Source organism: Felis catus, chromosome A1, assembly GCF_018350175.1.
Source record: "Felis catus isolate Fca126 chromosome A1, F.catus_Fca126_mat1.0, whole genome shotgun sequence".
Classification (NCBI taxonomy): Eukaryota; Metazoa; Chordata; class Mammalia; order Carnivora; family Felidae; genus Felis; species Felis catus.
In genome coordinates, this window is record NC_058368.1 from 177,682,565 (window position 1) to 177,754,653 (window position 72,089).

Consider the following 72,089-nt stretch of genomic DNA (forward strand, 5'->3'; position numbering starts at 1 on the left):
GAAAACTGGGTACTGGGTGATGGAAAAGGTCCCTGTGTGAAGCACTGGCCTCAATTTAGACATTCTCATTGCAAGGACTGATCTTGCTATATACTATTATTAGTTACTTTTAAATGGAATGCGTATATAACTATGTTCTACGTAAAATGCTTGCAACTTTTTCCAATGTTCAGATAAGTGTGTCTTTCAACTGCACAAATATCACCCAAGTTAAGGCTGACCCAAAAGGTCCAGTCAAGAGAACAGTCCTGAATAAGAGCATCAACTCAAAAGTCAGAAATCCTGGATTTGAATATTGCCTCCAACATTTACTTATAAATTCCAGCAAGTAACAGTCTGAGACTCTGCTTCATCTACAAACTATGGCTAAGAACAGTAACAACCCAAGAGTTGTTTCCAGTTACTGAATGAGGTCATTCAGAGTCTGGCACATAATGAAGGCTCCAAAGGTTTTAGCTGTTATTAGTAATTGTAATTATGATTCTCAGATTTTCACTTATGATTTCATGAAGTAGGTAGTATCATTCTCAACTTACAGTTGAAGAGGTGTCTAACCAGAAGGTCGTGACTCCAAATTTACACCTCAAATCTAGTTTTCATACTTTTCTTACTCCATACGTGAATCTTATATGAGGTTTTCCTAGCTCAATTTGACATGTTCATATAGCACTTAATATGTAATACTGATTTGGTAGTCACTTATCAATTCATTCAATCACCATTTATTGAGATCCTACTGTCAGGCCATGGGGGAAGAAAGACAAGTTCTTGTCCTGAAAAAGCCACTTCATTGGGGGCACCGGAGTGGCTCAGTCTGTTAAACATCTGACTCCTGATTTTTTGGTTCAGGTGATGCTCTCACAGTTGGTGGGATCAACGTCTGCATCAGGCTCTACACTGCCAGCACAGAGCCTGCCTGGGATTCTCTCTCCTTCTCTGCTCCCTTCCCCAAAATAAACTTAAAAGTAATAAAAAAATAATAAGCCACTTCACTTCTAGGGAAGATGGGCAATGAGCAAGTTAAGAGAGAAATTCTAGCTTGTTATCAGGGCTTTGAAGAAAACCAGTGGTATAGAAAACACTTCTAGGTAATACTTGGGCTAAGACACAAAGGTGGGGAGAACCAGCCATGCAAAGGAATATTCCAAGCAAAAGACGTCAAGTGCTGGAAGCAGAAAAAGGCTAGGTGACAGGAAGGACTAAGCCAGGGGTGAGTGGCAAAAGTTGAGGGTAAAAACAGGCAAATGCTCAATCATGACTTGTAGGCTCTCAGAGGCCAATATGTACCCAAAAGCCTTTTTTTTCTTAAAGCCACTATTTATGTACAATTCTTAAGTGCGTATGTTTTAAGTGTGAGTTTGGAAAATGTTTGTATGTATGTCAACACCTTTCTGGGGGTACCTGTGTGGCTGTCAGTTAAGCATCGGTCAAGCACCTCGATTTTACTTCAGGTCATGGTCTCAAGGTTCTTGAGTTCAAGCCCCGTCCCTGCATCCAGTTCTGTGCCGGACTGTGTGAAGCCTGCTGGGATTCCCCCTCCCTGTCCCTCCTCTCAAAATATAAACAAAACAAAAACCTGAGGCATAGGCTCCCCACACCCATCACTGGTCCCAATTTAACATTTGTTGGCACTAGATTCTAGTGTAACATAAACTGAACCATGTATTATGTGCGATTTTGTGTCTGGCCTCTTGCTCTCATGTTGAGATTCATCCTCCTCCATTGTTGATCAGTTGTTCATTCTTATTGCCAAGTAGTACTCACCAGTGTGGACATGCAATTAGTCTGTCAAAGGCTTTGAAACTAAGGGTCAAAATCCATTTTTTCAAAAGGTTACTGTAGGTAATAATGAGTTGGAATGTTCCAATTGTGGCAGTGAGGGAGGCCAATGCAGGCCACTACAGTTTGGGCTACATGGCTGTGTGCTAATTCAGTTCCCAGCTGTAATAAGCCAGTAATACCCCCTTGGTGTCTTCCGCAGAACTGAAAATTTAAAGGGAGTTGAGAATGTGTATTGACTGCTGGTACAACGGGATGTTAAGTCCAACAGGACAGTTAACTGTTTTGCTTACTTACTAATCCTAAACACTTAGAACTTTGGGACACAGTATACATTTAATTATTTTAGATTCCTCCCATCTCTTTTTCAAGAGTGAAAGTAAATTAACATCTGACATTTTTTTTCCCACTTCTCCCCAACATAAGACTGTAAAATAAAGTATTTTGGAGACAGATGGGAGAACCTCCAGCCTAAGAACCCAGGACAGAGCCTCAAGCCTTCAACAGCATCAAGTAGTTTGGTTAAGAGCAGACCCTTAACACAGATAAGCCTCAACAATTTTCTCAAAACCAGCACTTAGAACTTTCACAGCATTAAACAGGACCTCTAACTGCCAAATTCATGAGTCAGGGAGCAGCAACTGGCTCTTTGGCAAGAACTGACTGGAAGGTAGCCTTAGACTTTCTGAAAAAACATTAACCCTTTACTGTTAACTATACTGGAATTAAAAAACTCAACAAAATAAAAAATTTTAACCCCTTTATCTCCAGAGTCCAGACCACTACCTTTGATTCAGAGCATCAGTGCACGTGACCCTCAACTTTTCTTGGACAATTTCAAAAAGCCCCACACCCTAGACATTTTCTCTCCCCTCATTAAGCTAGTGGTTGTCAGCCAAAAAAGTTACAGTGAAATACCAATACAGGATTTCAGGATACTTAAAACTCAATACACTTCCAGAGGTTACCAGAACATCAACCCATCATTCTGAAAATTGGTAAGTGAAAAGAATAAAACATTAAAATATGTTTTTCAAAGTCAGGTACAAAGGGAAACAAAGTGGGGATTTTAAAAGAAATGTCTGCAGAACAGTGAATGGTACTGCTAAGAACTAAGCCATGAAACATTCATATTCAGCAGACTGGCTTAAGGAAGAGAAATAGAATTATTCCATCAAAAAGTACTAAATATAAAAAGTATTACTCCTGGCAAATCCATAAGTTCTCAAAATTAAGAACAAAGCAGCTTCTCTTACAGGTCCCTCTACTATGAATCAAAAAAGATTAGTATTAGGGACAAAGGAAAATAATTGTTTTTTTCCTATTTATCTTAGAAAACTAAAAATGTGGGGTGCCTGAGTTAAGCACCTCGTGATTTCATCTCAGGTCATGACTGAGCCCCATATGTTGGGCTGCATGCTGGACATGGAGTCTGCTTGAGATTCTCTCTCCCCCTGTCTCTCTGCCCGGCTGGTGCTCTAACATAAAACTCACTGTTTTTTAAAAGCTAAATATGCTTTAAAACTTTAGTTTTCCCAAAGTACCTCACTTGTTTTTAGCAATTAAACCAATATTGATCTAAGTACGGCCAATGTCACTTAATAATTTGCACTCCTTGAAAAGGAGGAATTTCTAGTCATAAGCCTTACCGTATTTAGTTGGCTGAGGTCTAGAACCAAGCACTATTAGTGACTTTTGAGGCACATGACATACCTGGAATCTTTACTGAAGATGGATCTGATTAGTTTTATCTTATGAGCAAGAACAGGGTACAGGGTCACCAGTAAGGCCAACCCTAAGAATGGGGAGTAGTGCTTTTGATTTTCCTGCTACATTCGTACCCATGAAATAATAAACCCAAGTGTTAACTTCTACACAAAGCTACTCAAATAAACAAATCAGACCAACATTTTTGGAGACATAATGCAAAAGTACACTTCTACTTTTGAACATTTTAAGTAACTAATTACCTAATATACTCCCATATCATCACATTCTGCAATGTAAATCACTACCTAGGAAAGAAACAACAACTCTAATGTATTTAACTCATGGTAGCACTATTTTACACCAATAAGTTTTAAAAAATCACGTGTAGCTTGTTTTGGAATTCTATCAACTTAATGATCTTTTAAACATTAATATAAACACCCTTTAAGCCAAAGGCACTGTTCAGTGAAATGAAGAACAATGAACATTCACCATTTTCATTGGAGTCTCCATTAACAATGGTATAAAATGAGAAACTACAAGGATAGACCTCCTGGAGCAAGGAAATGGAACACTCGATGAAGAAAAACAAAACCTGAAGTAAACGACTAGAAGAAGCACCTAACCCCTGGAAACTGGGATTAGAAAGACAGTACTGCACCAACCTTTTCCCCACCTCCCAAAATAAGGTTACTGTACCAAAAACAGTCAAGAAATTAAAAGGCTGGTGGTATCTGTTCATCCCATCAAAATATCTGCAACTGCAGCCTCATGAGCAAGAGCAATCCTCCTAATCAATTTAAGAAAGACTGAGAGGTGAAAAAAAATGAGTAAACAATGCATGGGGTGAAGAGTTTCTTCAGACTTCAGATACTATGTCCCCAAACACCAAGGAAGAGCATTTGGAAGTTAAAAAAATAAAACACAATTTTGATGACATAAAATAGTCTCTTCTCCTAAAGTTTAAACAGAAAGGAATGAGGAAAAACATCCAAGAGAACCAAACAGAAGGCCTAAGAACGGATAGAAGTTAAGCAAGAGACTGAAATCTCCCAAGAAAATGGCCCCAAACTGGAAAAGTCTCTGGAGGACAGACCCAGTTTACCCAGGGCCCAGAATAAGACATAAAACTTTAGAAAACCAACAATCTTAATGAATTCTCAGAAAAACTGGTCATATACAAAAGAACACATGAAAACATCAGGAGGAGGACAAAAACGGCACAATTAAAATTCTAAGATTTAGCGGCACTGAACTTTGTTAAAAAGTGACTTTTCAGATTACATGTACTCAGAAAATACCTCCTCCATAGATTAGCAAACTACTGGATACACCACAACAAAACAAAATAACAGTAATCTAACCATGACACCATCATGCAACTGGCACATGGTAAAACACAGATCCCAAGGATTAGCCTCTGAATGTCCTCATGTAACCACCATATGCAATAAATTAACTTTTCTCCCAAGGATCTAAAAATGTATAAATTATGTGCTATTTTGGGCAAACTGAGAAAAAGGTCAACCGAATTCATTTTCTGTTCTGGTTTAGATGAAGAACCCAAGTTAAGAAAGCCTGCTACAAGCTGTTTAACATGCCAGATTTTACCAGTGAAAAGGCTGGGTACGTGGATAGGTGGCCTGACTGAACATCTGGAAACACGCCTGCATGACCACAATTATCAACCATTATCAGGAGGTAGGAAAGTAGAAGCATTAAATGCTCACGATGAAAAATTAAGAAGCAGGAACAATTTAAAGGGTTTAGGGCAAGGACTGTTTCTCAGGGGATTTTTAGGTGTTATCTGATACTTTTAACTATGTACAGCTAGTTCTTTGACAAAGTTTAAGGGTAAATAATAGAAAGAGAAACAGTGCTACTTTATTAAAATACTGAGTTTATTTCACATGTATATTTTTGTCTCCCCACCATTTCCATTTGTCTGACCACCACTACTACTATGTCCTATCATAACATTCCATACATACTTAAAACCAAGCAAAGGGTGGAGCTCCATCTTTAAAAACTAAACAGGCATTTTGGACAACACATTCTTGGCAATGGAACCTGGACAACATTTATCAGACACGGTAGGGAAAGTTCTCACTCTGCATTATAAAAAGGACAGCCAGATATCAACTGTTACAGAAATGAAATAAGACGGAAAATTTTAACAAACTGTTTAAACTATTTTCTTAAAGAGACTTCCTCCACTGCCAGAGATCTTGAATAGCCTGGAAAACAAAAAAAGAAATGTGGTTAAAAGAACCACAACACTTCACAGACACCAATAAATTAAACCATGTTTCTTTGTACAGTTCAACATACCTATTATTTTTCATCCTACCACCAAAAAGGTTCAACTCTAGATAATTAAGAACTGATTGCAAGGGAATTTATACTCAGACATAATTTACTTTCAAATACTTCAAAAAAGACAAAGTCATATGAATCTTTGTAAACGAAGTCAATGGTACTAGTATGCATTTAACAGCTTACATAAATGAAATGAAAGAGCAGAGAGGCCAGTTTGGCCAATGCTGCCTATGTCCTCTGCTCAGGGCTGCCAGACTTAGCACATAAAAATACAGAAAATGCAGTTAAATAAGATTTCTGTTAACACAGTTACATATACTTAGTTCTAAGCCTGTAGAACACATACGAAAATATTATGTGTACTTGAAATACACTAGATTAACTACTCAGCCCTTGTTCTTATCTGATTTGTTAAAGCACTTAAAACACCCGTCTTCTATTCTAAGGCATCACCTGCTTTTCCATTACTTAAATGTAAGGATTTTAATGTTGTCTACTGACAAAAAAAAAAAAAAAAAAAGCATCCCTCCACTTCTACGCCTTACTTCAATACATGAAATCTATACTTGTTCTCATACTAGTATGAACATCCATGCGAAAGAATTATTCTTCAAATGAGTCATGATTAAGTATAGTTGTTATACACTTCAAGTTCGCATTTCATTTCCTATCCATAAATAATGTTCTTTTAAGTCCTGGGGTGCCTGGCTGGCTCAGTCAGTGTAGCATGTGACTTGATCTCAAGGTTGTGGGTTCAAACTCTACACTGGGTAGAGAGATTACTCCAAAATAAAACCTTTTAAAAAGTAAATAGATAAAAAATAGTCTTGATGTTTGTCAATTCTTTACAGGATTCAACAAATTCCTTTAAAACAATAAAATACAGGTCAGTGAGTTCTTTGAATATCTCTGAATTTACATAATCCTGCTAAACAGTCAAACTAAGAAAGTAACCTTTATTTGATGTACTATTTTAAAAATGTCACTAAGAACATTTACAGCCTCTTCTCCCAAAATATGATTTTAGTGCTTCAAATACATAGGATTGATTCTCTCAACTACTGTTTTTCAACAGCCACTGGGTTTCAAATGCAAGGGAAATGAATATCAAATGTTGAGAGTCTCATAAAATCTTCCTGGTCACTCAATTTTGTACAATCAGTTTTGAGTAAACAATACCTTTAAATAAACATTTACCAAACTTTGATCTGTGGTTTCTCCACAAAAAAACTCCAGTTGTTTTCATTAGCTCTTAATTCAAGAGCTTATACAAAGACTTACTAGTATTTCTCAAGTCCCATCTGGAAGGGATTTTACTAGCCAAATCCTCATAAGCAACTTTTTCGCAAGGAAAACTACACAAGCAATGGCAATATTTTATACATTGTGATTACTTATATATGTAGGCACGCCATAAAAACGTGAAGCATTTAAGCTTTGATAATCTCTACAACAATAAATGAAACTACTTTTTAATACTGTAGAAATTTCATCCTGGCACTTCAAAATATGCTTCCAGTTGTGTTTTTTATTTTAATTTTAGAAAGAGAAGAGAGCACATGTGTATGAGGGGAGAGGGGCAGAGAAAGAAAGAATGAATCCGGGGCAGGCTCCACACTCAGGTCCACATGGGGCTCTATCCAACAACCCTGGATCATGACCTGAGCCAAAAATCAAGAGTCCGATGCTCAAACAGAGGCTGAGCCACCCAGGCACCTGCCCAGTATGCTTCCAGTTTTAGAGTCAGAAAATACTTCTGGTAACAGTGAATTCAGGTACTTTAGCTCCAAGACTGATACTATACCATTTGTGGAAAGCCTTTACAACTTTGGTTATTATTTTATCTTCTTTGAATTTTAATCACACACTTTATTTCACCACTTTCTTTGGTACTAGCGGGAGAAATCACGTCTTAGGCTTCCTTGTTAGTGCATGCATCTTTCCACTATTTGCAATACTGGACAATTGTATACTGCAGTTTCACAGACTTTTAACAAATGTCCAGTATTCAGAAAACTCACAGAATTCACCTGCATTTTGGGGTTCAAGTATATATAAACAGAATAGCAACCAAAAGAGTAAAAACTTGAATTTCATCTCACAGCCTTATCAATCAAGGCTAACTTCCAAAGTAATAGTAAACAGTGTTGAAACATTGAAAGGGTTTCAAATTGGAGAAAAATAGTGCTGCCATGTAAATGATTTAAGTGCTACCTACTGCTGCAGAAAATTACCTCAAAAGGACAAATTTCATTTACTGAAAAAAGTTGGACACAGGAGGCTTAGGGATTGATTCCTGACAAAAACCATTTAACACAGCATATGTTCTGTATATACAAGATACCTAGCACCCTTACCTGTTTTTACATTTTCCTTACATTTGAGTCAGCAACCATAAGACAATAAAAATAAATGCATCAATTTCTACTAACAAAATAATATATAACACAAATTAACATCTGATTCAAGCTACTACATTGAGTATTAACTACAATTTGACTTCTTGCTTCCTGGTTTTACACATTAGGTCGATTTCAGCAAAATGTGTTTCCCAAGCACACAAAAAAGCAAAAGACCAGACTACCTCAAATAGTCAAATGGAGCAAGGAAACCACAGCACATTTCTTTAGCCAACAGAGTAAAACTGCGCTCAGTAACGAAGAGATAATTTACCAACTATATAAAAACTGAGAAAAATGTACTAAGAAGTTATCTTCTCAATCTCTGCCAACTAAATTCTTAAGAGTTTCCATGTACTTAATCTGAAGTGTAATAGTCTGTGGTTAGGAACCTTTTAAAAGAAGCCAACACTTAAAGAAAATAATCATAAATAAATCACAATAAAAAATTTGGATTTGGTCAGGTCTCCTGAAAATTCAGTTACCTCTTGGTCAGTCATCCGGAAGCAATTCTTCACATAATTGATGAACTTGGCTTCCACTTTGGGAAGAGAACCACCCTAGGAGACAAAAGCATTATTGCATTTAAGTATAGGAACACTGTTTTTGAGATATTATGAAATTCCTCACAGATATGCATACTCTTACATGGACCATTGGTTCCTTGCCCCTTCAACGCTTTCATTTTAATAACACTGAGTTTTTAGGCCCAGAAAGACCTATTAGGCAACAATATTTAGAACATGAGTCTTTCATAGTACTCCTATATTGATAGGTTTGTCAAAATTTCAAATTCTCTCCAACCACCCTAAAAATATAAAATATGAGCTACAACAGATTCTCAGGCACTCAAATATGTCAGCTTGACTGCCTACTCTATTATATACTACCCCAAACCAAACGTAAAGCAAATGTATACCCCTTGAGTACCGCAAAGAGATCAAAACTGAACATCACTTAATACATACTAAGAACCTAAGTCCAGCACAACGCTAACCTGGAAGTCAGTTCAAGAGGTATATGAAGTCCAAACGGGAGAAAAATTAGTCCTACATTTCACTGATCTCTAAAACTTGGCACCTCCTTCAGTTATAGACATAGGGGATGAATCACAACAGTACTAACACCAAGTTATTTTCAAAATATTTCATCAAATATTTTCAAAGACTGCAATTACTGCAAATATCTTGTGGTTTACAGTCATTTCTACTTTTGAATTATCTTATTTAACATACTAAGTATATCGTCTTTGTTCCTTATTTTGGTAACTAAATTTTACTTTTTCTTGTAACCTGAAACATCTATGCGTTTTAAAAAGACCAAGGTTTCAGAATGCCAAAGGAATCATAGCACAAAATAAGTGATCAGAAATATGGTATGGGATTCTTAAATTGCCTCTACAACCTAGAAAATAAACCTGTCATTTCCATTTTCAAATTATTTGCCACATACATTCTTATTTGATTCATTCAAATATTTATTGAGCAGCTAAGGAGATACAAAGGTGATTAAAACATGGTCAAAGAGGTGAGGCAAATGCACAAATCATAGAAGGTATAATGTTCACTGAATCACAGCAGCCAAAAGAAAGTGCTTTAGGAGACTAAGAATGAGATTGCTTCCAGCCTGGAAGGGGGCGTGGGTGGGTGGCAAATCAGGAAAGGAGATTTGAGATTAAAATAGAAGACTTCAGTCTGGATTGTTGATGACACTCAGTATGGACTACATTTCTCTCTCCTTTTCCTCTCTCCCCAGCTTGGGGCTTAATTTACCAGTAGTGCCCAGGACTGTTCAATTCGCCTGTAATTAAACCAAGGAGATAGGTCCATATTAAAATGGGGGGGGGAGGGTTATCTAAAAAGGTCATTTTAGCACTGTGTGAAAGGGATAAATATAAAGCAGTGACACCAGAAGACTAGAAAGGTTTACAGTATTACTAAAGCAAAAACAATACATAATACGTTCTGCTTCTAAATGTTATTTTTCCAACTGACTCTTCACTGCACAAGGAAATCTCCTGAAGCTAGGTAGAACCTAGAAAACACAGGAAAAACATGGGCAAAGGAGCAACTTTTCCTCACCATCCGCGTTTATTCTCAAAAACTGGGGTCTAATATTATATCTCTCAGAATTCTAGCTTTTCTCAAATGTTTGAATACATTTAAATTGATTATTCCATTCCATTTTCTACAAGTCCAAATTCACTAGTTTAAGAAGTTTAGTTCTCCGGTCAAGTAAGCATCAGGATGAGAGCAAATTTCTTGTTTCCACTATTTAAGACAAAAGGTAACTAAATGTAAGCGTATTGGTCAAAGATCCACATATATTGACTTGGTAATACCTTGGTGTAAAAGGCAAATAAAAGGACTCAAATTAGGAGGTTTTTTTTTTAACTATACCAAGCAACCAGCAGCTTGCAATTTTGTAAGACTCATACGCCCTCTGCTGGTTCTGTAGCATCTTACAAAAAGAAAGGAAAATGTTCTCATTGAATCTTTAACATCCGAAGTCAGAGACAAATAAATCTTAAAATCAACTGACTTGTATTTCTTTTATGAAAGAATATATATGTAACTTCAAATACGCAAAAAAAAAAAAAAAAAATCACTGAGACTAGAAATGAATGTAAATAACAAGTAATACACTTCTGAAAACCAAGAGCACATAAGGGACAGATACATCAAGGAAAAACAATAAGGAACAACCTTGTTCCAAGCCTTCACAATGGTGTTTAAGAGAGGGGGAAATATACCTTTATCAAGTTTCTTCAGGAAAGATCATTTTACTCACTTTTTCTATACTTGCTTGCATTTTTGCTTTAATGTCTTCTACAGAACTAGGTCCTTTCGGTGTTTTGGGAGTCTTTTCCTGTTTTTTGAAAGATTCTTGACCCTGAAAAACAAGTTGAATTTCGAAAGGTTGTAAGTGTATACACTTACGTATACTGTTAAAACCCATCCTACATACGTGGATGTTCAAGAAAAGCATTATTTACAATCCTTCCTTGTAAAATGTATACAACCAGAATTCAGGTATCATAAATTAATTCATGACTGAACAATTATATTCTTAAAATCATTCTTTAAAAAATAGAATAGTTTGAGTTTGTTTTTATATTTCACATCAGATTAATTCACACTTAAAAAGGATACCATCAAAATTGAAAGCATAAGGCTCCAAGAATTAAGCAAGTCAATGCAGCTAGATGCCTGATACCCATTCCCATAGCTTTTAAATAGTAACCTCCAAGACCAGGTATTGTGGTTCCTTTAAGCTGCTATTAGGTTCTAACATGCAGCCAGGGTTGAGAAACTCTGCTATGCCATAAATAATATCTTTCAACAAACAAGATTCCTTACAGGAGACAACTCTAACACAATAAAATCTTTGTGCTGGCTTTCTCTTCCACTAGAATGCCAGAAATGATACATATAGGATAACGATTACCAACAAGCATATTTTAGTGCTTTAAGACATCAATTACAAGTGTTCTCCAAGCACTATCAAATTTCAGACTACCTTCTTCCACAGAACTTTTAACTTTCCTAACTACTTCAACAAAGACTGTGTTTAGGTATATGATGCCACTCACTTTTGATCTTGGTGTTGATGGTTTTGAGTCTTTTCCATTCTGGTTAGATTTTTGTGCATTTTTGGCTGGAGTATCTCGTATAGACTGCAATTATAAATTAATCTTAATCAATGCCCTCCTACGTAACTGCCCCAAACCATATAAAAGTAGTAGTTTGCTAAAACAAAAAAAAAAAAAACAAAAAAAAACAAAAAAAAAAAATTCTGACCAAAGTTTTAAAGTGGAAGAAGGCCACATGGGTAAAAAAAGTAGATCACTGTCCACTACTAGGAAATCTTAAGACTACCCCAACTCAGGGCTAATTGTTAAATTTTTTTTTCAACGTTTATTTATTTTTGGGACAGAGAGAGACAGAGCATGAACGGGGGAGGGGCAGAGAGAGAGGGAGACACAGAATCAGAAACAGGCTCCAGGCTCTGAGCCATCAGCCCAGAGCCTGACGCGGGGCTCGAACTCACGGACCACGAGATCGTGACCTGGCTGAAGTCGGACGCTTAACCGACTGCGCCACCCAGGCGCCCCATGGGCTAATTTTTAAAGTATTAGATCATTAACTCCTCCCAAGCCAGCTTTCATTAACTACAAGTGAAGAGCACAAAAATTTATCTATCATCATTTGTTACTAGCAACTTCTGCCAACCCTGTACCATTGTATCCTACTTACTTTCTTTACTGGAGCCTTTTCTTCAGCTTCCTCATCATCAAAATCATCATCATCATCACTACAAATGAAATGAGTCATTATTACTGATTCAACGCACTCATAAACCAAGAAGCCTATGTAGAAACTGGCTATGAACCAATTTCATAAAAGAGCCGATGAATCAATAAGTTTAGACAATCAAATCAAGGTATTAAGAAATTTTGAACTTTCTGGAATTGACAAAAAGAACTGAAAGCAGGATCTTAAGAGATATTTGTCCATTCATCATCATTATAGCATTATTCACAATTTCCAAGAGGTAGAAGCAACTCACATGTCCATTAACAGTCAAACAGATTTTTAAAATGTTCTATATATTTAATGGAATATTTGAGGTTTTTTGACAGTTATCACAATTTACATTCTTGGAATATTCTGTTTTAATGAATTCCTGTCACGTGCTGAAGATGAATAAATCTTGAGGACATTAACTGAAATAAGACAGTCACAAAAAGAAACATACTGTACAATCCCACTTAATATAACACATCAAAAGTAATCTTTATACTCTTTATAGAACCAAAAGTAGAATGGTGGTTGCCAGGGGCTGAAGACAGAAATGAGTTGTTTTCATTTCATGAGATTTTCAGTATTACTACAAGAGTTTGAGACCTGTCAAACAATGTGAATATGGATAACATTCCCGAACTGTACACTTTAAAAAAAAAATGGTTAAAATGAGAATTATGTTTTTACAATTAAAAGGCATAAAAATTTTACAAAGTGGAGATTATAGTTTAAAGAAATTAAAATAAACATATCTAACGTTCACAGATCAGTAGAAATATTTTACTGAGGTGGCAACTCTATTAATCTACAGGTTCATCGAAATCCTTGAGTCCCTGCTGGCTTCTCTATAGAAATTGATCCTAAAATTTGCATCAAAATTCAAGGAACCGAGAGCAGCCAACAACAAACTTGAGAAAGAACAAAGTTAGAATTCAGTATTTTCAAAAGAAACCCACAAGAACTACAAACCAGGACAGTTGTTTTAGCAGAAGTATAGACCTATATCAATAAAATTCAAGAGTTGAAAGGCTAATAAATAGTGCTGGGAAAACTAGAAATCCACATGCAGAATTTAAGTTAGTCCTCTACCTCACACCATGTACAAAAACTGATTCAAAATGGACCAAGGGTCTAAATTTTTAGGTTTGACACCAAAAGCACAAGCTAACAAACTGGACTTCATAAAACCTTAAAAAAAAATGTAAGCTAATATAACACTGTGTTGTCAACTAAAAGAAAAAATTTTTGTGCAAAGGATACCACTGAAGAGTGGAAAGACAACCCAAAGAATGGAAGAAAATATTTATGAATTGTATGTATCTGATAAGGGACTTGTCCCAAAACATTAAAAGAAAACTAACACTGGGATACCTAAGTGGCTCAGTCAGTTCAGCTCAGATCATGATCCCACAGTTCTGAGTTTCAGCCCCACATGGGACTCTGTGCTGACAGCTGGGAACCTGCCTGAGATGTGTTCTCTCTCCCTCTCAGCCCCTCCCCTGCATGCCCACGCTCTCTCAGAAATAAAAAAAAAAAACCCTCTTTTAACTCAGTAATCTAGAAAAAAATCAAGACACAAACCTTGGATTGTGAGTAACTTGTTCTGTGAGCATTCCACAAGACGAGCAAACATGTCTACAATAAATTAACTTGATAAACCAGTGATGTCTGTAGTTAAGAATAGTACGTGACACCAAACATCATATCTCACAACTAAACCAATGGTTCGCTCTGTAGGATTGGGGGTGATTGTCTCCTATGCTCGGATGATTGGTCTCAGGCCGCAGTGTTTGGTAGAAATCAGTGATTTTTCAAAATGTTTGAAGGTGCCCACAACTGGCACTAGGGTATTTTTTGTCACTTCAAAGCGCCTATGGACAATCCTTTGCTCCTTTGCTTCATTCTAGGTCAGGCTGCCGGCAGATACAGACCCTTTCCTCTGCTGCTTTATTGCCAGTTAACTAAATACAATACATGACAAGTTTATTAATACTGTACTGTAAAAAAGATTCCACTGAGCCAATAGATAGCAGTGATGCCATTACTGGTAGTGAAAGTCATCCTACACAATAACCCTCCTCTCGTCTCCCTCACACCAGCTATGAAGGTTTTCCAAGTGCAGTTTAAATTCTCTTTATGTTTTGTATTCTTTATTATTTTGTATTCTATTCCAGTATTACAATCATTTTCATATGAATATTTTTGCATTGTGGGACGAATCATCTGAGTTTCCACTATTTCTTATGAGGAAATTCACTGATCTAGGAGTGCTTTGGGTTACAAACATGTTTCTGGAATAAATTATGCCTGCAAACCAAGGTTTTACTGTACTAGGAATGCTTCAACATAAATAATTTTTTTAAGTTGTGTATTTCTTTTTGAGAGACACCATGCACACGCAAGCAGGAGAGGGGCAGAGAGAAAGAATCCCAAGTAGGGCGTGATCACACAAACCATGAGACCATGAATGACCTGAGCCAAAATCAAGAGTTGGATACTTAACCAACTGAGCCACCGAGGTGCCCCAATGTAAATGGTTCTTTTAAAACCCAGTCATAAATCACGTATTGTATGATTCCATTTATATTAAATATGCAAAATAACCGATTTTATTAAAAATGAGAAACAGTGGTTGAGTAGAGCCAGGTGAAGTAAGTGATTATAGAATGATTTCGGACGACATAACAACATTATATACTAGTCAAAAAATTATTCTTCAAGGCGCCTGGGTGGCTCAGTCGGTTAAGCGTCTGACTTCGGCTCAGGTCATGATCTCACGGTTCGTGAGTTCGAGCCCCGTCAGGCTCTGTGCTGACAGCTCAGAGCCTGGAACCTGCTTTGGATCCTGTGTCTCCCTTTCTCTCTGCTCCTCCCCTGCTCACGCTGTCTCTCTTTCCTTCAAAAATAATAAACATTCAAAAAAAAATTTTTTTTAAGAGTCCTTTCCTTCTCTTCCTTACTACGTAATCTCTAAATTTAAAACAGGAGCAGCTTCATCTATGTGCAACCAAAGGAAACACCCATCTTTTCAGAATTAGGTTAAAATGGTCAAGTATCATGTAATACATACAAAGCCATAGATACAGTCCTTTAAACAGTGATTCTGTCAATTTTGGCTTTAGAACCCAATCCCTTTATGTGCCTCCCCACACTAGAAACAAGAATGACAATGATTTCTATAAAACCACTGTCATAAGCGGTTTTATTTAACCATCTCTACCCTATACATTCGTTATCTGACTACCCACCCCTTTACCCCTTCTTCCCTTCCATGAAAACTAACTTGGGCCTTAACAGATACACACACACTTCATTCTTCCCACACTACCAAACCTAAAGGCAACTTGGAACATGGAAGAACAGAGACTACTCTATGTTGTGGTTGTATCAGGAAAAATCCCCATTTTAAAGACAGGAAATCCTTCAAAACCCAAGCAGATTGAAGGTAACAATCAGGTCCCTACTCGAAAGCCTTTCTTCCTAGAAGAGATTTTCTCCTCAGTGAATATGCTACTGTGCATAGACAGTACACCTAGACAAAGGTAACCTGAAATCAAGGACTAAATAAACTCAAATATAACTAAGCACCATACACCATCCATATACACCATCCATATACACCATCCATATTTCTCATTTGTTTTAAGCCCATTTCCCCTATTTCTCTTGGAGTATATCACTTTAATTCTTACTGATAACTATACTCAAAAGCAGTTAACAATAAAGTACCAACTATATTGTTTTAAATTTGATATGCAAGTAATTTTGAATTTTGTTAAGCATTCAACTCAGCCTTTTCCTACTTTCTGCCTTCACTGTCCTGCCCAAAGGGCTTTTTAAAGAACTACCAGGTTGGCTACTTGAGGTTACTGAAAACCTAACTCCCAGATATGATCATTAACTAGTGTATGTTTGATCAGTCTTTCCTATATTCTATTCGAATTACGTTTTCAATAAATATATATGGACCAACCTGGGAACTCAGAAAACAAAGCTGTCAATTAAAAGTTCAACTTATTACAAATTACTGACATTACTGGAAATAGGAAAGACCAATTATAAATACCATTTTATTCTTTAGTGGGCATGTAACTGTTTACTTAGCCTAACCAAATTTAATAAACCTATCAAATCCTTTCCAAGAAAATCTTAATCTCTTTTAGAAAAATTTTATCAGTAACAATCAGAGAACCAAGGGCCAAAATCCTTGGGGGGGGGGGGGGGATTCGTTAAATAACAACCCACAAAACAAATGTTGCTGGAGCTATTCAAATTCTCTTTTCACCCATACCATTCATCATAAACTGTTCAGTGGAAGACATACCTAATCACATGTTCACTAAATCTTCGTCAGAAAAAAAAGTTATCTAGTCGGACACGTTTGGGAAATGCTGCATACTCTTGAAAATTTGCAACACACTGCAACTTTTCTTTTTTAACTTTTTGTTAATGTTTCTGAGAAAAAGAGCCAACAGCAGGGGAGGGGCAGAGAGGGGGAGACACAATCTGAAGCAGCCTCCAGGCTCTGAGCTGTCAGCACAGGGCCTGAGGCAGGGCTCGAACCAACCGTGAGATCAAGACCTGAGCTGGAAGTAGGACATTTAACTGACAGAAGCACTCCCACACTGCATTTTAAAGGTTCTTAATCCCAATAGTATCCTTCAACTCAGCTAACGTAATGCAGTGACAACCACTGATCATTTACCCTTTCTTTAATTAAACTCTTACTTAATTTCATGGAGGACTGTGGTAAATAACTTTCATAAACTACTCCCCATACAGCTACATCAAGTTTCTAGAACACACTTACTCTTCATCATCATCGTCATCATCGTCATCTTCATCATCATCTTCATCGGCAGCAAGTTTTACTTTTTTCTTAAAAAATAATACATATATATATGTAAATATATACACACATACTCATATACAAGTGCTGATCTTAATCACCAAACCAAAGACCAAAATAAGAGAGATCTTTACACCTATACCTGTGGAACCTTGCTACCACTTCCAGGGGCAGAACGCTTTCCAGATATACTAAGGAGTTTCACATCCTCTTCCTCTTCATCTTCTGACTCTGCGTCTTCCTCCACAGCTAAAATAAAAAATTATTTATTAGCTACGAATAAAACTCAACCAACAAGCAAGAACTCAGAAAGAAGAGCATAACATACAGTAAGGAGCATTTAAAAATTTTAAATGAACATTAAAAAAGAACTATGAAAACAGCAAATAGGGAACCGAAAATTTTTTTAAAAAGCAACTTTGAAGGCCAGCACTCTACTAGGCTTTAAATGAAAAACAAAAACAACAAAAAAAGAGGCTTTTCCAGTTTAAGTTACTCTATTTCCACTTCAACCTATTAATACAAAGTCCAAATTGGGAACAAAGTTAACTGCATTAAGAGAGAATAAACAGCACAATACATAACATACCTACTAAGTGCTGTCCACTAATATGCACAGGCCCTGAACCGCATTTCAACCGTAAGACCACAGGTGGTGTTATTTCAAAGCCCCCAAGGGAAACCTGAAAAGGAAAAACTTTTAAAAATCACTAAATATTGTGAAAACAAAAGTATTTGGTATAAATACCTGTTCATAACAGACTTACAAAAATGTAAATAGGGAAACTCATAAACCAAATGAACCAGTGAACCTGTTTCTCACCTCTAACAGGTAGCAAACCACTATGTTCAAGAGTTGACCATTCAACCCCACAGTGACATAAGACACAGCCAGTTACTAGAAATACCAAAGAAAATTCCTTCTCCAATGCCCTTGGTGTAGTAACCTAAAGGGCACCTACCGTTAACACAACAGAATTAGACCTTAACAAAAAATCCAGCAGTTAAGTGCCCTTACCGTTGGCTGTACAGACATTTTCAAAGTTGCCAGTGTGACTTTAATTGGACTGCCTTCATAATTCATTGCCTCTGCTTCAACAATGTGCAATTCATCCTTTGCACCAGCTCCTAAACTGACCTGTGAACAAAAAGTTACCTCAACTTTAGTTATTCTACTTTAAAATTCCCCCAAAATTTGTCTGCAAAAAAGAAAAACCAGAATTATAAACCCATTATCACCACTGATGGAAAACTAATTTGTGCACAACGTTGTCAGTCAAGTTTTATGTGGCCTTGCCAATCATTTCTCATACTCAAATTTGAAACGCTTAAAAATTTGATGGCACTGTTATAGGTTATCATCTACCCACAGTATGGATCACCTAACGTTTACTGACCACTGACTGCAAGCTAGGCAGAAAGGCTACAGGCTAGTCACTATAGAGGACAAAAACATTTATCACTGCCTTAAAGGGCTTTACAATGCAGCCAAAGAAGCAAAGTACATAAATATGGGCAGCTGAACAGTAGTGACAGAACTTTGCGTGATTACTAAATGAGAGGTAAAGAGGCCAAGTTTTACACCACAGGTACGTAAGCAAATACATACAATACTCAGTTATAAAAAATACTATTACAAAGTTATTAAGTCACACAAACAGGAATAGACTGAAATCAAGAAAGGTTAAATAGTTTATTTTGAAAAGTTTAACTTACCGTTCTTAAAGATAACTGGTGCTCGTTTTCATCATTATCCACTTTAAAGTGATAATCTTTGTCAGCCTTTAGTTCACAACCTGAAAAGGGGAAAACAGCAACAACAAAAAAGAATTAGCTCTGAAACTTAAGTGAGGGTAACCAAAAAAAAAACCAGTTAATTTGTGAACAGATTTTCCACTATTCTAGCTACCAGATGGCAAGGCAGAAGTATCTCTTCCTGGGTTTCTTAAACACAGTGTCTATAAATATCAAATAACATCCATACAGGGCTTTATAAATTCTACTTCCCCACTATACTATCTCATTTTCAGCTACACTATTACATTCTTAGGTAGAAACAGGCCCAAAAGTTTAGTAAAAACTGAAACCAGTATCTGAAACTAAGTCTAATATACAAGGTTGATAAAATCGCAGTTTAAAAAAAAATTACCTACCTAAGTATACAGGACAAGTGGCAAATTTAGAAATGAATGGTTACACAAACACCTACGTGAATTTGTATTTACAAGGGAAAAACTACAAACATGGATCAAAACTTGGCACAGGGATCAATATCCCTTCCTTGAAGTTAACAGAAATGATATGCATTAAATTATGCTCAAATTATGTTTAAGATTAGCTATATCATAAGGATATTTCCAATAGAAAGGGTTAATACCGTATACTGACCAGAAACCCCAGCTAGTCAAAAGAGCCTTACTTAATGTAGGAGTTATCTACTCCCATTCCATCAATAGGCAAGTTGTTTCAAGTACCGACAGAATAACATTTTAATTATAGGATTCCATTTAATTGTCATCTAACAGTTACGGGTACATAAATGCCTAAATGTTATCTCAATTAACACATCTCAGCATGGTATATTAAAAAAAAAATGTGTAACCAAATTTGCACTATTTCACAGCCTGACTGACAAAGATATGGCTACGACAATCAATTTCACTTAAGATTCAAAAACCAAAGCTGGTCACTTTCTACTATGGTACTGGAGTTCTGGAGGGAAGGGAGGTCAAGATTCCAAAATTGTATCAGATCTTATGGACTCAAACTGAAACCTACACACATCTCCTATCTTTTCAAAAAGGCTGAAACCTACACACATCTCCTATCTTCTCAAAAAGGCTGTTTGCTCAATGCCACACAGAAGGCTGTTTCCACCAGCTTCCCTCCAAAAAAAAGAATAAACATACATATACTTACAAATAACGCATAGAGACAAGGGTCTTGCTTTAGATCTATCTAGTCTCTAACTACAAGTACAACCTTCATTGAGTCACTTCAGTTCTGAGCACGAGCATCGTCACCTGCAAAGTGGGCTAATTTCCATTTACCAATATGAGATAGGAAAAGTACTCTGTAATTGAGATCTGCCATCGTAGATGTTAAGCACCGAACAAAGACTTCCAGAATCTTGGCTCTACTCGCCACTTCACCCAACATTTCCCGCCTAACAGTTTCAATTAAGCCCCAGGATCCCAGGCTCCGGAGTGACAAGACACCAGGGAGCCCCGGATGTAGTGCCCACACCCCCCTCCTTCCCCCAACCACGTGGCAACCACGTGCTCCCAGCGGTTGCGGCCTCCTCACGCCCGGCCGCGCCTCCCCTCCCCCCGTAAGCGGCCGAGGCACCGGGACTGAATTCTCCGCTGTAGGGCTCCAGACTCCTCAGGCCTGAGGCCAACGCCGGGCTCTAGGTATCCTTTCCCCCAGAAAAGCAGCCACTGCCGCACACCACGGACCCCCCACAACCTCCAGCCGGACGCCGGGACCCGGCATCAATGACCCCAGCCAAGAATCACAAGCCTACGAAACCACACACTCCAAGGGAAAATAATGCCCGTGGCCCTACCGTGTGCTCCAAGCAAAGCCAACCCCTCGGCAGGCCGGTTCTACGTTACCTCAGGCCCTGGGCCTCGGATCGCTCACGCCCCAGGCTTCAGGCCGCCCCTCCTTCCACCGCTTCATGCTTCAGTTCTCCCCTCCCGGCCTCCCATCCCTTAGGCTGCAAGGCCCCAGCGGCCCGCTTCCCTCCCTCTACCAGCCCAGGTTTCTCTACCAGCCCAGGCCTCAGTGGGTTTCCCGCCCCCCCACCTCAAAGCCACCAGGCCCCGCTCGGCCTCGCCCCAACCCCCCAGCACTTACCGAAAAGATAGTTCTGGGGCCTCAGGGGGCTCATGTCCATGTCCATCGAATCTTCCATGAGGTGGTGGCACGCACTTAGGTGGGAGAGAAGGCGGACGGAGAGAAACGACTACTGTTCCACAGAACAGCCGCGCAGGACGGAATCACACCAGGGAAAGGACGCGGGCTCCCTGCGCACATATATAGCACCGTGAAGATCTCGCGAGAGCTTCCCAAGTCCCGTCTCCGCGCGCGTGCTCGGGAGCCCCCCCCTCCCTGGACGGTCGCCCTCCCGCGCAAGCGCTCTTCAACCCCACTCCTTTCTACCTCGCCCCCCACCTCCTCCAGGTACTTCGCGGGCTCCCACTGAGCAGGCGCACTCGTACCCCGGCCCCACCCCTCCGCCGGCGCCGCCTGTGCGCACGCGTGCTTTCTCCTGGTAGCGCGCGCTACCCCCCTCCAACCCTTCCACGTCCTCCCCGGTTCTGGCGGGCCGGCCTAGCGCCAGAAGCCTGCGCTGCCCACCCTGCAAAATGGCGACGGCAGCCCTTGGCTGTACTAGGTATGGAGAGCGAGCCGGTTGCAAGTGACCCAGAGAGCAGCTGGGTTCACCTTTCTCCATCACTTCGTGCCTCGCAGACCTCCAGACAGGCATAACCACCTCGGGATTTTTACTTGCCTGAAGGCTTGGGCTCAGAGTTCATTGTTTCCCCAAAGTTTAAGCTTCAGGTGCCAGAAACTGTAGATTACTGATTTTTCTTTGTTGGGGAGAAAGGATGTAGTTGCTGTCCAGACTTACTCAACCGCTTTTATAGCTCTTTCCTTTCTGAGAAAACATCTCTGAAGTTGAAATCACTCTTTGTCATTTGGGGGCCATTTGGGGGCCATTTGGGGACTGAGTGAACCTCTTCCATACGAGCTGGGCAGGAACCGGGCCTGATTGCTCCAGATACACAAGATTTTATAAGGGCTTTATATCCACAGTGTGCCCCCACGTAAGATCCTGTGTGGCAGATGTGACTACCCCCACTCTGGAGACCAGACAACAGTCCAGAAGAGATGAAGCAAGGTGCCCAAATGGAAGAAGTGGTAAGGCAGGGTTCTCTAGCTCGAAGTCCAGTGTTAACAGCCCTCTAAACGAGTGTGGAGGGTTATGTGTGAGTCCAGTCTCTGAGGCAGTGCAGTTCCTAATCTTTAAGGTTGCTAAGAATGTTCTGACCTGTGAAGAAACCATATGACTTAAATACATAGATCTCAATTAAGATTCTTTGGGAGTGAGCCTGAAAATTAGCATTCTAAACAAGCTACACCTGGACAAACTGAGGATGCCCCCCCCCCCCCATCCCCTGGGCATTGGTGCATTTTTTTAAGGAATCCCCTAATTATCTTGTTCACATCAACAGGTTAAATTTAATACTGGAAGGAATAAAAATAGTGACAGCAGTGCCCCACCCCCTATTCTCCAAATACAATCTAGTTGGGATGATAAACTATAATACATGTGAATCAACTATTAATTAACAGTATCATAATTCTAAATTTGGAGAAATCAGTGTAACTGATATGTGAATGCCACCAAGCTGTTCCCCACCCTCAACTGAAGAAGAATCTTCACCAGTCTGGTTCTTGGATCTTTTGAGACACAGAGTATGACCAATTGCTAGAGGAAATCTTGACGCTTAGAAGGAAATATTTGTAAAGAACTGAGAAAAGGCAGGGAGGACTATGATAGGAAAAGATAGGATTCAGTAGGCCGAGAGGGAAAGATTGGGAACTGAGGTCCCTGAGTGGAGAAAAACACCTATTTTGGAACAATGCTGGGAGTGTCAGACCACAGCAAACCCCCTCAGGCATAAGGTCCCTCTTAAGAATTAATGGACACCAACTTCCCCTACTTCCCCTCAGGTTCCCTTCAGGAATTTGACTAAAGACCTGACTAAATATAAGTAGACCATAAAACAAATGACCCACATGGAACAGTATGGCCATAGACCACCTACAATGGAAACAAGCCAATCAGTAATGGGCAGCCCCGCACCTAGAGCTATCAAGCCAATAAGGGTAGGACGTGAGAAGAAACAAGGTGGAAGGGAAGGGGGGGGCAGCCAAAACCTTATAAAACAAAGACTCTTGTCTATTGTCACCGGCATTCACTTTAGAATGCCCCCACTTCCCCCTCTCTGTTAAAAGAGCTTTCATACTATTTTTCCTTTCTCATCTTACACTCTAATAAACTTTTGCCTGCTGCTCACTTTGTGTTCACCTCTTCATTGTTCAAAGCGGTAAGACAATGAATCCCAGGTATTGAGGTAAAAAAAAATCTGCAACCAGACTATAGCTAAGAATTTGAGATTACTTAAAAATAAAATCTTAAAAAAAAAAAAAGATTTAGGCATGAGAAAGAATGAGAAAGTCTCAAGAGGAACTATAGGAGAGTGGAGGATGAGAGGTTAGTTGTCTTTGAGCCCATGCCAGTATCAGTTGGGACTGCTTTGTAATTTCTTTCTGGATTCTGGACCATGATTATTCAAACACAGCTTTGCACAGAGCCTGAGCGATGTGGGCACTATATCTCGTGTTACATAAAGAAATACATTTGTTTTTTAAATATCTTCAGCACCTAGTCTAGGTATTATCTCATGGAATCAGGCAGTTAAAAAAAATACAGCATTTTTTTTCAGATTTACAAATGTAATGAATGCTCACTTTAAAAAAAATTTTTTTTAATGTTTATTTATTTTTGAGAGAGAGAGAGTGTGAGCAGGGGAGGAGCAGAGAGGGGAGACACAGAATCCAAAGCAGGCTCCAGGCTCTGAGCTGTCAGCACAGAGCCCAATGTGGGGCTCAAACCCATGAAACATGAGATCATGACCTGAGCCGAAGTCAGATGCTTAACTGACTGAGCCACCCAGGCACCCCAATGAATGCTCACTTTTTAAAATACAGTAAAATTATTTAGGCCTATTCAAATTGGGAAAGTAAAAGTGCCCTTCTTTCCATAGTCCCATTCCTATTCCCAGGGATTAAGTGAGGTCATAAAGATGAGCCCCAATTCAATAATGCTGGTACCCTCATAAGAAGAGGAACAGGGGCACCTGGGGGGCTCAGTCAGTTAAGCAGCGAACTCTTGATTTCTGCTCAGGTCATGATCTCAAGGTTTGTGGGTTTCAGCCCTGCACAGGGCTGTGTGATGACAACATGGAGCCTGCTTGGGATTCTCTCTCCCTCTCTCTCTGCCCCTCCCCCCTTCATGTTCTTTCTCTCTCTCTCAAGATAAATAAATACACATTTTAAAAAATGAAAATAAAAATAAACTTTAAAAATGAAGAGGAAAAGACAAAGGCAGCCATCTACAAAGCCAGAAGAGAGCCCTTTCCAGGAACTGAATCAATAGGCACCTTAACCCAGCCTCCAAAACTAAGAAATAAATTTATATTGTTTAAGCCACTAATCTATGGTATTTTGTTATGGCAGCCTGATCAGACTGATATGTTTGTACATGTATCCTTATGGATGTCTAAACGTAGTTTCGTAAATATATTCTAAGTAATGGACTTGTACAGTAAAAGGGCAGGTATGTGTTTACAAACATATACACACATAATGCATCTTTTTATTGTTTACATAGAGTCATACTTTATATATTGTCTTAGCCTGTTTGGGCTGTTGTAGAAAAATACAGTACATAATGTGTATCTTATAAACAACAGAAATTTCTTTCTCAACATTTCTGGAGGCTGGATGTTCAGGATCAGGGTGTCACTGTGGTCAGGTAAGGGTCCTCTCCAGATAACAGACTTCCTGTTCTGTCTTCACATGGTGGAAGGGGCAAGGGAGCTCTGTAGGATCCCTTTTATAAGCACACTAATCCCATTCATGAGGGCTCCATTTTCCTGACCTAATCACCTCCCAAAAGCCCTACCTATTAATATCGTCATCATTGGGGGTAGGATTTCAACATAGGAATTTTGTGGGGACAGAAGCATTCAGATCATAGCACTGTTCCTCAACTTCCCTTCTTGATTTTGTGTAATTTAGCTAGCCTTCCATGATATAATATGTAGAGGCCCACTGCTTCCTTTTTAGGAGTTGTCTAATGGTCCACAGGATACATATATGCTATTGTTTTAATTCCAGGTTTTTTTATTCTTTCATTTGTTAACACATTTTGTGATGGAAATTTTCAAACATCGCAAAAATAGAATACTGTAATCAAAACCTACGTACCCATCACTCAGTTTCAACAGTGATCAACATCTAACTAATCTCGTTTCATATACACCCTCCCACTATCCTTCTCCCTCACCCTCTGCTGGATTAAAGAAAATCCCAGACAGCATATTTTCATCTATAAATACTTCAGCATGTATTTTTAAGAGACAACAATTCCTTCAAACCTAAACATAATACCATTATGATACAAATCAAAATTTTAAATAATTACTAATATCATGAATTATCCAGTTAAGATTTCCCCAATTTCTCACAATTGGTTTGTTTGAATAAGGACGCAAACAAGGTCTACACATTACACAGTGAGACGTGTTGTCACTTAACATGTCCCTTTATCCTCTGTATTTCGTAAAAGTTAGCAGTTAGAGCTGCTGTGTCAAATGGTTAGTGGTTGCCACGAACTACATGTGGCTACTTAAATTAACTAAAATGTGAAAGTCAGTTCCTCAGTCTCACTAGCCAAGTGCTCAATAGCCATGTATTGGATAGCACACAAAACCATTTCCATCACTGGAGAAAATTCTGTTGGACAGCTCTGATGTAGCGGCTTCACCAGACTCATGTTCACTGTCTTGACAAGAACACTTCATAAGTGGCAAGAATACTTCCTGTTTTGACAAGAGACACACGATGCCTGGTTGTCTCTCTTTTTATGGTGTTATGTTCAGCTATTGTCAGCCTGATTCTTCCTTTATGAAGTTCTCCATTCACCTAAGTGTTGACTGATCACTGCCTCTTTTATTATTTCTAGTTTCACCACTCCCTCTGCATTTATTAACAAGAGAATTCTTCTATAAAGGAGAACTTTTCCTTATCAACTATTTGGTTACCCTGAAAAATAGTCCATAAGTGATTGTATCTTTCCCTTTATTTACTTGTTTTCAGAATAACAGGTAGAACCCTAGCTGTCTACAAAGATGACTACATTTTTTTATTACCTTCGTGTATACATGAATTTTGACATAGCTAGTATTCAAATGTATTTTAAGAAATGTTTTTTCTTGCTCACAACGACCCATTTGGGCAGTGAGATCCCTTTCAAGTTGGCTTTAATATCTTTGTGAACATTACTTTCTAGTATGATAGAACATCCCAGGCTCACTTTATACATTTCCTGCCCCTGAACTGGATTCGGCCATTTCTTTAAGGATCCTGATCCCTTTATTTTTTTATAAATGTTTATTTATTTATTTATTTAGAGAGAGAGAGAGAGAGAGAGAGAGAGCTTTTGCACTCCCATGAGCATGGGAGGGGCAGAGAGAGGGGGAGAGAGAGAATCCCAAGCTGGCTCTGTGCTGTCAGACCAGAGCCTGACTCAGGGCTCGATCTTACAAACCATGAGATCATGACCTAAGCCAGAATCTAGAGTCAGACATTTAACCAACTGAACCACCCAGGCACCCCTGGATCCTGATCCCTTTAATGGGAATGATATTAGAGATCACATTTTAGTTGTGAAAGGTGTTTTTTGCTATTGAGTTGGTTATTTTTCTAGGACTTTTCAATGGACAGTGCATACATAAAAGGCATTATACTATCCTCATTGTTTTGCATTTTCTTTTTTTTTTTTTTCCCTCACTTAGCATGGACATCACTCCATGGCACAGCATGTAAAGGTTTGTCGGTTGCTTTTTTTCACATCCCATTTTAGAGCTGCACAGTGTGGCTGTACTCCAGTTTACATATCCAGTTTCCTATCAATGGGCATTTGGGTTGTTTCCAGTTGTGTGCTATTGCAATCAGCACAGCAATGAATAGCCTTGAACATGCATCAGTTTGTGGTTGTACCAGGTTTTGGTGGCATTATGATGGGCCAACTTGGCTAGGGTGGTTTATAGTTAGGGTGGTTGACAATAATATTTTCACAAGAAATTTGGTGGGCAGAGGAGAAGCAGCAGCCATGCTGGGTTTCATGCACAGAAGGTTGGGGCAGGTACTTCTGCTGTGGCTAATGCACACGGTGGCTTATATACCACCTCACCGGTTTGGCATGGGGCAGAATGCGGGCCTACCCCTGCTCCACCTCCCCTTGCATCCTCATTCAGTTTCCTGACTCCTAGGTCTCATGGGTGCCTAGTTCAGGGACAAAGACACCACCTCCTGCGAGATACCCAGTCCCTCAAGATTGGGGGCAGTGAGAACTGGCATTGGTTGTGGTCTGTCCTCATGGGTTTCAGCTCACGTTCACCAATGGCTTGTCCTGTGCTCTCTCACTGTATATCCATCTGTGCCTCCTGACTGCCCTGCAGACTTCAAGCTGCAGATCAGACATGAGGATGGCAGCCTTGCAGCTCCCACACCGCAACTGACTTTGGCTAGATGTTGCCCATCCCCCTTTACATGAGATGTAAAATGTTGTACTCCCGCCAACCTGTGTCCTCACAGTATCATCTACAGAGTATGTTGTGAAACTTTTAGATTTTTGCCAATCGTATAGATAAGTAATATAATCTGTTGTGGATTTAACTTGCACTTGTCTCATACCCTATTTTATTTAACCTCTCTATTGTTAGACATCATACCCTATTTTATTTAACCTCTCTATTGTTAGACATCTGGGTTATTTTTGGTTTTTCAATGCTGTGGACTATAAAATGATGAACATCCTTAAACATACATGTATTCCTGAAAGTTAAGTCTTCAGGCAATGCCACAGCTTTGTTTTTGTTTGTTTAAGAGATACACAATACACAGTAAAATTCACCTTTTTAGGGTGAGGCTCTACAGGTTTTGACAAGTACATGGAGTTGTACAACTATTAGTCCAATCAATATAGAGAGCAGTTTCATCACCCCAAAATCCCCTGGTATTTTTGCAGTCAGCCTCTCCCCACCACCTCCAGCTTCTGACAATCACTAATCTGTTTTCTCTCCCTGTTTTTGCCTTTTCTAAATTGTCATATAAATGGAACCACACAGTACATCGGTTTTTGAGTCTGGCTTCTTTCACTTAGCATAATGAATTTGGGGTTCATCCATACATTCATTGTTTATTATTTTACTGCTAAGCAGCATTCTGTACTATATGTACGATAGTTCATCTACTTATCAATGAAGGATTTATAAGTGTTTTCCGGTTTTTAGCATTTACAAATAAAGCCACTATCCACATTCTTATACTGATATCTATGTCAATATACATGTTAGTTAAAAATTGGGTAACTGCTCGGGAATGGGATTGCTGGAGCATGTGGTAATAGCATGTTTAACTTTATAAGAAAAGGCCAAACTGCTTTTCTAAGTGGCTGTAGAAATTTACATTTCCACAATCAGTGTTTGAGAGTACGAGTTGGCTCCTCCTCCTTGCCAGCAGTTGCTACTGTCATTTCTTTTTTACTTATTGCTTTATTGAAGTGTACCTGATATCAGTAAACTTGCATGTTTCAAGAGCGTACAAACTAGATGGCACGCCTTGGGCTCAGAAACAGTTCATGTCTGGAGCGTCTGGGTGGCTCAGTTAAGTATCCGACTCTTGATTTTGGCTCAAGTCATGGTCTCATGGTTTGTGAGTTCAAGCCCACATTGGGCTTTGCAGTGACAGCACAGAGTCTGCTTGGGGTTCTCTCTCTCCCTCTCTCTGCCCCCTGCCTACTCACAATCTCTCCCCACCTTCTCTCTCTCTCAAAATAAATAAATAAACATTTTTTAAGGAATAAAACAGTTCACATCCAAATCAGGGGAATAAAGAATCCTTTCAAAAGAGGTGGCATTTGAACTGATTCCTAAAGCATCAATGAGGAGCACAGGGAGCCATGTTCTAGGCAAGGAAAAGAAAATGAGCAAATAAACGAAGGGAACATAGATAGGACTTGTAAGGGATCAGCCAAGTCATTCTTGTGCCTGAGGTTACAGTAAGCAAAATTATCCTATCACCGGATAATGGTATTTAGAAATTAACAGCTAGGTGCTAGATGTGCTTATTGGTAGTAGGATGTCATCTGTCTGTAAGTGTGCATATGTATGTGTGTGCATGTATTGTATGTACACACACACACACACACATGAGTTCATATCTCCAATTCCAAACCTACATCATAGCTTTCATTCAGTCTTTCCCTTTTTTTATTTTAATTGCTTTTTCTGACAGAAACTTGGCTCTCACTATCCATAATATATTTACTTATTGTCTTCAGTATACATAAAGTAGTTGCAGAGTGCTAATCCATATCTGTGACAAAAACAAACTGCTAAAAAAGTATTTGTGTTCAATTTTTTCTCTTTGATCTTAGAGGATATTAGTATGTATAGAGTCAAAATATTATTTTCCAAAGTTACTTAGGCTAGTTCTTTTCTGCTGCTACCCCAGTATGGTTATGTTGTTCAATACAGTTAGGTTTTCGTGTATATTCCATTTGGGGCTATAGCTCATCCTTGTTGATTATATTTTATTTATACTTTTAGCATGTGAAACAGTTGCATGGCTCTAAATGTGAGAAATATATGAAAAGGATTGCTCAGGGAGGAGTCCTTACCCTTTCTACCCTATTGCCATCCACTGCCTATGGATAACCAATCTCATTAGTTTTTGGTGATTCTTTCTGTGTTTCTTTTTGCCCAGTTGAGATGCAGAGACCATTAGGGTGAAGTATGTGAGGAACTCACTTTGGGCACAAAATTAAGGGGGGAGGAAACTGCAGTCAAAAAAGTAATATTTTAGTGCAGTATTTTTAAAATAAAAATTAAGGCAAAAAATCTGTGATGACAAAATATCAAATTTTTGAATAAATATGACCATAGAGCTGAGCCATATTGGAATCTGAGGCAAAAGGAAAAATGTGTGCCTTTATGTATACGTTTTTAAGAGGTTGCTAATGGCTAATTTTCCCTAAGAACATTAAGGCAGATGAAAAAATACTGAAAAATTTAAAAGTAGGTAGATTAATACAACATTATTTTATTTTATTTATTTTTATAGCACAACTTATATACTTCAAATGGATAAAAAGTTAGTATCTTTTACAGTATCTTAAGATAAATTGCCTTTGAATGGGAACCTCCTTTTCAGTACTTTGAGGTTTACAAGACAAATCTAGAAAATTTGCTACTGTGGAAAATGAAGACTGCTTAAATTGAATGGGCGGGTCAAGGCGGGATGGCCTGTGGTTTTTCTTTTTGATTAATTGCTATAACACTGTCCTTCAGGCAGCTGAGGGAATTTCATGGGTTTTTTTTTTAGACATCATGAGGCATCAAAGCTCTTGCAGGACAACTCTGATGCTATATGAATTCTGTCATTTTGCTAGCACTGGTAGGGCTCTTGGGTCCACCATTGCAGTAGAACTATTAACTCCATTCATATTAATTTCTGTTACAAATATTGTAAAGGGGGGTGCTTCTGGGTATTTAGGTCCCCATTTTAAGGCTGTAAATTCAGTTTTCATAAACTGTTCCAGTCCATGGTGGCTGCCATCTTGTGTCACTGACTCTCCTCACATTATTTTTAATTTAAATATTTTTTTATACCAAAACAGACCTTACTATAGTTTTACTTCAGCTTAAGTTAATTAAAAATTATTTAAGGTTGCCACTTGGTCAAAAGAAATGATCAAGGGACCTCTGGCTGGCCCAGTCCATAGAGTATATGATTCTTGATCTTGGAGTTGTGAGTTTAAGCTCTGTATGAAAATAATAATAAAATAAAATAAATGATCAAAATAAATAAAATAAAATAAATTCCCTCATGTGAAAACAATATAAGCAAAGAAGTGGATTTTGAAAATATTTATGAGTTTGCTTCCATTAGAGCGAATGGTGTATATTTTTCCTTTTGCTTAAGCTCCACTATGGCTCACAGGGCCTGGTTGAGCAGATAGATGCATAGTTTCTTATTTTCCCCTCTCCTCATTACACAAAAGGTAGCCTACTATGGGCACTCTTTACACATTGCTCTTTTTCATCCTAAGAGTTGCTCTGTGTCAGTTCATAGAGGATTCAGAGATTCTGGGGGGAGTGACCTATCAAAGGTCAACCAGAGGGTACAATGTTTAGCCCAGGAATTGGGCCACATCAGGGGCTGTTTGTGAAGAAGTCATGAAAGTATTCCACAAGCCCCAAGCCAGCATTTGCAGCACCTGCTGCAGGAGGACAGTGATGCCAGACTAAACCACCACCATCAAAGCAGACCTTGCTTTTTTCTCCCCGTCCCTCCTTTCCGTCCTGACTATGGGGCACCCAGAAACAGCAGGAAGCTTAGGAGTGACCATGGTCAAGAAATAGAAAAAAAAAAAGAAGACCACGTTTTTCCTTTACTCCTACAAGTTTCGAGCCTACATGGGTCTCAGAAAATTTCATCTGCACCAGGAATTGAAGCTCTGACTTAAATCCACTGGATTTTTGGCACCTGAAAATGAGACTATTCTAATACAGTAAAACCTTGGTTTGCAAGCATAATTCATTCCAGAAACATTCTTGGAATCCAAAGCACTTGTATATCAAAGCGAATTTCCCTGTAAGAAATAATGGAAACTCAGATTATTCATTCCACAACCCAAAAATATTCATATAAAAATGATTACAGTATTGTAACATAATACAAAATAATAAAGAAAATACAAAAGATAAAGAAAAATAAACAAGTTAACCTGCACTTACCTTTGAAAACCTTCGTGGCTGGTGTGAGAGGAGGGTTATTGTGTAGGATGACTTTCACTACCACTAACAGAATCACTGCTGTTTATTGGCTCAATGGAATCTTCTCCTGCATGGCGGCTATTGTATATAGGTAATAAGGATTAGGTCACTAAAGTTTAGGAGCCACAAGAATTCAATATGGATAATGAGGGTAGAAAACATTGCAGATCAGCTCTCACAGATGCTGACTACAGTACAGTATTAACAAATTCTTTGTCATCTACGTATTTAATGTAACTGGCAATAAGGCAGCAGAGGAAAGGGTCTATATCTGCAGGCAGCCTGACCTAGAATGGAGCAAAGCATTCCTAAGCTTACTCTTGTATGGAAAAGCAAAGGACTGTCCATGTGCTTTGAAGTGACAAAAAATACACTAAGTGCCAGTTGTGGGCACCTTCCAACGTTCTAAAAATTCACTGATTTCTGCCAAACACCACGGCCTGAGACTGAGCATCTGGGCATGGGAGACGATCATGCACAATCCCGCAGCGAGAGAGAGAGAGAGAGAGAGAGAGAGAGAGAGAACCACTGGCTCAGTTGTCATCATGTGATGTCTGGCATCACGTACTACTCATATTGCAAGACATCACTCATTTATCAAGTTAAAATTTATTAGAATGTTTGCTCATCTTGCACAACACTTGCAGAACAAGTTACTCACAATCCAGGTTTTACTGTACCCGATAGTGACAGAAAATCTAAGTGGTCTGCTCAGCACACTACACAGATGGAAAAGGGGAATTGACCAAGTAGGTTTAAAGAGTAGTGGTGAGAAAGAATAAAGCTGTTTCCTGCTTCTCTCCTACCAAGTCCTGCTGGCTAAATATGCAACATTCACAAAAGAAGCTAACTCAAGCCAGCCAGGGAAAAAAGAGATAAAGCAGCATTCAGGTGGGATTTGATATACAGTGGCATAAGGTGCCATCAAGGTCACTGTGACTTAAAGTTTCTCTGCTCCACCCTCGGCAGCTATGTACGTGATTTGAATTCCCTCGTAAGACCAACACGGACAAACTTTCTATTAATTCTGGGGCTGGGGGTTGAGAGAGTAGAGACATCCTTCTTTGAACTGTCAAGGAAAAGTCTAGGGATTCTCTCTGATTTAATTCTTAGGTCACACGTTCCCCCTTACCCCCATCTATGGCCTGAGAAATGCTATGCGATGATTGGCTCAGGCCCAGGCTCCCTGTTCATGTCATCCAGTCCCTGTGGGAGTGGAAGGAGGATTACAGCGAAAGGTTGAGGCCACCCAGAACACATCTAGGAATTGAGGAAAGGCTCAGTTCTATCCAAGGCCCATGGCTAGAAAATTCAGGATCCTCTAGGTCATCGAGTGGACATTGAAGAGGCAACTTCAGGATATGTTTTGTCTGTTGTTGGTTGAATCTATTAACCTACTATAAATGGTAATAATAACAATCAGTTTTTGAGTACTTTCTATGTGCCAATCGCTGTATTAAATACTTCCTGAACATCACCTCATTTAATCCTCATTACAACTCTGTGGGGCTGGAACTATTTTAATGTCTGTATTAGTTTGCAAAGGTTGCTATAAAGAAGTGTAATGAAGACTGGGTGGCTTCAAAGAAAGGAAAGTTACTGTCTCGTGGTTCTGGAGGCAGGAAGTCTGAGATTGACACCTTGGCAGGGATGGTACCTCAGCTTTTAGAAACATCATCTTGATCTCTGCCTTCATCTTCATGTGTCATCCTGTGTATGTGTGTGCATGTGTCCAAACATCCCTTTTTTTAAAGAGTTTATTTATTTTTGAGAGAGAGAGAGTGTGTGTGTGCTCAAGCAGGAAAGGGGCAGAGAGTGACAGGGAGACAGAGAATCCCAAGCAGATTCTGCCATCAGCACAGAGCCAGACACAGGGCTCCAATCCACGAACTGCGAGATCATGACCTGAGCCGAAATCAAGAGTCCAGTGCTCAACCAACTGAGCCACCCAGGCGCCCTCCAAATATCCCCTTTTAATAAGGACTTCCATTGTGTTGGATTAGGGATCCACCCTGCTCCAATATGACCTCATTTTAACTTAACTAATTATATCAGCAACAACCCTATTCCCAAATAAGGTCACATTCTGAAGAACTGGGGGCTAAGACTTCAACATATGAAGACACAATCCCACCCATTTTGCAGATGTGAAAATGGGATTAAACAGGTTAACTATCTTTCCCAAACCCATAGCCAATAAAAGAGAGAGACAGACCTCTGCTTGCCTCCTAAGGCTATTGGGCTGCAGATAATCATTACCCAATAGACTATGCTTTCTACAAAAGAAGCAAAACCATTTAACTCAGGACTTCTTTCTTATGTTAACCTATTAGAAATAAAAATAATTTTATATCAATGCATTTTGATATCTTCCCCATCATCCTCCTGTATTTTCAGCCTACCCACCCAAAGCAGATTTTGAAACACTTTTCTTTGAACTAAGAAATGTACTACCCACTATTTCACTATTAACTATTTCAGATATCGGCATTATTTGAAGAGATTTAATAAAGAGATTTTTTGGACTGTATTTAATTGAAAAAGACACCATGCCAAGACTATGCAATATAAAATTGGAGGCTAGATCAAGGGATGAGCCTGAACTTCCTTCTTCCTCTCTACTCTTCTATTATCACATATTTTAGATCTATTTTTTCATCATGTCCTTGCTTGAGACTTCCAGCTGTAGAGAGGGAAGGCAGAGTTCAATAAGAGAAGATGTAAGGACCACCATGGGTGAAGATGACAATCAAGTGGCCAAGATGTACTATGTGTGGATTTCAAGATTTCCCCAAACAGCCTCTTTCAAGATGGAGAAATTTTGCTGCAGTGAGGTTTAAGCTAGTTAGAAGAAGGAATGGGCATTCCTTCCATTGACTTCCAATAATAAACTTCAGCATGTTTTACTGTATCTACAGAACTATCTTTTCTCACAGTGAGTTTTTAAGGGTAAGGAACTAATGTCACTTTTGCATGCTCCCCTAATCCATAGACTGGAAGGAAGGGAGGAGGAGAGGGAGGAAAAGCCAGGAAAAATATTAATGCCTCTACATTAGGATTATACTAAGGCAGCTCATGCTATTTGAATTCTTCATCTGTTTTCTAGGGCTGATAATTTTTTCTTGTTTTTTTTTTTTTTTTTTTTTTTTTGCCTGCCATATGACAATAACTAGAAGGGTCAATGATACCATCCACAGACTAACCCCTCTTTAAGAATATTGCCTGTGGGTGTCTGGGTGGCTCAGTCAGTTAAGTGTCCGACTCTTGATTTTGGCTCGCGTCATGATCTCACCAACTGTGAGATCCTCATGTCAGGCTCCAGTCAACACAGAGCCTGCTTGGGATTCTCTCTCTTTCTCTCTCTCTGACTCTCCCCTGCTCTGTCTCTCAAAAAAAAAAAAAAAAGAATATTGCATCTTTAAAAATTACTATAAAAATTACTATAAAAATAGTAATAGTAATAGTAATTTTTAAAGAGGGTGGTGTAGGTAGAATTCATGAGCAGGAAGAATGATAGCATACTTAGAAATTTATCTTTACACTTTTTATTAGAAATTATTCAGTAGGTAATAAGGATTAGTCACTAAAGTTTAGGAACCACAAGCAATCAATACAGATAATGAGGGTAGAAAATATTGCAGATCAGCTTTTACATCCCTACTTCAACCTCCTAATAGTAGAGGATGATCTTGGGAGCAGACACTGAGACAAGGATTCATGTAAAGTGAATTAGGAAGTTCTCCCAGGATAAGCTGGCAGTGCTGTGGGGAAGTGGGTTGGGAAGGGAATGAAGCCACGCCAGGGTGTGATATCTAGTGAAGTGCCATGGTGGGTAACTTTGGTCAATTCCACAAGAGAGCTCTTGACAGTGTAGACAAGACTTACAATGTCCTGACAGGGAAAAAGGGAGCTAGAGTACTTATATCTCTGTGCCCTTCAGTGATGGGTTATGGGCTGGTGTATGTGCATTGGGGTTGGGGGAGAGGAGTGGGAATTGTAAATTCCCAAGCACTTTTGGCCCTCTGTGCCCAAGGCACAGTGGTACCAGTAGCTTGAGGGCACCCCTTGGACAAAAAGATTCAGGTGCTGCCTGTTGGAAAGGCATATGGGAGCTGGGGTGCTCCAAAATTATAAAGGAAACTGAGGATATGGGGAGAATATGAATAACTTGCACTATTCTTAATAGTGCAAATTTAAATTCTTAATTTAATGCTTCACATTAAATCTAAACCAGTGATTCTTCAGGAGAGTGGATCACTACATCTTCTAACCAAAGAGATGTATAAGAAGATAGTGGAACGAGTTTCAGCTCCTGCTTCTGTAGTTGGTCCTGAGGCTATAGTTGATAGTTATCATCTCCTTCTTGTGCTACCTACATGCTCTAAATTCCCCCTCACCTCAGCTAGCACTCCTGTTAATCAGAATTGCTTGTGAATTTTAGGATTGCTTGTTCTAGTTTTGAGAAGAATGCTGGTGCAATTTTGATTGGGATTGCATTGAATGTGTAGATAGCTTTGGGTAGTATTGACATTTTGACAATATTTATTCTTCCAATCCATGAGCAGGGAATGTCTTTCCATTTCTTTATATCTTCTTCAATTACTTTCATAAGCTTTCTATAGTTTTCAGCATACAGATCTTTTACATCTTTGGTTAGATTTATTCCTAGGTATTTTATGCTTCTTGGTGCAATTGTGAATGGGATCAGTTTCTTTATTTGTCACCACAAAAGGCCCCGAATAGCCAAAGTAATTCTGAAGAAGAAGACCAAAGCAGGAGGCATCACAATCCCAGACTTTAGCCTCTACTACAAAGCTGTAATCATCAAGACAGCATGGTATTGGCACAAAAACAGACACATAGACCAATGGAATAGAATAGAAACCCCAGAACTAGACTCACAAACGTATGGCCAACTCATCTTTGACAAAGCAGGAAAGAACATCCAATGGAAAAAAGACAGTCTCTTTAACAAATGGTGCTGGGAGAACTGCACAGCAACATGCAGAAGGTTTAAACTAGACCACTTTCTCACACCATTCACAAAAATAAACTCAAAATGGATAAAGGACCTGAATGTGAGACAGGAAACCATCAAAACCCTAGAGAAGAAAGCAGGAAAAGACCTCTCTGACCTCAGCCGTAGCAATCTCTTACTCAACACATCCCCAAAGGCAAGGGAAATAAAAGCAAAAATGAATTACTGGGACCTTATGAAGATAAAAAGCTTCTGCACAGCAAAGGAAACAACCAACAAAACTAAAAGGCAACCGACGGAATGGGAAAAGATATTTGCAAATGACATATTGGACAAAAGGCTAGTATCCAAAATCTATAAAGAGCTCACCAAACTCCACATCTGAAAAACAAATAATCCAGTGAAGAAATGGGCAGAAAACATGAATAGACACTTCTCTAAAGAAGACATCCGGATGGCCAACAGGCACATGAAAAGATGTTCAATGTCGCTCCTTATCAGGGAAATACAAATCAAAACCACACTCAGATATCACCTCACGCCAGTCAGAGTGGCCAAAATGAACAAATCAGGAGACTATAGATGCTGGAGAGGATGTGGAGAAACGGGAACCCTCTTGCACTGTTGGTGGGAATGCAAATTGGTGCAACCGCTCTGGAAAGCAGTGTGGAGGTTCCTCAGAAAATTAAAAATAGACCTACCCTATGACCCAGCAATAGCACTGCTAGGAATTTACCCAAGGGATACAGGAGTACTGATGCATAGGGGCACTTGTACCCCAATGTTTATAGCAGCACTCTCAACAATAGCCAAATGATGCAAAGAGCCTAAATGTCCATCAACTGATGAATGGATAAAGAAATTGTGGTTTATATACACAATGGAGTACTACATGGCAATGAGAAAGAATGAAATATGGCCTTTTGTAGCAGTGTGGATGGAACTGGAGAGTGTTATGCTAAGTGAAATAAGTCAGGCAGAGAAAGACAGATACCATATGTTTTCACTCATATGTGGATCCTGAGAAACTTAACAGAAACCCATGGAGGAGGGGAAGGAAAAGGAAAAAAAAAAAAAAAAGAGGTTAGAGTGGGAGAGAGCCAAAGCATAGGAGACTGTTAAAAACTGAGAACAAACTGAGGGTTGATGGGGGGTGGGAGGGAGGGGAGGGTGGGCGATGGGTTTGAGGAGGGCACCTTTTGGGATGAGCACTGGGTGTTGTATGGAAACCAATTTGACAATAAATTTCATATATTGAAAAAAAAAAAGAATATAACAATGTTCATTACCCAATAAAGTAAAATTCACAATGAAAAAAAAAAAAAAGAATGGCTTGCCTGTGGGGCGTTCTAGACCTTCATGCCAAGTGGCTTGAGCTTCTGTTTACTGTGAGCTTATCAGGCTCACGGTTCCTGAATTGTCCGTTCACAGTTAAAACCAGGCATGACAGCCTCAAGAGATGCCCAATGGATTCCTTGAGTTACAGACATGTTTCTCCCTTTCCCCGTTAGGTCAAAGTAACTCTACATCTCTGTAGAAGGAAAAAGGCCAATTACTCCCGACTATAATATAACTTTTTTCTTTGTCTGCTGATCTTCTGTCATGAGAAAGCCAAAGTGGCCAAGTAGTAGCCAGAGTTTTAAATTCAGTAGAACAGTTATTGTGCCCTGATGGATAATAAATAAAAGGTCTCTCCACATACCCTACCCTCTCATCACAGGCCACGACCTCTAGATGCACCTAACCTAAAGTTGCAGAGATGAGAAGTACAGAGTCCCTCAGAAGGTCACTGAAAATAATGGACAAAGGGCCACTCTTAACTACTTTTCCTTGGCTCATGGACCTATGTATTCTATCTAATGGGAAAACGACTCCATATAATGGCAATTTGTATATATCACATCTGAAGGTCAGTACCCCAGCCCTACAGAGCTATCTTCACACTTAGCTGCATCTTGTAAAGGCCATTCCAATGTTCTGTTAGTCTAGAACTTTGGGTGATGTGATATATTCTGATATATAGATCCTATAGTTACATATCTATCAATACTCCTCCAGTACCACAAAGAACACCTCTCGGTCCAAGCTGATATTGTATGGGATCTTGTGTCAGTAAGTCAAAGGCTTACTGATTTTGGCAGGATGAGTCAGTGTTCTTTCCAGAGTAGAAGGGGTCTAATATTACCAAATCACCACCAGGTAGCTGGTTGAATGGATCTTTGAGAATGAGAATAGGTTATCATTAGTATAATCAGGTAGTAACTTCTATTGCATTGCTGTTTCAGATACAATTTCATTTCTGGAGTGAATGAACACACCTCCAGGAACTTCTATTAAGCTATTGGCTTGGAGAATGCTCCCCCATCCCCCACTTATACCTGTTAATTAAGATCATCAGACATAGTCTCATAGTAGTAGTCTTCAACGACCTCTCCCAGGGCTATATCAACCCTCAGGCTTTCTGTCATGATCTAGTCTGGAAACACCCTGGTTGCCTTTCTGTAGGACATTAAGCTGATGCATACATTGATTATATCATGCTGCTTGGAGCTGGTGCACAGGAAGTAGCAACTACCCTAGTTATCTTGGTAAGACACTTGCATACTAGAGCATAGGAAACAAATTCCACAAAATTTCAGGGGTCTACCAACTGGGTGAGATTCGAGGAGTCCAGTGCTCTGGGACATCTCAAGGCATCCCTTCCAGCATGAAGGACAGATTTCTGTATCTGTCCCCTTTATCACCAAGAAAGAAGCACAATACTGAGTGAGCCTCTTTGGATTTGGCAGGCAGCATATATCTCATTTGGCCATGCTGTTCTACCATATTTACTGAGTGACTTGAAAGCTCCCAGGTTTCAGTAGGGCCCAGAACAAGTGAAAACTCTACAGGAAGTCCAGGCTGTGATGCTGCTCCACCGTTTGGGCAACATGACCCAGAAGATCCAATGGTGCTCAAAGTGTCTGCGGAACGTAGGGATGCTATGTGGAGACTTTGGCAAGCCCCCATAGATGACTCACCCTCAGATACTTGGGATTTATGGGCAAAGTTATGTCATCCTCTACAGATAACTATTCTTTTGAGAATGGCTTTCTCTGGGCACTAGTGTCAACCAAACATTTGACTATGGGTCACCAAGTTACCGTGTGACCCATCATAAGCCAAGTGTTGTCTCACTCATCCAATCATAAAGTTAGACATGCACAGCACACTTCATTTTCAGGTGGAAGTGGTATATATGAGATCAGGCCCAGATAAATCCAGAGGACCCATGTAAATGTCATGAGCAAGAGCCCCAGGTGCCTATGCTCACTCTGCTCACTCCATTGCTCCTTTTCTCAGTCTGCATTATGGCAGACAACATTTCCAAAGAAGGCCACAATAATATGTCTTGTTGCACATACTCTTCTAGAACCTTGACACCACTCCTTCACGAAGTGGAGTCTATGTACCCTCCCCTTGAACATATGCCTTAACCAATAGAATTAAGGCAGAAGTGATGTTATGTAACTCCCACCACTCTCGGGATACTCACTCTTGGAACCTAGCCACCATACTATGAGCAAGCCCAGGCAACCTGTGGAGGTGCCTACATGGAGAGGTACAGAGGCCTAGTCCACAGTCCTGACTACACCTTAGCCAACAACCAGCACCAACTGGCTAACTGTGTGAATGAACCAAATTGAAAGTCTATCCTGCAGACCCAGTTTTTTTTATATAAATATTTTTTGATGTTTACTTATTTCTGAGAGAGAGAGAGAGAGAGAGAGAGAGAGAGAGAGAGAGAGCAAGCAGGGGAGAGGGAGACACAGAATCTGAAGTAGGATCCAGGCCCTGAGCTGTCAGCACAGAGCCCGACACAGGGCTTGAATCTGCGAACCGTGAGATCATGACCAGAGCTGAAGTTGGAATTTAACCAACTGAACCACCCAGGCGCTCCCCAGTTAGGTTTGAAAAACTGACTATTCAGTTTTCAGAGATGAGCCAGCCATTCTGAAGGTTGGTTCATGAGCAAAATAAGTTATTGTTGTCATTTTAAGCCACAAAGTTTTGGAGTAGTTAACTACATCATGATAAATAACTGATACATACATAACACCCATGTATGGCCCTGAAGGATCATGAAGAAGAGACATCCTCTTATTAGGCAGAACTCTAAGCAGTGCACCTGATCATTCATCCTGCCTAGAAAAACAGATGGCCAGGGAGACAGATCTCCAATGATTCATGGGTAATTGTCTGACTAATTGTTTGGATGGTCAGAAACTGGAAAGGAGCATTAGAAAATCAGTGCCAAGGAGATTTGGGGAACAGGTATATGGACAGACCTTTCCAAATGAGCACAGGATATGAAGATATTTGTATTTTATGTGAATACTTACCAAAGAACAACCTCAGCAGAGAAGAATCTCAGTCATCATATGGGCAAGATGTCCTGTTCTAACATCAGTCAGCCTTCTTCTCCCATGACCTCGTCCCTGCTCAAAAAGCTTAAGGAAAAAAAAAAGAGGGGTGCTGGGTGGCTCATTCAGTTGAGTGTCCAACTCTTGATTTTGGCTCAAGTCATGATCTCATGGTTCGTGGCATCCAGTCCCACATCAGTGTGGAGCCTGCTTGGGATTCTCTCTCTCTCTCTCTCTCTCTCTCTCTCTCTCTCTCTCTCTCTCTTCCCCTCTCCCTGCAGCTTTCTCTCAAAATAAATAAATAAGCTTGGGTTTTTTTTTTTGAGTTTTTTTCTTTGTAATGTTTGTTTATTTTTGACAGAGAGAGAGAGAGAGAGAGAGAGAGAGACAGAGCATGAACAGGGGAGGGGTAGAGAGAGAGGGAGACACAGAATCTGAAGCAGACTCCAGGCTCTGAGCTGTCAGCACAGAGCCTGACATGGGGCTTGAAGCCACAGACTGTGAGATCATGACCTGAGCCAAAATCAGACGCTCAACTGATTGAGCCACCCAGGCTCCCCTAAATAAGCTTTAAAAAAAAAAAAGCCTGAAGTGGCAGAAATGGAGGTTATGCATGGTCATGGAAACATAGACTTTTACAGCCCTACCTGCTAATACAATAGCAAAGATCAACAATTCACAATTCCAGTGTGGCCCCATTCCCCAGAGGGATCAGCCAGTCATATGATGTTAGATTGTTTTCATTGAATCACTTCCATATTGGAAGGGATAGCACATTGTTTGCACTGGAATAGACACTTTACTTTGTATATAGACTTGTCTGTCCTGTCCACAATGCTGCCAAAACCAACATCCAAGGACTCAACAGACTTTTGCACTATCATGGTGTTCCATAAGGCATTCTTCTGACCAAAGAACTTCCTATCAAATGAAGCGAGGCAGTGGATCAGTGCTCATGGAACTCTCTGGTTCCATGTTTGTCATCATCTGGCCTCATTGAATGGTGGGATGGCCTTGTGAAGATTCAGTTTCATTCTCAGCTAAATGGTAACATCTTGTTGGGCTAGAATAATGCTCGGGAGTTTTTGTACTGACCAGGGTGAGTGATCTTGACCTATTAGAGGGAATTTGGATCACTAGTACACAATGTAAGTAAGGAGGACTATGTATGGAATACAGTCATTTCCTGGTGATGCATCTTAGTTCTGTGTCCTACTGATAAAACTAAATGAAAAATGACTACAACTCCATAACTCAGTATTTAAATCACAAGGTATTAAAGGTGGAGTATGACTCAGCTAGAAGAAGTAATCCTTTGTAAAAAAAAATTATATATATATAAATATAGATAGATGATAGATAGATAGGTAGATAGATAGATAGATAGATAGATAGATATGCCTTTATATCCTGTTTTTGAGAGAGGATTGGTGTGCTTTTTATTGTGGGAGGGACACTTTGCAACATGTTAGCCAGAAGCATGATTTTGCTGTTGTCTTTATTTGGAAGATAAATATGGTTACTAGAGATAGAAGAGTGTTGTAGGTGCCAACCTGGCTAAACTGGAACTATGTTACCTGTAATTCCCTTCCCTTAAGTCTTAGGTTAAGGTTGGCCACAAAAACAAAAACAAAAACAAAAACAAAAGTATGCATGAAATTTGGAAGATGAGAGTGAAATCGCAAGCATTAGGGCCTAAAGATAAATATAGCAGGGCTCCCGGTGCTGCTTCAATGCTCTTACCTTGTCCCCCATCTGCTGGTCCCCATCTGCTCTTACCTCGTCCTCCTCTGCATTTTCTCCTTCAGTTCCTCTGTGTCCTGGGCCAGGTACATGGCAAAGGGCACCAGCTTCTTCTGCAGATTATGTTTGGCATTAAGGTTGGAGGTTCTAAGAAACGGATGAGGGTTTCAATATGTCTTCCTGGGTTCCAGTGTATCCCCATTCTCTTCTGCTTCCCATTCGGTTTTTATTTCTCACTTCTATAGCCCTGTTGACCTGTGTGACACAAAGATTTCCATAGGCTTCTTCACTGGCTGTCCTTTGTGGTCCCTGGCTAATGACTCCTCTCTGTTCCTCTAACCATCCTGTTCCAGACTTCTACTGCTCCAACTAACCCTAAACTGACCCTGACACTGACCTTGAAAATTTCTGTTAAAAACAAGACAACGATACAAAACAGAGTGACTTATGCTAAGCCCACGTCTTCAAACTAAGATTTAACTTAATTATAGTTTCAGTTCTCCTAGAAACGGAATCTTTATAAACCAGCCAATCGGGAACTGCCTGATCGGCACTAGTTAGGTAATCTGCCTGATAGACCCTGCCATCCCCTAAAGGAAAGTAACCTTGTAATAGCCAACCCACTTTTTTGCCTAATATAACTTCCTTGTTCCTGCTGCCTTCTGCCTATAAAAGTCCTTCATTTTGTACAGCTCCTCAGAGCTCCCTTCTATCTGCTATATTGGATGCTGCCCAGCTTGAATAGATTTTTGCTCAAATAAACTCTTAAAAAATTTTAATACACTTCAATTTATTTTCAAATATTTTATTTTATTTTTTAAGTAACTATACGCCCAACATAGAGCTTGAACTATCAGCCCAAGACCAAGTGTTGCATGCTCCAGCAACTGAGCCAGACAAATACTCTTATTTTTTAATATTAAAAAAATTTTTTTTTAATGTTTATTTTATTTTTGAGAGAGAGAGAGACAGAGTGTGAGCAGGGGAGGGGCAGAGAGAGAGGGAGACACAGAATCCAAAGCAGGTTCCAGGCTCTGAGCTGTCAGCACAGAGTCCAACGCGGGGCTTGAACTGTGAGATCATGACCTGAGCCGAAGTCAGACTCCCAACCGACTGAGCCACCCATGCGCCCCATATTTTTTAATATTTTAAACACACTTACATTTAAAAACGTTTTGTGAAATTCAAATGTAACTGGATGTCCTATATTTTTATTTGCTAAATCTGGCAGTCTTAAATGAGGAATAACAGACAGTGATATCTGCTAGTATATATAGGATTTTATATATATATTTGGTCTTTCATTCTGCTTAAAAAAAGAAATGGCCAGGGGTACAGATCTGTAATGATTCATGGGCAGTAGCTAACTGGTAGAATTAGACAAATCATCAGTTTTGATCCTTAATGAAATAATAGATCCAGTTTATGATCCCAAGGAACATTCATATCATTAGGAGAAATGTTGATGAGAATCTTTATAGTGAACCCACTGAGCAATCTTAGATTCTCTGAAATAAGGGTAACAGACAATGTGATGCAATAGAAAGTACACAAGGGTGTTCATGAGCCCCCATGGTCAACAACAACAACAACAAAAAACAGTCTAAGCAGGTCTTTAGAATAGATACCAGTTTTCAGGAAATATAGGGAATAATAGAAGCACAAGTTAGATGATATCAAGAAAAAGCAATCAACCAGGGTGCCTGGGTGGCTCAGTCAGTTGAGCGTCAGACTTGGGTTCAGATCATGAGGTCGCAGTTCATGGGTTGGAGTCGTGCACTGGGCTCATTGCTGTCAGTGCAGAGCCCGCTTGGGATCCTCTGTACACAACCCCCACCCCCCACCGCCCCTCTGCCCTTCTCCTGCTCGTGCTCTCTCTTTCAAAAATAAATAAAACATTTAAAAAATAACAAAAGAGAAAAGAAAAACCAATCAATCAAACATGTAATGTAAAACGTTCCACCATTAGGGGTGCCAGGGCGGCTCAGTTGGTTAAGTGGCCAACTTAGGCTCAGGTCATGATCTCACTGTTTGTAAGTTCGAGTCCCACTACAGGCTCTGTGCTGACAACTCAGAGCCTGGAACCTGCTTCGGATTCTGTGTCTTCCTCTCTCTCTCTGCCCCTTCCTTTCTATCTTTCTCTCTCTCTCTCTCTCTCTCTCTCTCTCTCTCTCTCTCTCTCTCTCAAAAATAAACATTAAAAAAAAAAGTTCCATACTTAAAAAAAATAATAACCTAGTTTCTTCAACAAATCAAAGCACAAAGAAGAAAGATGGGGCTTGTGTTAAATAAAAGAAATTCATGAGCCCACACAGCCACATGGGCCTTGCTTGCATTCTGAATCAAATACACCAGTTGTAAAACATCTTTGAATATTGAGTGGTATTGGATATGACATGACTGGTTGAAGAAATGATACCCATGATCCCTATGTATGATATCCTATTCCCCCCCCTTCACTTACTACATTACACAAAGTAAGTTGAAGTATTTAATACAGAGTGGCAATAAACTTTATCATTTAGCACTTAGATTACAGGGTATTAATATGTGGTTACACTGGAAGAGGAATGAACCTTGCTTTGAGATAGATGCAGTGAAGTTTGGGTTTCTTTTTTGGGATAAGCTCATTTTTGTTTGTATGAGGTATGAGTCCATTAAGAAAGTATGTTGCTTTGAGAGCACCTGGTGGCTCAGTCAGTCAAGCATCTGACTTGGGCTCAGGTCACGATCTCACGGTTCATGGGTTCGAGCCCCGTGACAGGCTCTGTGCTGACAGCTCAGAGCCTGGAGCCTGCTTCGGCTTCTGTGCCTCCCTCTCTCTCTGTTCCTCCCCTGCTTGTGCTCTGTCTCTCTCTCTGACTCTCAAATATAAATACAAATGTTAAAAAAAAATTTTTTTTTAAGTATGTTGGTTTTGGCCATTATTTTTGTTTGGAAGATTTATTGACAGAAGACTATATACAGATGCTGTGTTGCCAAATGGATGGAATGAAGCAGATACTACAGATGAGCTCATTCAGTTCCATTCGGCCACTTTGTGTCATGGCTTCCTGCCTCCTAAAACTGGAAAGCAAGAGGCTACATTTCCCAGATACTCATACAGCTGGAAGTTTTTAGATGGCCTACCTTCAATCCAGCAGTGTGCCTGTATGAAATCTGGACAATAAGAATTAGTATTAGGAGACACAAACCATGATTCTTCTGCTTCTGCTAGCAAGTAAGATCATAGAGGCATTTGGACTTTACGGGGCGTTTGTGGTAGAAGACCCAGGGTCTAATTCCAGTTTGTGGGGGTGGAGAGGCATCCATTTTAATAGTATAAATCATGAGAAAGACACTACAAACCTCGAGTGTGCAATTGTGATGACAAGTTGCTTACTCCAAGCTTCCCAAAGAGGGCAGAGGTGGCTCCTTTGGTGAGCCAGTTCTGCACTGTGGTTCTGGATTTCATTCCTGAGAGCTCAATACACTCTTTGAAATCTTCTAATGCTTTCATAATCACTAGTAATAAACCTTCATTTCCTGAATATATTGTTATCTGCAACGGCACCTTGTCCCAGACTGTGACCCTTGAGGGTTCAAGGGCACAGGCCCTTTCACATCCCACTGATTGGAATGTAAGTTGATACAATCATGGTTTTTGTGCCGTTCAAACCAGTATCCTTTGATCCTGTAATTTACATCTAGGGACGTTTCCTAAGGGAATAATCAGATGCGCTCAAAGTTTTGTGGCACATACAGTGACAATATTTGGCAATTGTTAAAAATAATGTTTTAAACCATAGTGAATGACATGGAAAAATATTCATGATATCATGTAAAGTGAAAAAGGCACACACACACATGTTTCAGCATTGTGGGAAAAAATGACATGATGCTTTGGATTTGTTTCAAGCTACTTTAGCAAAAAAAAAAAAAAAAAAAGCATGCCAGTAGAAGGAAATGAAATACAATTGACAAAATGTTGATAATTATTGAAGCCAGGTGTTGGGCAGATGGAGATTCATTACAATTTTCTTCTTTTTGTGTGTGCTTAAGAATTTCCATCATATGAAGTTTTAAAAGTTTAAAAGGAAAACAAAACAGAAGATAAATTGCATGCATAGTATGTGCTCACTTTTATAGAGATATTAACATACACACATATACATAGAAAAGAAACTAAAACATACATGAAGATGAAAAGATCAGAGGTTGCTAGGAGTTAGGAAGGAGGGAGAGAATAGATGGAGCACAGCGGATTTTCAGGGCTATTTTCATTTATCAAACTATTCTGTATGATATTACCGTGGTAGATACATGACATTACACATTTGTCAAACCCATGGACTTTTACAACACCAAGAATAAACCTTAATGTAAATTATGTACTGTGGTTGACATTGACATGTCCGTGTAAGTTCACTGGTTGTAAGAAATGTCCCACTGTGGTGGGGGATGTTGATAATGGGGGAGGCTGGAGGTCGAGAGGGCAGGGATGATATGGGAAATCCCTGTATCTCCCACTTCATTTTGTTGTAACCCTAAAACTTCTCTAAAAAAAAAAAAACCAAACCTCTATTTAAAAATACGTATCCAAATGTTAACAGAAGTTATCTGTGGGTGGTAGGATTAGCCTGCTGTTTATTTTTGGAGTTCTCTACATGTTATCAAAATGTGTATTATGAGTTTATGTGTTAATGGATTCTGTTTAGTTATTTATTTGTAATGTTTATTTATTTAAAAAAATTTTTATGTTTATTTTTGAGAGAGAGAGAGAGACAGAGTGAGAGCAGGGGAGGGGCAGAGAAAGAGAGTGAGGGAGACACAGAATCTGAAGCAGGCTCCAGGCTCTGAGCTGTCAGCACAGAGCCTGACATGGGGGTCGAACCTACAAACTGCGAGATCATGACCTGAGCCGAAGTTGGATGCTCAACGACTGAGCCACCCAGGCGCCCCAATGTGTTTAAATGGAACTAGCTGAGATGATTTAGAAGATACCTTGATTTGCAAGTATGCCAAATTTTGATGGACAAGTTTGACTGGTAAGCGCTGGTGGTCAAAGGGGCCTCGTAGGTCTCTCAGAACACGGGAAAATTACCCTCAGCAAGTGCCAGTAGAAAGACCCACACATCAGGGCACAGATGAGCCACAGGAGGACGTGAAATATATCACGAGGTGGCCCATAAACAGACTGGTGGGCTTGGTGGCAATCCTGTCCCGCTCCAAGAAACTATAACCAGCATACGATTTCAGAGAACAAAGAAGGAATGTGCTTATCACTTAGAAACCTAAAACCAGATCCCTTGTTTCCTGCCTTGCCTGATGGAGGCTGTGGGAATCAAAGGGGATCCTATCACACTCAGATAAAAGATGGACAGGAAAATGTAAAGTGGTGTTCTTCTCTCCCCATGTAGGTCTACCTACCTGGAAATTACATGGTGACATTATTCCTGCTTTCATAGATGCTTTTCTGTTTTTCAAGGTAAGTCAATACACTGAAATTATGCCTCCTGTATCTGTTTCCTTGTTCATTCCACACATGTGTGTGAAGGGCCTACCCTGGGGCCAGGTGAGACAAAAAGAGAAATCAGACAGTTCCTAGGTTTTGGAGCTGAGTGAATGACCCATGAACAGAGGTGAGAAGACCTGGAGGTAAGGCATGCTTGGGCTGGGAGTGGTGAAACAAGAGGTCTGCCTTGGAGGTACAAAGTGTAAAATGCCCTTTCTTTCTTTACTTTTAAGCTTATTTATTTATTTTGAGAGAGAGAGAGCACAACTGGGGTAGGGGCAGAGAGAGAGAGAGAGAGAAAGAGAATTCCAAGCAGCCCTCGCACTGACACAGTGCAGAGCCCAGCTCGAACTCACGAACCATGAGATCGTGACCTGAGCCAAAATCAAGAGTCCGATGCTTAACCAACTGAGCCACCCAGGCTCCCCTAAAATGCCCTTTAGATGTGGAGGCAGATGAATGCAGGAGCCCCGTAGCTTGCGGGAGAGGATGGGGATGGAAAGAGAATTCCTGGGAGTTCTGTCAGGCACACTGGTTTCCTAAGCCTACTGGGATCTGGGTTCACAGTCAATATTCAGGTTGTAACCCTACCAGCTGAAGACCTGAACCAGACCTGCCATGACTGTTGGGTTGTCTCTTCGCTGAGTTCAGCTGTGTTGTCGGAAGAGTGCTAGCCTTACAGAGTACAGCAGAGGGCGCTGTGAAACTAAACTGCTCCTAAGTCCCAGCGAAGGATTATGATGCACAAGGTCAATTTCAGCTTTTAGCATATTAAAATAATTAAGAAAGAGTCTGTACCATATCTTAACTTGTAACCTAAAACAAATCCAGACTCTGTAATATTCTACCTTGAAATAGCACTAAATTTGTCCTGCAATACAAATAATGCAATTAACAAATAACAAATGGATGACTTAAGTGATACAGTTTATGATTTACAAGCTTTCTTTAAATTTACAATGAGTAGCAAAGTGTTAGTGTTTCAGGAAGGATGTATTTATGCCTAATTATAGGCAGAGTAAAATTCTGGTGAAGTATTCTTTAAACAAGAGTTACGAATAGATAAAATACAGATACTAATTGCAGTAAATGTGTTCATTGGCAAGTGATACTAGCAACTTTTCCCTCCTTCCCTAGCCAGGTGTGAAGTACTTCTGATGATACATATTCTATGTGGATGTAAATGACATTAAACCAAAGGAAAACAAAGGGAAAAAGTAGTAAATACATGTGCAATTCAAAATTTACAAATAAATATCTCTTCATTCACTTTGCAGCTTTCGGTAGGATTAAATGAGATAGCCTGCTAGTCTTTGTAAAACACTTAGCACAGAGCCTGGCACAACGTAGGCAGTCAATAAATGCTAGTTCTTTTCTTCCTTTGTTCCCTTTATTGAATTCTCTTCTCAATTTACTTCTTATAAAAATATTGTGTTTCCCACATAGATTAGTAACATTAAATATCATTCTCTGTTATTGATTTGGGATGTTAGGAATGCAAAAGATAAAATGCAGGGGCTCATGGCAGATAGAAAGTAAACTTACAACTGAGAAATCACTCTGTGGGTTTGTTGTTGTTGCTATTTGCTTTTGATAATGTGCAATTATAGAAATTTACAAAGATCCTTTTAAGTGGGCGATGTCCTGCTTTCAGAGCCAGTTTGCTCAGGCATAGATCAACTCAGAGACTGACTGTCGCCTTGCTATTGAATTCGAGCTATACTTTTGACAAGTATGGCAGCCACATCATCGCTTTAATCACCCAATAATCCACTGTGTCTCTTTATGCTAATAAATAAAACATCCTTCGTTAAATATTTCCTAGTAAGCAATAGCCGACCTGTAATCTCCACCCCTATATGTTACAAAGTAAAATGATCTAACAGTAATAAAATCAAATCAAATCATGTCTAGGAGTTTTATAGACAACTAATAGCTGCGATTGCAAAGTGCACATCAGATACCAATTGAAGGGTACTTTTCTCTTTAATATAATGTACTATGCATATTTCACTAACTGTCTCATGATATCAAATGAATTTAACAAGATGATTCTGTAGGTCAAATTACTTAGTAAGTTCTTTTAAGAATGGCTTTTAGACCTATTATGACTTTTAATGGTGCAATTTGTTAAATGATTGGAATTTCTAGAATCCTGCCTGCAAGTGCCTGTCAGAGACACTTGCTCTGCCCTGGTGATCTATTTTTAAAACCTACTTCTCGCTTGTGGCAATTGAAACAAAAACGACCACCGAAGAGCGACTTCTCAAAGCTCATTCCTCATTTTCAATTATTTAAACTACTTTATCGCCAAATTGTAATTTGAATATTCTACTTTCAGATAGCCTTCTGACCAAATTTCTTTTAACTTGGTATGAAGATGTCCTGAGAGTTCTTTTTTTCCTCCCAAATATTTAAACATGACCCTGCTTAATTTATCTTAGGAACTATATACAAAATAGGTTTCGCCAGAGCTTAAACTTTTAAAAATGGTAGGTAATTCTTTAATTGTACACCTGTGTTGGTAAATTTAAGGGAAAAGCTAATGAAATGTGATTGAAATTTTCGGTCTTTGCACATGGAGCTGTCTACATTGTTTTTCAGTCTTTTGTAGGTATTTCAATTCAGTTTAAGAAAGCCTACTATTCAATCTAAGTCTTGAAAAATGCCCATTGAAAGATCACATATATTCCATATGTTTAAAAGCCATTTTATAAAGTATTTGAAAATGACTTCATGTAATAATTAGTCCCAGAAGTCAACTTCCTTTAAAAACTAATCTTTTGTCTTTGGTTTCTCCCCACTTTACATCGAGATTCCTCTAAAACCCCAAAGAGCCTTAAAATCTTAGTGTTTCTTGGTAATGCTGATCAGTAACAGAAGGCTCCACATCCCAAAGTTTGCCATTCTTCTTACTGTAGAGCAGAGAACATTCTGGAGCAGAAGTTCCAGGTACAGTTGGAGGACAGTGGTTCTGTTCTTTCTCCACCCCCGGGCTCACAAGATGACCCTGGATGAGAATCCCTTGGCCCCACGGAACCCATGGTCACAGCTTGGAAATGAGGCTAACAACTCTTGATTCCTACTCCTTGGGGTAGTTATAAGGCTTAATGAGCTCATTGTGCACATTCTCATTTTCTCTTTCATGCCTTCAGTGAGTCCTAGGTAGGGGGCAGAGTCAAAGCGGAATATGGAAGTCTGCTTGTATGTCTGGGTGAAAGTCACTATAGAACAGTGTTATTTAATTTTTCTACTTCTTCCAGTTCAATGGATGCAACATTCGCAATCCTCTCTAAGCCCATCAACCACAAAAACTTAATTAGATATTATATCTCCTTGGTTTAAAATAGTATTTAATTTTACATAATGTGTTCAGCCAAAATATTAGGATTCCCTAAACAGAAATGTTCCCTCTATTTTTTCCCCTCGGGCTTTTATTTCAATTTTTTTGTAGCTTTTAAAAAAATTATTCTCCTTAAAGTATGATTTCGGCAGTTTCCCTCTGTGAAACATCACTAACTCCCCCGCTACCGCTACTTAATTGAAGATGTAACCCCCACTTAGTGACTGTGCAGCCTCCCAGATACCAAGTGTGGCAACGAGTAAACATTAACATTCCCGTTAAATGCACACTGCCTCTTATTCCTTTCCCCCCACAAATTGTCTTCCTGCTCCTCCGAGTGTCATCTAAAGTGAGATTATATTAACTGTGCCTTATATGGGGCTTCGAGCACTGGAGTTGAAATTAATGGGCAAATATCCCGTTCACTTACAGAGTAAATGAACACTCCATCTTTGGGCCATACCCAGGTGTTACCGACAGGCGCAGGGCGAAGGGGGCACATCCAACAAAGAACGCCACACGACGGGCCACATTAGCATCCTTTCCTTGCTTGATGGACAGAAAATAAAATTAAAGCAAATTTCAAAATGGATACATAGCCCTCAGAACACAACATCTCGGGCTGTATTGAATCCAGCCAAGACTGCTCTTTTAAATGATCTCTCCCAAATATGTTGGCGCTCTGTTTCAGTCCCCGGGAGTCTTGGTATTCAGCCCGTTTGCTTTTCTGTTCCAAGACACCTCAGTTCCATCTGTGGGGTGAACACTGAGACCAGTGTAACAGGACCCCCAAGCTCCGTGGCGGATATCTGGCCTCCAACCCAAATGACTCGAAACAGGGCCAAATTCAGGTGGAGACTTCGTTGGTTCGGAAGTAGTTGGTTCTCCTTCCTTGCGGTTGACATTGAGGACTCCCTAAAGAAGCGTTTGTTTCCCAAATGACAGCAGAGGGCACTAGAGTCTACTGCACGGGGACTAAGGCTGTCTCTCACCACCCTCACCACAATTGTGTGACACCAAGGTCAGGAGCATCTCCACTAAAAAAAAAAAAAAAAAGACCCCACCCTACCCCACCCCCGCCCCACGGCCGATTATTCTGTTTTCTCTGTGCTGTGGGAGAGCCTTTCAGTGGGGACACACTGCTTATGCTCTGATCCGCATGGAGGTGTCTCCAGTGCGCATGTCCCCATTAGCATCGACAGGTTTGTGTACATAAATGCACATGTATCATTTTTTTAATCAAAACTAGAAGGGAAAATTATTACATAACAACAACCTCAATTCTACGGAGAGACCTGTCCCGGTGATCCTAAGGGGCTTTGTGAACATCTGCTCAGCATCAGTCCCCAACGAAGAAATTATTCTTATGCTCATTTGAAAGACAGGTAAACTAACGGTCAGACTGTTACAGATGACAAAAGCAGTCTCCATCAGCGAAATAATAAAGCTTGGAAGCGTAGTTAGCCAAGGCTTTCAGAGTCAGACAAGCATTCATTTGTTATTCCAAATAGCATTTAAGGCTGACATTAGTTATGAAGGCCAAAAACCATGGTTAAAAGGCCTCTTCTTTCCTGGAGCACCTGGGAAGCTTCCAGGCCATTAACCGTGCTCAGCGGCAGCCCCGTTTATTCAGAAAGCATTTGTTACCAAGGAAGACTAGGAAATGAGTCAGATCGCTTCCTGGCCCATCAAAATGTGGGAGATGGATCTAGTTGTGTCCCAAGCATGGAAATTCTATCTTTATCAGAGGGACCATCCCAGGGCTCCTAAGGGGGCAGTCTGTCCTGGGGTTTCCTCTTATAGAAGGGTCTGGAACGGATTAATTTTAGGATAAGGCTCTTGTCTGCTTTCTTCATTTGTTGTTCCTTTGCGATCCTTTGAGGGGCTCAAGGTTTCACCATTTTGCAAACTCGGGTTTATAAGACATATAACCGTTTCTCTAGTTGCCATACAACCAAGGCAACTCTGCTTCTCTCACGAGCACACCGTTCGGCCATGCGGTGGAAAGGTTATCTCAGTCAGGTCACTGTTTCCCTGGGTTGCTCTCAGTTCTGGGGGCTACAGGGCAACAAGGCAAGCCCGACAGTTGTCCTCAGCCACTGTCTGCCTGCTGGCACTCAGGTGATGACCAGGATCCAACCTCGGTCCGGTGTTTGTGATGGATGCTGCCATACTGTCATTCTCTTCCAGACTGCCCCCACCTGGGGAATCCGGGAGTCGTTTTACATCGTCCCTGTGCCCTCTGAGGTGCAGGCCACTCTGGGAGGGGGTCGCAGGCCCATCTGTCTAACTTCACAGCCATTTCTGCCATGAATGTACTTTCTCTGCACGTTGAGAGGGAAGCAGGGCCCAGGCTTCCCCTGGGACAGATTTCTCACAGCGTTCTGGGTTTTCTGCTGTTCCCTTAAGTCTCAACTTCCTTTTGCTCACTCCTCCTTCAGCCTAGAAACTTCAGCCAGCTTTGCTCTGTGGACTCATTATCTCCCTTCTCAAATCCACTGCTCAGGCCCACAGTCCCACAGAGCTTAGGCTTTAAAACACAAAAGATTTTTCTCATCCTACTGTGATATCCCTTCCCTCAGGCAAAGATGCCACCTGGTCTTATTCTGCTCTCGACTGAATGAGGGAAGGGGTGGGGAGAGCAGGGGTCCAAGGAAATACAGAGAAGAAAAAAGATCAGTTGAAAATCCAAAATACTATTTTTGCCCATATGCAATAAAAACCATCATAAAATATAAACAGAGAATCAGGGACAAAGAACATGTAATAGAGGTAGAAAATCAAGTCCAGAGGGAAAAATCATTTAACCTACCACTCATGTGGCTAACCTATAATTGAGCTTAGAATTTGCCTTTGAGCTTCCTGGCAGCCAAAGGGAAAATATAATAAGGAGACACAGTCACTTTACACACTTGTTTTCAAAGCAGAGAAAATGTACAAACTCGTCAAGAGTAATAAAAGGGCTTTCTTTTCCTCTGAATTTCAAAAGACTTGTCACTTGGGACCTTACAATGGCAGCCCCAGGGGAGAGATGAAGAAGTTGACATCAGGGCATCCAGGAATGAGCTGCAGGCTTTTCTGTAGTCCTGGTCCCTCCAGACCACAAGTTTGAAATCAGAGCAGAAAGGTTGCTGGGCTGGCTTGGCATCCTATTGACTAGCTTCCTTGCTTGCTTTCTCTCCTCACCTCCCCCAACCTTTTTTTTTTTTTTTTTTTTTTTTTTAACATTTTAAAGTAGTAAATATTTGGAATTGATTTAAAAAATACAGGGGAAAAGAAAAGAAAATTAAAACACCAAGAAAGAGTACAAGTAGTGAACATTCTGTCGCCCTCCTTCCCTGTGTCCCGTTCCCAGCTGCCTTTTCCACAGCAGTCTTGTACCTAGCCCCTCCTTCCTTCCAGGGTCAGTCTAGGCCTGTGTGAAGAAAATTTAGCCTTTCTCATCTTTTTTTTTTTTTTTTTACACAAATGTAAGTTAGCACGCACCTCATTCTGTACTTGCTTTTTCACTCAGCAATCTATCTGGAGATAGTTAACTACCAGCCCATTTTTTTAATAGTTGCAGAGTATTCAATGATGTCATCATTCTCGATGCTATTGAGTCTGTTCCCTATTGATATTTATTTAGATTATTTACAATCGATTGCTTTTTTAAATGGTGCTGCAATGGAATTACCTCATGTGTACTTTTTTGAAACATAGAAGTGTTATCTATTGGATAAAGACCTCTTTGTGGAAGCATCCAGTTAAAGGAACGGGCATTTGACATTAGTAAAGACATCGTCAAATGGGACTGCAGAAAGGTTGAACAATTAACACTCTTGCCAGCAGTATACGAGAGTGCCTGTTTCCCCTACTCTTGCCAACATAGCGGATCATCAACATTTTTTGCCTCGGCCAATTGGATAATATTGTTTTTCTTGATTGTTGGCACCGGCCATTTATCGAGGAGGAAAATTACGTGGAGGGATGCTCGACGGTCAGGATCATCTAAATTATATAGACAGGACTGGCTACATCAAGTGTGGGTCCACCGCACAATGAAAATGTGGAGCCTCCTGTTGAAAAATTGAGAATTCCAAGATGGCACCAGTCAAGCACGGAACCAAGTGGGGGTCTCTCCCAAGTGCGGGGCAACTGCACAGCTTGCAAGCCCAATGAAGCTGGCTCTGCCAACAGGGAAAAAGAGAACAACGGGATGCCAAGAAATCATTAATAGTGACAAGCCCGAGAGGTCCATCAGAGCAGTAAATCAAAAATGAAAAAGGAAATATCAAACTGCTCTTGGGCACAACCTAGAGCTTCACAGACGTGGCTATGTTTATGTTAACAGACATCAGATCAGACACGTGTTGTTTTGGCATCTCAGGAGATACAGCCTATACACCAAAAATTATTAGTTACATCCTATGAACTTGCTCTGGTTAGAGGTGGTAGTTTCATAGGGTTCTGTGTAGGGAACCCCATGTTGCTATGTTCAGGATCCCCTGAAAGTAGACTATAAGACAAGGATAGGGGTACAAGTAATTGTTTGGCGGTCGTCCCAGGAGACGATGGCAAGAGAGTAGGGAGGTGAGACAGGAAGGGAAGTCAGCCAATGAAAGGTGTTTTTCCACGCTAGTTCCCACCGTGGCAAGTGGAGTTCAGTGTCACTGGGGACCTCTAGAAGATCAGAGAATACACCTCTCAAGCCAGGGCCAGCGCCCTAATCCGTCAGTGCCCTGCCCGTTATTGGCGGAAGGCAATAAGCAGTACCTGGCCGCTTCCGGGGGCAACTGAGCTCATGCTCCCACGGCCAGGGTAAAAGCCCACAGGCTGCAAGGCACAGCTGTGGACCACAAGGAGAAGGGTGATGTAACAGAGCTGTTGGTGTCCTCGTGCCCACATCCAGTGCCCTCAGCACTCACCTCCCTGTGCCCTTAACGGCAGCCACTACAAGTCAGCCACCATGGGTACAGATGAGCTCACACGGGTGGTAGCCTTCACATCAGCAGTGATACAGAGGACAGAAGCGATGTGTCGTAGTCATCAGGGTAAGCATCCTCTTGCTCGGTTGGCTCCTGAAAGTAAGTTTGTGGCAAACACAGTCTGAGCTGCCTTATGAATGGAAGACTCGGGATGTGCTGGCTGCTGGCCGAGGGTGGTGGACGCCTGTGCTGGGGCCGGGGGCTGGGGGGGCAGCCATACACAGGAGCGAGGAAGGAAGGAGCAGCCTGGAGTCTTTGCCAGATCGCTCGTGCAATAGTTTGCAAGTTGGCCATATATTACACACAATGAGGACTCTCCCCCTTCTAACAGTTTCTCTGTTGAGACAGAACGCTTGCGGTCTCCCACTAACTCAACGCTCCTGTTTCCGAGAGCTAGTCAACTGACCTCTCCGTGACTAATCCACCCTTAATAACAGCCTTTCCATCCCCTCCTAGGTACCTGCAGGCTCATTCGGGAGAACTGTGTCATCCGCCAGAGCTCCTGCAGTTCCCCAAAGGCCCACTTTTGGCGGAGGCGAGAAATTCTTTGTCTTTGTCCTTAAAGGAAGGATTGGATGCTGAAATTCTATGTCAATGGTGATCGCTTTGTTTCCATTGGAAAAATCTTCCAAGGGACCTTTGATCACTGAGCATTTTTTAAATGAATCAAGTAAGCAGTCATGCAACTCGAACATGTCAGCAAGGCTGTTTTTAAAAAAGTCTTTTCAAAGTTTGGATCGGCATCAGCCCTGTTTGTTCTAGGAGCTGAGAACTTGGGACCATTCAAGTTCTTTTCCGGAGTTATCTACGGGCTCCTTCCCTGATGGCTATCAGCTCTGAGTTGCCTGTCGCCTCTCTGGAGTCAGCTGGCGGTATCAGAGCCAAGACCGTATGAAGGAGGCCAGAGGGAGACAGACAGAGAGAACAGCGGGGCAGGCGGGCAAATGCATCTGTGGTCTCGGGAATTTCTGCCAGAACCGACACGCTGCCGCCTTTTTTTTTTTTTTTTTTTTTTTTTCTGCTTGTCAAGAGTCTGCTTGGAAATGAGTGTGCAGACCGGCTTTCTCTTTCCTTGTTCAAAGTTCTTAATGAGGAGAGCTCGGCGATGAACCGCCCCCCACCCCCACCCCACCCGGACCCAGGCCACCCTCAGCTCTTGCACTCAGGGCTCTGTGTCAGTGTGCCTGTGGGTGGGCTTCTCTACAAGAGTATTTGCAGAATGGCCGATTCCACCTCCAGAAGATAATCGGCCCACTGTGCTGCAGAGTGGGGAAGTAACTTGCCCCAGGCCACAGAGCTACCAGGCAGGATGCTGGGATTTGTACGTGCCTGGCCTCGTTCCCACCCCTACCTCCCTGTCACAGGTGACTGGAGTGTCACAGGGAGGTCTGGACTGCAAATCATCCTCTGCAGTCCCCTGGTCTCTGTCACTTAGGCCTGCCACACCTCTACTCTCGCTCCTCAGAGTTGTCTCCCTTTGGAGGAGGTTTCTGGAGCCCAGGGCCGTCTTCCCTCAACCTTCTGGGAGCCCCTCTTTCACAGCCTGAAGCTTTAGTCCTGCTTCTAGCCTCCCCTCCAGGCCCACATCCCCCTTGGCCACCAGAGGGACTTCCCTGAAGTTCAACACCCCACCGCCACCACACACACCTTTGCATAAGGTCCTTCCATGCCTCCGCACACATGGATTGCTGTCCCAGCTCCTAGATGAGGAATTCAGCCCCTGTGCGTGGTCCCTTCCACTCCCAGTTGTCTCCACATTTTTCATGTGCTGTTCTGCCACCTTGTTCACCCCCTATTCTTGCGCAGCTTTCCCACTGAGTCAGCTTCACCTGCACGGTTAACCCAAACCCCTGAGACAGACCCCTTCCGCGTTTCTCCTCCATGTCCCTCTGTGCCAAGTCCTCACACCTACCCCCCGCCCCATTGGTAGACATCTGCCTGCCCACCCCCTGTGTGAGTTCCTCTGGGACAAGCAGCCTCTTATTGTAATGTCTTTAGCACCAGCCACAGGGTAGGGTCCTTAGTGGGGGAGGTGGGGGGAGTCTGTCGAACCCAGAGGTGAAGAAACCGACTTTGATATTTGTAAGATGGTAACCACACGTGGAAGGGTTCTACTGACCCCCCTCCCTTGCCAGGGAAGATTTCAGCAGCAGGTTTTGATCAAGAAACAGGACTAACACGGAGACGTCACAAACAAGGTGAAAGATGGGGAGGGCATTAGGGGTTGGAAAAAAGACAAAGGAAACCAAACAGATTACAACTGACACCAAGTACATTTTCAAACTTCCTGCCCTAACGTTGCCTTTCTGCGCCTGACTCACCTACTTGTCCAAGGTGACCTTGGGGCCAGGCAGGGATTTCTCTGCAGGTAATCTCCCAGGCTCCTGTCCTTTCTGCCTTCTTGTCATCTGCACTGAAACTGGCCTTGTGTTTCCCACCAGTGCCCTGTCCCCACCCTGCACGCTCTGCAATGCAACTCATCCAGGGGGAGTAAACGTAGCCCAGACCTAACATGTATCTAAATTCACTCATTACTGGAAAAGCTATTGGTGTTGATGTGTAGGGGCATCCATTTTAATTATGGAAAGGGACCTCCTTATCAATTATTTAGAGCCCACAGAAAATAATACACTGAAAATAAGAGAGAAAAATTAGCTCTGTCTTTTGTCTCCAATGTGACATGGGGGCCGTTATAGTACATGTATACCACACACCGCCCCCCCACACACACACACAGACACTGAGGTCCGCCCACCATTTTGATTCTATTCTCCAGATTCTAAGAATACTATGTTTTGAAAAGGGATAAAACAGCAGAAATTTAAATATTGGCTGTTTGAGAAAAGCCATTGGAAAAAGAATTGTCATGAGCTGGCATAATGGATTTCAAAGAATATTTAGTTGGAGTAACTGATACCCCTCTGAACTCAAATCAGTCTGCAGAGCTAGTCAAAACAAAGTGAAAGATTAGAGATAATTATCCAAATCATTTAGGGTAAAAATACCTTCTGAAGCATCCCAGTAATTGAGATAAGAAGGTTTCCCTGGGCATTCATCCTCCAAAGTTGCTTAGTTAAAAAGTGTTCTCACACTTTGCACATGTAATAGTCATTTTATCTTATGAATGTTTTAGGTTCAATGTATCCACGCTGGATTCTGAAAATTGTAGGAAAATGCAGGCAATTTTTAAATCTTAAAAAAAAAATTGGGGTTTGAGACCTTAGTGAGTTCTTATAATTTTCAAGGCATGGTACCCAGCTTAAGACAAAGGCTAAGTCAGGCCCTGCTTAGTCTCACGGTTCATCTTTTGATGTCTTACCTTTTTCATGTTTCGTCATTTTTTTTTTTTAAATCTTGGTGTCCTATGTGTTTACAAAAAATAAAAATAACTTGGAGCCATATAAACTAAAAAAAAAAAAAAAAAAGGCTCTGGTGGCAGCACTATGGGTCATTTTTTTTTTTACTCTCACTACTTTTCCACATCTTAGACATTATCATAACTTTTGAATGAATTCAAAACATATTTATCTTTAAGTTTTTGCAAATGACCATGTGATACCGTAAAAAGTGAAAGCCTCCCCCACTCCAGCATTCTTTTCTCAGCAGTAACCTGAGCAAATCCTTTCAGCCTTTGGTAATGTGCCCATATAAGGTACACCTGCAAGCAAGTTTTTTTAACGGGGTGTCATATACATATGATTTTGCAACTAGATTGTTTTACTTAATAATGCATTGTGGACATCTTTCCATGTCAGTAGTTATCAATCTCTCTCCCATTCTTTTGATGGTTGCCTTTCATTCCATAGTATGAATGATTTTATTTTATGTGACCGATCTCTACACGATGGACATATGATTATTCCAAGGTTTCCTTTCTCACAGCCACTGCTGTGAGGAACAAGCAGGTACATGTAGCTTTGGACATTTATGCTAGTATTCCTAAAATGTCTTTTTAAAAAAATTTGAGGTGAAATTCACATGACATTTAATTAACTCTTTTAATGTGTACAATTCACCGTGGCGTTGAGTGTATTCGCAATGTGGTGAAACCACCACCTCTCTAGTTTTGGAACTTTTTCATCCCCCCAGAGAGACACTCCAAACCCACTAATTAATCACTGATAATTCTCCCCTCCCCCTGCACCTGACAACCACCCATCTCTCTTCTGTCTCTATGGATTTACCTTGTCTGGACATTTCATATAAATAGAATCATACAATATGAGACCTTTTGCCTGACTTCTTTCACTTAGCAGAATGTTTTGGAGGTTCATCTGGGTTGTCGGATGTATGGATACTTCCTTCCTTTTAATCAGCTGGATAATATTCCATTGTGAGCACAGACCACAATTTGTTTATCCATTCATCCACTGAAGGACAAAAACCCCATCGCAGAGGGAACAGCTGGGAAGAACCAGGGATTCAGGGGAGCCTCAGACATTGGCACTGGTCTCAGACGTTGTGTCTTTTTCTTGAAGGAGCCTAGGCTGTCTTTCAACAGATCCCAGAGAACTTGTGTCCAAGAACTTTTGTTAGTTTTGTTTTTTGTTCTTCTCTTTTATCCAAGAGTAAGATAAAAGAATCATTGGCCTGCAAGTGCCTTATCATGGTGGAGTTCTCAAATTGGAAAGAATTTTAGGAAAGTAACAGGCTGGATCAACTTTTTATTATGCACGCTAGGAAAGAACCCTACAAGGGATTCCCGCTTCTCCTAGACCAGGCCCTCAGGGGCTGGAAAAGAGGGCACTGATAATAGCCTCTTACACTCCAGCCAGGGTTGTGTGGGGTTGGTGGCGGGGAGGGGGGGTGACTTTCTACAATCCAACAAAATATATTTATCTAAGGTCAGTATTTCTCCTGAACACTACAAATGGAAGTTGTAGTCCTCTCTCCTTCTCACTTCATTTTTTCGCTGGTCCCTTAAATCTTAAAAAAAAAAAATTATTCTTTATTTTTGAGAGAGAGAGAGAATGAGAGCAGGGGAGGAACAGAAAGAGAGGGAGACAGAATCCAAGCAGGATCCAGGTCCCAAGCTGTAGGCACAAAGTCTGATGCAGGGTTTGAAGTCATGAACCGAGAGATCATGACCTGAGCCGAAGCCGAACGCTTAACTGACTGAGCTACCCAGGCGCCCCTAAATCTTTTTAAAAAGCTTATTTTATGCCAGGCACAGAGGATGTAAAGAAGGTAAGGAATGGCCCCTGCTGTCGTGTCACGGTAGGGACGATGGACACGGAAAGAAAGAGTGTCGTCCCTCTGGAGCCAAGAGGACAGAGCAAGGATGAGCAGGCACCAGCTCACCCAGATGAAAATGGGAGTATCCACTTGCTTGTCTGGATGCCCATTTGACTGACATCAGGTGCACAAAGGTGCAGAGGAATAATGGGGTTGTTTGCTTCTCCCGGCAGGAGTCAGCGCTGTGAAGTTTCCACTGACCTGGGTTCAAATTTGGCTCTGCTCCCCAGCTGCATAACCTGGGGCGAGGGCCTTACCCTTAGAAAGGCTTCACTTCCTGCGAAAAATGAGGACCGGGCCAGCTGTCTTCTGCCAAGTGTAGATGTCTATAAGCACATGGCACATAATACTCGGTGAATAACATTCATCCTTTTCCTAGTTCCCCCTTGATCCATCTTCCCCATAGCTTTTGAGCTAACAGCTTCCCCCTCTCTCACTGTCCTAGTCCCAGTTCACCAAAGACAATGGTGCCCCAGGAAATGTCTCTGGAGGGCTCCGGGCTGGCCCTTACTCCTCTCCTACTTTGCAGAAAACTTGGTGTCTTTCAAGTTAGAACTGGCGTTCAACGCTCATTTTATTCCGCTCCCCGCAAACATCTTCTAAAGGCAAAGCCTCTCACCTCCAGCCAGAGCTCCCGGGAGCCCCGCAGCGCCTGAGAAATCACCCAAACCTGGCCTCCCACAAGAGGGTCGTCCTCTCCTGACAAATCGAGCCCGAAGCTGTTAAGATCTTTTCTGTTAGAACTTTTTAACGGCGTCATAAATCTTTTATTAACATTTGGTATTATACTAATTAAAACTGTTCTCTGTATGTATTATTAATTTCTCTAGCACTTCTTGCTGGGGTGACGTTTTTAGCCAGCTAAGCAGAATGTAGCACAGTAAATAAGAAGAAACTCATTTCCAGACAATTAGCCTTGCAGAAAAATAAGTTGGTTAATGGAAGGCATGATGATTACAAATTTTACCTAAATAAACAGGGTATCTTAATGGTAACTCTTCAAGCTAAGTAAACAGATTGGGGTGGTAATGTCCTAAGCAATACTTAAATGTAACAGTTTAATAAATTGGTAAATTACTCATTTCATCTTAGAACAAAATGGTAATACTGTAGTAATAACCTAGTATATATTCCGTAAATATGAAGCATTATCACTTTAGCTCTGTAGAAATCACCACAGTGATATGTCAGCATTGATCTAAAACTGCAGCATTTTATCTCAAGTTTATTACCCATTTTTGAGAATCGCTGAGATTTTCAGAGCATAATGGCAATAAAAGAAGAATTTAAAAAGCGCTTTAATGTGCATAAGTTAATCAGAGGTATCCTCGGGGGGAAAAGGAAATTTGGTAAAACATGAATTATAAGCATCATTTAAACTTACTTTGGACACTAGAGATAATAAATGGCACCATAATTTAGAAATAGCTTTTAACATCAATGACGGTAAGTACCACTTTACTGTTCATAAGAATTGCAGAGCAATGGTGCTGAGGCCAATTTTATTAGCCATTTTTTTCTTTATAAAAGCAATCCAGCCCTTTCCACAACTGAGGAGACAGGAACAAGAGTTACGTGCTAATATGCAAAATGCATTTAAGTTTTTTGAAATAGAGAGTAATAAATTGTGCCAAAAGATAGAGTCTGGAGACAAATGAATGATCATTTAAAAAGGATAAGGCGCTCTCAGAGTTTACATATTTGGGGAAACTTGATAAAAAAAAAAAGCCAACAAATTGTTCATACATTTTCCCATTTGCCAAAGCATGTGGTGTGCTTTCAGATCCACGAGATGAAGCCATAAATCCCAGCGATTGGGAGATGCTGCAACAGAAATATATTTTTGTAAATTGTTGCCATTGACAAATCATTTTTAAACCATATAAAGTGCAGGTTCAACTTTCTCTTCATGGTGCCCTTCCTGCAGAGAAGCCTCAGACTCTGACCTCTGCTTACCAAGCACAGCCCGAGAGGGTGGGGCTGCTGCTGGCTGCCACTCACCTCAAGCCGAGCAGCTCAAACTGTGGGTGGGAAGGTCGCCAGGACTCACTGAACCACCTACTAAGTGCCCGGCGTGCTGAGCCTTATGGGGCCCAGGAGAAGCTTGTCTGGGACGGTGCATGGCAAGGTGGGCAAAACCTGGCTGACGTGGAAGAAACAAATCCAAGACGTCAGCCCAGACTTTAACCTTCAGGACTTAGTAACTCCAGGCTGAAGGTCTTCTGCTTGTCACCTGATGAATTTGAGGAAAAAAACAGAACAATCCACCTTGCTTGATCTTTAATTCTTGGATGCCATATCGAGGAACACAGATGCCCTCTTCCCTGCTTTTGAACAGGAAGTTATAAAGGGCCTAGGGTCTTCCTCAGAAGCAGCTCCTTCTGGAGTAGGTGGGGGTAGACTTCAATAATGCAGCGGGGAAGGAGGCAAAGAGAGGGGAGAGGAGAAGATGAAGGCAATGAGGGCAGCTCCCAGCAAGGCTCTTTGCTGTGTAGTTGCAGGCAGAGAGCAGGCCTGCAGGCCTTTTGTCCACCCCAACCCCAGCTTATCTATTTATGTTCATCTTACCTCCAGACGCTTCATCACTGTCTGCTCACAATATATCACTGACACTCCCTCCCTCAGAGAGAGCCCAGGAAATAGCAAGTTTGCCTGGCCGCTTTGTGGGAAGAGCCACGGGGCTTTTCATGTTTCGTGTGAAAACTACACCTTCCATAACCATGGCTGTCCCATCTCCATAGAGCATTCCAACTTTGGCCGAAGACTTGGGCTTCTGAAACAGAGTAGAGTATCCTGGGCTAGTAGATAGAGAACCGCTGTAGTCAGAGAGCTATGTGACCTTGGACAAATGCATGTTAAAGTCACTGAGCCTTAGTTTTCTCATCTGTAAAATGGGGTTTCAAAACTGTTTTATAAGATTATTGTGAGGATCAAGTAAGAAAATACATATGATGTATTGAGCACGGTGCTTAACACACGGTAGGCACTCAGCACATATTGGGTTTCTCCCCTCTGTGGAGGCTGAACATCTGGATTCCAATCCACCTTCTGTTGGACATTGGTAAGTTATTCGACACCCCCAAGCTCAAATTTCTTGTCGTCAAAATAGGATCTACTTTCTAGGTTTGTTTAAACAGTTAAATGAGATCACCTGTGTAAAATGCTTAGTCCACAGCCTGGCCCACAGTAGGTGTTCTGGAAATGCTACTTAACTGTTGTTATTTAATAAACATGGACTGAGCAGTCACAGTGTGCCCAACATCAGCAACCCAAGTAAACAGAAACCTCAGAATACAGCAGAGAAGCTGGTTACTCTTACTTAGAATAATCTAGGTTTTCAACCGTCTAGAAGATTCTGCATTGGGGAGATATTGCACAGACTGGGTGAGTCAGGGCTCTACACTCAGACATAACTGGGTTTGAATTCTAGCTCCATCACTTAATGTCTGACCCTGAGCAAGCGACTTGTCTTCTCTGAGTTTGCTTTCTCTCTGGGAGGAGAGCAAGAACAATTTATCTTGTGAAAATTCATCTACCACTGATAATAAGTATAGTAAATGTACCACAGTGCCTATCGTGCATCAGGCTCCTGGTGAAATGCTCGATGGATTATGTCACTTAATCCTCAAACAACCTTTCGAGGAAGATCTATCCTTACAAAGTACAGACTAACCAGGACACTGAAGCTCAGAGAGGCAAGGTTACTTGTCCAAGGCCACACAGCTGGTGAGTGGTAAAACTGGGACTTTAACCCAGTCCAGTTAAAGTTCCATACATGCTGTGGGCACTTTGGTAGATTCGGTACAGGCACACGTGTGGTTTGTCTCCTGCACATGCTACCTCTCTTCCTTGACCAGAAGTCCTCAGGGTCTAGCAGCTGAGGGCTACATCATGGCTCATTAGCACCCATGGGGGGTTCATTAGAAACTGTTAGTTAGCCTGGGCTTGGGGAGAGGGCAGTGGAAGATGCTTGAATCCCTTAGGGATTCCCTAAGGTGGAAGGGTCTTCCCTTCAGTGCCTTTCAACCACCTTTAGGTGGCTCAAAACAGCAATAGCAGTTTACAGTCCTCTTGCAAACACAACCCAGAATATTCTGGTTTGTATCTGAAGTTGTTTAGGGATGATGATTTTCAAAGCGGTCAGAATTCCCTCTGGCAGTCATGAAGACATTGGCTTTAATAACAAGGAGATTTGAGGGACGTTTTTGGGTAAAAGCCAATGAGCTGGACTCAGTCCATAAGGGTTAAAGTCCTGGCATCATGGGACTCAGGGATGCTGTGTTACTCCACACAGTCTCAGTTTCCTCATCTGTAAAATGGGGGTTACAGTAGTACCTATCTCCTAGGTCCTTATAAAGAAGTGCCTTCTGGAGGTAGATGGGGATAGACTCCAGAGATTGTGCAGATGTTCCATCAGATGGAAGCTGCTAGGCCCTCTCAGCCTGGGCTTGGGATCCACCATGGGAGAGTACAGGTGGCTGTAGCTCTGAGGGGACTCCAGGAGTTGGGGACTAGGTGTAGGGCCCCATCCCTGCTCAGAGTGTCCCGAGCCGCCCCCTCTGACAATGAACTTGAAACTATAGTCGTTAATAAAGGCGACCCCTCCCAGAGCCCTCTCCCTGATTCTTCCTGGAGTTGGGTTTCCTCTCTGCTCTCCCTACCCGCCCCCCCCCCCCCAGTCCCATTACTTCCTAGAACAAAAGTGTGCCGGCTGTGGCAACCGAGACAGCATATGGGAACGCGCGCTGTTTAGCACACTGGATATTCGAGGGTGCCCCTCTGAGCCCACACCTCCTTCTCCAGCCCCAGGGGCTCAGCGGGTCCTATTAGTACCCAGGAAGGCAGACCTTAGCGAGAGGATTGGGTCTTTTCCTGGAGCACTCCGTATTTTCCTGCAGGCCGCACCTCTGCTAGGAGGAAGGAGTGAATTGTTCCTGGGTTGGGGATGAAGGAGGCAAAGAACGCTCGGCTGGCCGTCGCAGCTTCCGGGCCTTCCGGAGTTTCAGCGCGTCGTGGATAAATCCATCGATCAAGAAGGCTTGATAGCGAAGCCAATACATTCCAGGTAGCAGGCCAGAGATGGGGCCGGCTTCTTTAACATCAGGGGAGTCTGGGTCAGCACAAGTCTCTCTAATGACCCCGTGGCGGGTTGAAATGCCATGTGTGGCCAGTGGCGAGATACAGCCAGTCCCGCAGGCGGCCAGGCGTTTTAGTCCAGAGCCCAGTTCCGGCGCGAGGTGAACCTGGGCGAGTCTCCTGACTTTTCTGCTCCCCAATTTCCTTATTTGTAGGATGGGAACACAGGACTGTTCTGGGGGCTCAATGAATGGGTTGTTGGAAGGTGTAAAAACCTCCGATCAAATATTCTGTTCAAACACGTTTTTTTCTTCTTCCACCCCACCTCCTCTCCACACCAACTGGGAGCATATCAGAGGGGTCTAATAACTAACTCATTAATTGGCAGCCGGTCTGACACTTAAGAGAATAACTTTATTGGATCATTTCAACTAAAGTGAGCGTCAGATATGGCCACTGATCTCAAGGTAACACGAGGATACTGACGCATCTAACGCGATCAAGCCAGGCCCCAATTCGGGAATGATTTCTCTAACAACGACTCCACATTTAGTGATGGCAGGAGGAATGGCCTCACTGGGGGACACTACCCTATTCCTGCCCTTTCTTCTCAAAGGGCGACACCTCCGATTAAACACCTACATTTTTTAGGAGGCGTTTAATTAGATTTCTGACCTCTAAATACATTTTAAAATGTTTTTATTCTCATAATAAGCTGCTAATCAGGTGTACCATAAGCCACGGGTTTTTATTTCCCCTGGAAGAGTCCTTAATGACTAGATAGCCCTAATTTTACACATGCGGAAACCAAAGCGCCGAGACGCAAAGCCACTCGCTCAGGGCCACACAGAAAGGGAGTGGCGGAGCTGAGTGAAGAACTTCATCCAGCCGCCCGTTGGGTGGCATGGGGGAAGGCACCGATCACTGTCGAAATTCCGCGAGGAATTTGTAAGTTTCTGACCCACAAGAAATTGTGCGACTGGGACGGCATCGCTGAGAGGAGATGCTCAAACCCGAGCGGATGCTCGGAAATGTGCGGCCTCGCCGCTACTGGCGGGTTTCGCATTAGGAAACCCGCCTTGGGTGTTAAGAAACCTTCACTACAGAGTGCAGGCGCCTGCACCACGCCGCCGCTCTGCGTTTCAGTTGCGGAGGCCCAGGTTGAGATTCCGGCCAAGGTTCCCAGGAACCTTCAGTGCGGTAGCAACCTAGGCCGGATCTGGGGTCTAGCGGTCTCGGCGGAAGATCGGAGGCCCTGTTCTGAGGCCCCTAACCCGGAGCGCCTCGCCAGACCGCGGCAGAACAGACGCTCGCCGCCCGCTGCAGCACCGGCCTCGGCCGCCGAAAAGGCGCAGCTGGCGGTCGGCCCGGCCTGCACAAGGCCGCGTTCTTCGGCCGCAGGTTTTCGAGAAGCGCCGCAGGCCCCGGCAGGCCACGAAAAGTTGCCCGGCCCAGGGGCGCAGTGGGGCCTCCGGGGTCTCACCGCGGAGCTGGGAGCGGCCGAAGCTAAGTCTTTCCGCTCCTGCTGGGAGGGCAAATATGCACAAGCCTGGGGAGGCCAGAGGCGCTGGGCGCCCTTGGAACGCGCCCAGTCCAGCCCGGGCGGGAAGGTCCTTTTAGCTCCACTGATAACCCCCGGCCTCGTGTCCGGGTGGCTGCAGGTGTCCCGTAGGCCGCCTGCCCAGCCTTCACTAGGCTAAGTCTCCCTTTCCTCTCAAGTATTAGAGTGCTTGGTTTGGGGAAAAGAGAGCGAGGGGTCCGCGGCAGCCGCGCGCCCCAGAACTAATTTCTGAACTTCTCTGAGGCTTCGTTTTTCCAACGGCAAAGTGATGCGGGGCATCCACACCCCGCAGAAATGTGTGGGTCATGGTAAATCACACTGCATGCAAAGCTTGCTGTCCCTGGCCGGTGCTGTACAGGTTTTTGCTGCAGGGGAATCGTTTCCACTTGAGGGACGCGAGAGGGTAGCCCCAGAGCTAGTGTCTGTCTGTTCTTGTGATCGGCCGTGTCCCCCCAGACTCTACTGGCTTTGGGGCCTCCCGGGGATAGTTGAGCACAGCCTAACTCCTAGCCTCTGGACCGGCAGCCTCGCCCCTCTTGGCTTGGGGCGCAGGCATCCCTGCCTGCGGGTGTGCCCCCCGAAACCAGAGCACGAGGAGAGCGCGCGCGCGCGCGCGCTAACAGTCTGCGCAGGCCGACAAGCTGCCTCGTGCCTCCCAGTGCGGCATCTGTAAAATGGGTGTGGCTTTAGAGACACTTGAACCGAGCACGGGGAAGGGCAGCGAGTCCAAGTCTTCAGCCTTCACGCAGAGGCCTGCTGCTTCTCGTCCTTAATTCCCTCCGCGGCGGGGCTGGACATCCACAGGCACCCGCTGCCTTTGGAGCCTCTGTTGCTTCCTTGGGCACAGGTGGGTCTTAAATTTGGGAGCAGATCGCCAAGGAACCGTTCATGTGGGCTTCTCAGCCTACTCCGGATTCTCTTTCCCCTACACTCAACCTTAAGGGCGCCTGACTGATCTGGATATGTGTGCGCCCAGACTCTGCCCGGGAGGGCCGTGAGGAGTGGGAGCTCTTAACAGGGCGTCAAGGGGCTCCAGTCCTGCGCAGCCACAGTGGAAATAACCTCCAGGTTTTGCACGTCCGTAGGAGGGGGTTAGGCACTAAACACCCTTGCCAGCTTAGCAATCTATCCTTCCCTTTGGGGGCGCCCACACTGCTCTGGGTGGGCGTGAGCGAGCCACAGTCCCCAGCCAGCCCCACACCAGTGGGCTCAGCACCCTAACTCAGAGGGACTCCTAGTCAGTCAGTCTCTGGCTGGGGAAGGTTTGGTTGGGGGCAAGCGCTCAGAGAGGACGCAAGCCCCAGAAGCACACGGAGAGGAAAAAACTGATGTCCCTGAGAGCCGAAGCAAGACTAGGTGCCCATTCCTGGGGCTTGTCTGAACGCCGACCCCAGGTGAGCCTCCGGGTCAGAGACCTTTTGCTCAAAGCAAGGTACCAGAGGGAAAGAAAAAGACGTGTGTGTGTGTCCCGAAAAGGCCCAAGATTCAAGGGTTAGCCTGGCAAAACAAAAATGCTTTAGAGAAACAAAACCACTAAGCCTTATTATAAAGAAAAAGATTAAAAGTGAGGGAAACCGGAAGGCGACGCCAGTCTCTGAGGAAGGGGCCGCTTGGCCGGCAGAGGCAAAGAAGGTCGTTCTTAGATGCTCAAGTCCCCGGCCGGATAGCCCACGTTCCCATCCCGATGGGGGCGTCCATCATGCTTTTTAGCGGAGAAAAATCTTAGAAGCATTTCAGGGAAACACCAAGGGAAGGGACCTGAAGGTCTGAGTCCCTCTAGTCTCTCTCTGGGGGTGTCTGTAAGTCACCAGCGACCCGGATTCCGGGCAAGGCTTGGAGGTGGAGGCGAAGGCAGCAATGATGGGAGCCGCAGAGGTGTTTCTCAGACTACCCGCACCCCTTTCTCGAGCCCCGCCAGTGTACAGAATCCCGCAGCCCGCGTCCTGCGAAGGCGCCCAAACACGCGAGCCCCGCGGGGCGGCGCTTGGTCCGGAGGGAAGCGGCGTGATGAAGCGGGTGAGGCTGTCACAGCGCCCGAGGGACAGCCCCAGAACTGGTAGCCTCAGGAAGCTAATGGGAGCTGGGCCGGGAGGAGGGCACGAAGGAGACGAGGAGCCAGTGACCGAGAGAAAGACAGAAGCAAAGAGATTCTGAGACCAGAAGGGGAAAGCAAAAAGGACAAGAAGAGGGAAGGAGGAAGACAGGTGAAAAAGAAACCGGGGGGGGGGGGGGGGGGAGAGGATGGACGGGAGAGTCTGAAATGGAGAGGGGGGAAGAGACGACAAAGAAAGAGTTGGAAAAACTAAAAGCAACAGTAAACGAATTATACAGGGAAGCAAAAAAACTGTAAAGGAAAAGCAAAAGTCCTAGGAACACAGAGACCAAGAGTAATGAATAGAATAGAAAATAGAGAACATCGTAGAGAAAGAAGTGGAGCGGCCAGACATAAGAAAAAATTTAAAAGACCTAATAAAAGGGAGGAAAAAAAATCAAGGAGCAAGAGGAAATGTTCACGAACGCTTCGACCGTGTGTCTTGTTGGAAGGGACCACCTAACGCCCAGCGCGTGATCCAGAAATTCCCAGCTTCCGACCGGAGGTAAAGCTGGGTGAACTGGGCCTGGCTGCTTTCACACCTGGGCTTGGTGTTCCCGGCGTTCTGGGTGCCCCGCCCCTCTCGTGTGCAGTGACGCCGCCCGGGTGCGGTGACGTCACATGACGCCACGCTCCACCTGTGGTCCCACGCAACCCAAAAGGGTGCAGGTGTTCTGAATTTGTGCCCCGCACTTACTCCTCAGACGCCGAGCGTTTGGAGACCAGGAAGCGCGCGGATTCTGTGCCCACGGCCCGCCCACAGTGCGCCCAGATCCCTCATAGCCAGTCCTTGGGTCCGCCCAAGACCCGAGGCCTCACTGGAAAAAGAGGACAGTGGGCACGGGGGTGAGGGCTTCGAGTTCTTAGAAGTTCGAGGCCGCGGGGCCTCTCACCTCCTAGGTGGGTCCGGCCACTGACGACCTAACTGTTGGCCCACCCGGGGCCTGTCATCCCCAACCCTGCCTGGCGCGGGCCTGCGACCTCTGGGCCTAGAGTGCCCTTCCCACGTCCGCCCTACACCGCCGGCACCCAAACTGCCGGCGGCCGGCACGCACTGACCTGCACCGCGGATCCTCCGCGGGGCCCGGGGCCGGGGTCGCAGCTGAGGCGAAAACCGACGAAGCTTGGAGATGTG

The 72,089-nt window shown here is 42.1% G+C and overlaps 1 protein-coding gene and 1 long non-coding RNA gene across 3 annotated transcripts; one reads left to right on the forward strand and one right to left on the reverse strand.

Moving 5' to 3' along the window:
• Window positions 1-5,369: 5,369 nt before the first annotated feature.
• Window positions 5,370-21,394, reverse strand: NPM1 (nucleophosmin 1). 2 transcript variants are annotated; one of them, XM_003981277.4, is made up of 11 exons: window positions 21,222-21,394; window positions 19,077-19,156; window positions 18,379-18,498; window positions 17,950-18,043; window positions 17,503-17,609; window positions 17,322-17,389; window positions 12,464-12,521; window positions 11,800-11,883; window positions 10,998-11,099; window positions 8,693-8,767; window positions 5,370-5,726 (listed from the first exon to the last, which is right to left on the reverse strand). In XM_003981277.4, exons 1-11 carry the CDS (start codon window positions 21,277-21,279, stop codon window positions 5,688-5,690), a joined length of 885 nt encoding a protein of 294 aa, XP_003981326.3. In that variant the 5' UTR covers window positions 21,280-21,394; the 3' UTR covers window positions 5,370-5,687. The 2 variants fall into 2 exon arrangements, with proteins under 2 accessions (XP_003981326.3, XP_023115418.1); XM_023259650.2 differs by lacking the exons at window positions 5,370-5,726; window positions 8,693-8,767 and adding an exon at window positions 9,664-10,007.
• A 170-nt stretch (window positions 21,395-21,564) lies between these two features.
• On the forward strand, window positions 21,565-23,451 carry LOC111561900. The gene is made up of 3 exons (XR_006584204.1): window positions 21,565-21,762; window positions 22,185-22,289; window positions 23,106-23,451. It is a non-coding gene; the product is annotated as an uncharacterized LOC111561900 (long non-coding RNA).
• The last annotated feature ends 48,638 nt before the right edge of the window (window positions 23,452-72,089 follow it).

Bases quoted from the DNA above. Each gene is read 5' to 3' on its own strand.
- NPM1 (XM_003981277.4), bottom strand. From the start codon at position 21,279: ATGGAAGATTCGATGGACATGGACATGAGCCCCCTGAGGCCCCAGAAC. The intron at 17,390-17,502 runs GTATAGGTGTAA...TTATTTTTTAAG, and splicing joins GTGGTAGCAAGGTTCCACAG to AAAAAAGTAAAACTTGCTGC. The intron at 5,727-8,692 runs GTAACTGAATTT...TTTGTTTTCCAG, and splicing joins TCCGGATGACTGACCAAGAG to GCTATTCAAGATCTCTGGCA.